Source organism: Leucopleurus acutus (genome assembly GCF_964270905.1).
Source record: "Leucopleurus acutus genome assembly, chromosome: 3".
Lineage (NCBI taxonomy): Eukaryota > Metazoa > Chordata > Mammalia > Artiodactyla > Delphinidae > Leucopleurus > Leucopleurus acutus.
The window spans coordinates 64,372,730-64,433,073 of NC_139145.1; the positions used below are offsets into that span (position 1 = coordinate 64,372,730).

The following is a 60,344-nucleotide window of genomic DNA, read 5'->3' on the forward strand; positions in this document are numbered from 1 at the left end:
CTGGCTGGGAGTCCCCTGAGAAAACGGCACAGCTCAAGAAGGATTCTGGGAAGCCCTTCCCAGAGCCGCCGGGCTGGGCGCTGGCAGGGGCAGAGCAGCAAGGGAGTGGAGGGTCACGGGGTGGGCGGGCAGGCCTCTGATGATGTGGGTTGATCAGGAACGGCTGTGGTTCCCTTGGAACCAGCAGGCCCTCTTCGCCCCCTCAGTGCTTTCTCGTATAAGCTCGTTGTGCTTGTGACAGTGAGTAGACTCTGGCTGGGTATCACTTATTATACTTCCTTGGGGATCAGTGGAGTGCAGCAGGACCCCCCAGATGGACCCCAGTGGGATTTGGGGGCAAGGCGGGACAGGCCCTGGGCTGGCCCATCTGCCATAATAATGCCCAAATGACACTCTGTGTCACCCAGTGGCAGCAGGCTGGAGTCCTGAGCTCTTCTTCACCTTGCCTACGTGTAGCCAGGAGCCCAGGAATACCACATGGGCTGGGCGGGGATGCTGCCGTGGCAGGGATGGTGCCCAGGACCTGGTGTGGTCCTTGTGGCCAGAGCCATGTAAGGAATCCTAACGTCCTAGGCCAGCACAGAGGAAAGACAATAGTGTGGAATTCGAAACTCTCTTTATATTAAAAATAAAACCACAACAGAGTGGCAGCCTCGAGGGTCTGAGACACTCAGCAGAGATTGGAAATGGCAGTTGTGACTGGGCTGAGGCCTCGTGGGCGGACCAGAGCAGGGCCCAGGACAGGGGTAGGGGGTGACTTAGGAGGCCAGTACCCCCATGCGGACCACCTCCTCAGCCCCTGCTTCCCGGGGACCCCGCTGCACCCCGCTGTCCTCGGCCTCCACATCTGAGTCGCTCATCTCCCCGTCAGAGAAGTAGCCATCAGTCTCAGTGTCAAAGTGTAGGCTGACCTTTGGCCTCTCGGCCACAGCAGAAGGCGGTCCTGTCCCGGCGTCAGGCCTGGCACTTGGCGACCTCCGGGTTCCCCTGCTCTCGCGGGGCGGCCGAGGCCGGCCTGAGGGCTTGGGACTCGCTGCAGGGCCAGGCACTTGGACATTCGGGTCGGCAGCCATTGGGGCCGCCTCGTCCGGGGTCTCGGGGGCCAGCGGTGGGGGACTCTCAGGAGCTGCTGGGACGGGACAGTCCTCGGCCGTAGGACTGGATGGCAGGTGAGAAGGCGTTCGCCGTGGTGGCTTCCTGGCAGGTGGCCCCTGACCCCCCTTGCCGCTGCCAGCATCCTGACCCCAGGGCTTCTTGGGGGTTTTGTCTGGAGTCGTCCGTGAACCGGGCCCATCCTGTGGTGGTTTCTTCTTGGCAGGCAGGCGGGTGCGGCCACGGGCCTTCCTGGCAGGGTCGCCAGGTCGCAGCGAGGAGTCCCGCATGAAGCTCAGCAGCGTCTCCTCGTCCTGCAGCAGCTCCTCCGACAGCAGCCCTGGAGCAGGGTCCTCGCGGTGCCCGTTGTTTAACGACCACTCGCTCATGGCCATGTTCTCTGCCGTGATCTGCACCGACTGCGCCAGCCAGCTGTTGAAGAAGGTGCCGTCGATGGGGAACGAAGTGGACAGGCCTGGCCGAAGGGAGAAAGAAGGCAGGTGAGATGCCAGCAGGTGTGTGTCCCACTCTCCTTCAGGAAGCCCTCTCTGACCCTCCCCTGCACACCACCGTACCTTCCTCCCTCTTTCCCTCTGTGCTATACCCTGTTGAGTTATCTTGTTTCATCCATCCATCCTGCCAACATCGCCAAAAAGCAGGCTCCACACCAAATACCCCTCTCCCCAGAAGGACGTCCTGCGCCTGCGACAGGCTTCACAGTTTGAGAAGCAGAGCGTAAAGTGAAAATGTGGGCTCCCTGTTCAAAAATTTTAAGAATTTCAAAGTGGCAACAGCAGAGCATGAAACCAAGCGAGGGCCCTTCGAGATTGCACAAGGTGGACGCCCAGGCCTGCCCGTCACCCTGTATCCTGGGGGCATAAGGGATGGAGGAAGGGAGGAAAGCATCCTCAGGCCACCAGGGGGCACTAGATTTTCATGTGTCGCTTCTCAGAGCTTCCAAAGCGGGTAACTTGGATATGGGCGTCAGGCGTGAACCGGACAGCAAGGTATATCTGGGTAGAAGGTCCCTTTTGGATGCCAGGGCCAGCTCCAGCTATGGGCCCTCCCTCCTTTACTGAGGTCTTGGGAGGCGGCAGCTGGTGAGACTGGGCTTCCCATTAGATACCAAGTTGTTTCCTTCCTGAGACTGAGGAAAATAAAAGATGACCTGGGGCTTCTACACTAGAGGTGAGGTCGGGAAGGGGACACCACCCCTGCCCTGAGAAGTGCTCTAGAGGAAGCATGTGACATCCTAGGAGACAAAGCCCAAGGCTGAGGGTCCCTCTAGGACTGCTGTGCTTAACGGGGCAGCAGGTCTGTGACAATGAGATGGGCTGGGCCAGGGCCACTCCTATGGGTCTCTCTGGGTGGCTCCCGGAAGATTTGCTGGGGCTGAAGGGAGGCCCATTTGAGGACATTCTGGCAGAGGGGGACAGGGACAGAGAATTATGGCAGGCCCTCACCTCCCAGCATGATGCTGGGTTCCTGGAAGGGCCAGGATGGCCTAGCAGTCCCTGAGCTCTTGGGCCCAGTCTCCAGTCTACAAAAGAGGAACCCTCAGGACGCCAGACCCCAGCCTCCTTTATGGCTGGAAGGAGTGCGTGGGCAAGCAAGGGCCCGGCTACCCCTCTCGGGTGTCCCACTCTGCAGCAGGGATGCTGGTGGTCCCCATGGCCTTTCGTGGGGAGCTGCAAGTGGAGTGATGGTATGAGCCTGGCTGTGTGCACCAGGCCACTCACCAAGCTGCCCCAGGACTGAGTCGGACCCTGCCTTCACTTTCTCTTTCTTCTCGGGGCTGCCCTTCGGACCCTCGCGGCCTTTCCTTTTCGAGTCGCTCTTCTTGCCCTTTGCTCTCCTCCCAGACCGCTCTGCGTCAGGGAAAGAGAGAGCAGGAGGGAGATTGTTACCCCAAGCAGCCCAGCCGGAACTAAGACCACTGTGTGGCATCCAAGGAGTCCTCCCCATCAGCCAGTGCCTTGCCTTCTAGGTCACCTCCTCCTGGCTCTGAGCCACGTGGGACCTGGGATAACTGGGGCTCCAGTGAGTCGGGGAATAGCTAGTGTGGGAGAGAGGGGTAACTGCCCTTGAGGGGCTTGGTGAGGGGCACAGGGCCACGAGGAGGGTGGAAGACCGCTTTGTAGGACCTGGACGTCTGATCTATATGGCCTAAAGATCTCAGGACAGAGTCCTGGTGGGTGGGAAGGCTGGAGGTGAGTGGACAGGGCAGGGCCTTAAATGCCAGCCCAAGGAGCCAGACCTGAAGGTAGACAGGACACTGAGGAGTCAAGAGCCTTGGGTTCAACTCCTGACACAGCGGTCAGCGCCCTTGAGCAAGTCCCCTGCTTCGCTCTCCTGGTCTGCTTTGATGGGAGGCTCAGGGTCCACACCTGGCCCTCATGTCCTTTTAGTCCATGACCACATGGGTCTGGGGAGCCGTAGAACACAATGGAGCAGGGGAGGGACATGTTGTGGTGGGGAGCTGCCAGGAAACTTCTCCCAGCTTCTCAGCCAGAGGCTGGAGGGCTTCCTGAGTAAGCGTTTAAGAGAAGGTTGAGGAGTGTGGCCCCAACTCCGGGAATCTTCCCAACTCTGCTGTTCATTCCCTGTGTAACCTCAGGCCAGGCCTCAGTCTTCTCATCTATCACATGGAACCAGTGCCTAGATACTTCAGAGAGGGGCTTCTCAAGTCCCCCACTGCCCTCACCATGGTCTGAGGTCCTTCCAAGGGCACAAGACCTTGCACACCTGACCCTGGCAACCCCTCGGCCTCACTTCAGACATTTTCCTTCTGCCCTAGTTGTAGATATGCCAGCTTCCTTGCAGTTTCTCTAACAAGACAGCTCTGGCCTCCAGGTCCCCAAATATGCAGTTTCCCTGCCCTGTCCTTCACCTGGTTCAGCTCACAGCTTAAATACACTGCCCCTGGGAAACCTCCTCTAGCCCTCTGGCCAGACAGGCCTCAGCAATATGCCTGTAGCCCATGTCTCACCCCACGGGTCAAGCGTCACAACACTGAGGGCATCAGATTCAGAGGCCAACTAATCTCTCCAAATGCCTTGCATGCCCTGCCCTGACCAAAAGGTGGCCTGTTGCTGCCACTCAGGTCTAGGAGCTGCGAATGTCTCCGGCTCAATGCGGGGATGCCGACCCTCCAAGCTCCGGACCGTGGTTCTGGAATCCTGTGCCTGTGAGCACTGCACACCTTACCACTCTCTGCTGCCTTCCTGCAGTTGAATGTGTGGCCACAGTGAGTCCTAAGGCGGCTGAGATGTTCCGGCAACACCACCACCATGAAGCCAACCCTGATACCTCTGTCCCTGCACTGGCACCAACGGCAGCCCCTTGGACACCACTTTCCTTTGTCTTTCCAGATGGTGAGCTCCACGAGGACAGGAAGCCTGTCCATTCAGTCCATGGCAGGGTACTCGCAGTGCCCGCCACAGAGCCCGGCATCCTGTCTATACTCAATCAGCGCTCGCCGAAGGAACCGACAGATGAGAGGGAGCCTGGAAAGGTTGGGCAGCCAGGAAGCTGCCATAGTCCTTGAGGTACACGGTCAGCCCTGACCTCTACATGGCTGTGACCCACCATGACCCAGCACCTGTCCTGGGCAGTGCTGGCTTCTGGGGCCAGAGTAGGTGGTGATTCCAAAGCGTAGTCGAGGCAGCTCAGCTCTTGGGCAGGGGTGGGGCAGTAGCAGGTTCTCAGCCATTGGCTCTGGTGGTGGCCGGGCAGGTTTCCTCCCTCTACTCCAGGCCCAGCCTGACCCACAGGCTGAGCTGGCAGCGGCAGCCCCTGGCTTAAAAATCTCTCCATCCAGCTATTTCTGCTGCATACAATTCAACATTAGAGTACCATTTTCCGGGCTAAGCACCGCCTTCCTTAACATGTAAACAGTCCAGGAAGGGCCCTGTTGTCCAGCAATATCCACAACTAATAAGTAAGACCACTGTCAGAGCTTCTTTGACCTTTGACTTCCAGATCTGTTAAATGCACGTGATGGCAAAAGCGTAAGAGCTGCCTTCTTCAGAATCGAAACGCAGGCACACAGGGGTTCAGGGAAGCTCGCCAGCTTGGGCCCTTCCTGCCCCAGCACCAGCACAGAGGCGCTGGGACTTCTGGTTTGTACCTGTTCACGTGCAATTTCCTCCTGAACCACTATGGCCCAGCACTGCCTGAGCGCCCTGTGAACCAGAAAGCTCCCCGAGGGCAGGTCCGATGCCCACATTGCATCTTTGGCTCCTTGCCTGCCAACACACACCTAGGACCCCGGCAGGGCCCCCACCTGGGCCTACTAACTGGATACAGAGGGTAGGGATGGGGGCCCATGGCCCCTGACCCTGTACACATGCCGCATCAGGCCCCGAAGACGCACATCCTCACGGGGACCCAGCCCCTTGAGGGTGTGCACAGGAGGGGTGGCGGCGGCCGGCAGGGGTGGGACGCCTACCTCGACACAGATCCTGTTCAATAAGTTTCATCTGCAGGTGGAATATCTGCTCCTGGAGTTTGCAGATGGCGTGTTTCGTTCTCTCGCGCCTTGTCACCATGTAGCACAGATTTCTAACCTGAGGAAACACAAGAGAGGTTTTCCACCTTACTCACAAGCAACCACCCGGACCTCCTAGCTCTGAGGGGCCACCACTGCCTAACCTGCCCAGGACATCTGGGAATCAATACCCAGGCACTGAAGGCATCCTCAGCCCTGAGCTGCAACACTCTGATCCAAACCACGGGGCCAAGGCTGTGTTTCGGATCACAGCCAGCAGGGAGAGCATCTGCAGAGCTCAGGCGGGCGACTGCCTTCCTCTTCTCGGCCTAAACTTCCGGGCTGAGTCATGCCAGTGCCCAAGGCCCTTCCAACGTGGCTGCCCTGCCCTGTATACACAGTGCCCCAAGGCTTGTGGGGACCTCGAGAGGTCACCAAGTTCACCCCTTGGTTCCTGTCCAAGGCTTCTTTCCATTGAAGAAACTTTAGCCACAAGCACCCGGGCAAAAACCACCTATCCTGAGACACGAATGACCGGCACATGAGCAGAGAGCGCTCCAGCAGAAGAGCTCTGAGCGGACGGGCTGTGCCTGACGCACAGGGGTCCAGCCCGCAGCTGCCCCGGGTCCACTTGCTGCACTGGCCCTGAGCCAGGCCCACAGCTGCTCTGGTCAAGGGCCCAAGTGCACTCGGCCATAGTCGGTCAGCTAGAGACAGAACTCCTCGTGGGGAAGGGCAAGGCCTCTCTGACTCCCTTAGGCCAGCTGGGAAGAGCCCCTTAGGGCCTGGGAGACCAGCTTGCTTAGCCCATGGGACACGGCCCACCCTGTAACTGGTCTGGAAGCACCTGAAGGATGCGCCGCATCGCTCCCTGGCCACCTGGCACCTCCCTCTGCCCAGCGCGCCATCCCTCACCGGCTGCTCTCAGGGTACGTCACACTCTGGGACCGAGACCAGGCCTCCTCCCCGTCAGGACACTGCCTTGCTCTAGCACTTCCTCAGCTTGGGTCACAGTCTCCAGCAGCAACAGGGACAGCTGGCCAGAAAGTGCGGAACTGGAATCCCGGGTCCCACCAGATTCTACCTCCAGCTGGGTTCCGTCTTCAAGGCTGAGTTCAGTCTTCATATCCTTAAACTGCCTGGGCATGACTTGAGAGTTCCAGAGCCCCTGCCTGTTGTCATGACCATCACTTCTACTGCCCTGGGGTAGCCGTTATCAGACCTCTCTGCTGGCGTGGGCCTCCTCCTCTCCTTCCTGAGCCTAGTCGTGAAGGAGACCCCGGAACACCTGAACCAGGCTACCAGGCCTCTGGAGAACAGGTTCTGCACGGACTCTCAGCAGTACTCCGCACCCCAGCCTAGACTGTGAACACCAGGCTCTCCTGTGGCCAGCACCTCCCCAAGGGGCAGCCACCTGGCCCGGCCTGCCCTTGCTTCAGCTCACTGGCACCGTCTGACTTCCTTGCAGATCCTGGACTCCTCCCACGTCCCTAAGCACAGGCTTGTGTTGGGCCCTGGGCTCAGCTACGAGCAGTGCCACCAGGGCCCCTTTCTTCTGAGAGCTTGCTGCCCTGCAGAGCAGAGAGATGCTGACCAAGTACTGACCCAGGCAGCCCTGACCCAGACTTGGGGGTGGTGAGAAGGTTCCCTGGAGGAAGGGGCAGATAGGCCAGGTGGGAGGTGATCACAGAGGGGGACAGGCTGAAGACAAGAACCCAGAGTAAGGCCAGGTAGGGGAGAGGAGAGCAAGGCCTTGTGGCTAGAGTGTCAGGCTCTGAGGCCTCACTGAGCCAGGTCAGGGGGAACTGTGGAGGGATGTGGGTGGTGGTGGGGAGCAGGGAGCAGGGATGTGTAAGTGCTGAGACCCAGGAGTCATCCTTAAGGACCAGCCCCTCCTCATCTGCTCCACAGCTGATCCATCAGTATGTCCCATCAGTCCTTCCTGGTGAACTTTTTTTTCTGGCCGCTCTGCACAGCTTGCGGGATCTTAGTTCCCCGACCAGGGATCGAAGCCGGGCCCATGCAGTGAAAGCTCAGAGTCCTAACCACTGGACTGGAATACCACAGGGAATTCCTGTTCCCGGTGAACCTGACTCCCTCCCATCCCAACAGCTCCCTCCACCTCCTGGACACCCCCATCATCTTCACCTGGACAGCCAGCTGTTTTGACCTCTCTGCTATCCTGGAGCAATATTCTTGAAATACAAATGTAAATCTTAAAATGTAAATCTTCCTCCCCTTGAAACCTCCAACAGATTCTGCACTGGGTTGAATAGTGCCCTTTCCCAAAATTTATGTCCACCTGGAACCTTGGATGTAATTAGTTAAGATTACACTGGATATGAGTGAGCCCTAAATGCACTGTGCCCCTCTGTGATCACCTCCCACCTGGCCTATCTGCCCCTTCCTCCAGGGAACCTTCTCACCACCCCCAAGTCTGGGTCAGGGCTGCCTGGGTCAGTACTTGGTCAGCATCTCTCTGCTCTGCTGGGCAGCAATGACTTATAAAAGGCCATGTGAAGACATACTGAGAGAATGCCGTGTGATGACAGAGACTGGAGTCATGGGTCTACAAGTCACAGAACACCAAGGGTTGCCAGCAACCACCGGAAGCTAGGAGAGAGGTATGGAGAGTTTCAGCCTCAGAGCCTCTAGGAGGAATCAACCCTGCCAACACCTGGATCTAGAATTTCTGGCCTCTAGAACTGTGAGAAAACAAATTTATGTTGTTTAAAGCCACGGAGTTTGTAGTACTTTGTCGCAGTAGCCCTAGGAAACAGATATAGTTTTCCTCCTGTCACACTTAAAAAAACCAGAGCCACAGCTCAGACCCTTGCCCAATCTGACCTCCCACTGTCATCCTCACAGTCTATGTCCCACAGTTCTCCAAGCTCCAGCTGCACTGCCCTCCAGTCCCTTTCTTTCTGTGTCCAGCCCACTTCTGCCTTGGGGCCTTGATATATATCCAACTCTTGGCCCCAAATGCTCTTCAACCCTCTCTTCCCAAAGCTAGACCTCATCCTTCAGGTCTTGGCTCAAATATCACCTCCAGAGGGCATTCCTGTCCACCACATCTAAACAGCCCAACCTTATTCTCCTCACATCCTGGTCTCTTTCCTCCTGGCAGTCATGTGGCCAAGTACGCATGGGGACAGTAGGGATGAAGAGAGGTGGATGGGTTCGTGGCTACTTTGGAGGCCTAAGAACAAGCCATTCAATATTTCCAGCCTAAAAACAGATCAGCCAAGGTCTACTTCCTATTAAAATACAGAGGTAGGGCTTCCCTGGTGGTGCAGTGGTTGGGAGTCCGCCTGCTGATGCAGGGGACACGCGTTCGTGCCCTGGTCTGGGAAGATCCCACGTGCCGCGGAGCAGCTGGGCCCGTGAGCCATGGCCGCTGAGCCTGCGCGTCCGGAGCCTGTGCTCCGCAACAGGAGAGGCCACAACAGTGAGAGGCCCGCGTACCGAAAACAAACAAACAAACAAACAAACAAAAACAGATGTAGTTTCTTTCTTTTTTTTTTAATCTTTTCGAAACACTAGAGCAAGGTTTCTTAAGGCAGGCTCAAATGAATTACTGGCCAAGATTTCCCCCAAATCCCTGGGGTGGCTGGTTAAAAATACAGATTCCCAGGCTTGGGGGAATATCAAACTCTCTGGAGGCGGGGGCCCTCAAATATACATTTTACATAGCACCATGGAACCTAAGAACTACTGTCCTAGGCCAAGGGCCTCCAAAGTGAGCTGCATGGGCTATTGATTTTGACAGCTCATCACAGTATAGGAAGAAAATATTAGAACTTCTAGTGTTTGGGGGGTTTTTTTTGGTGCTATTAGAAATTCTGATTAGGTTTGCTTTTATAATATACCATGGAAGATATAAATGAGATACTAACAATACAATACATTGGAGGTAAATGCTCAATTTTCTTTCCATGATAAGGGTACATACATTCCACAATCACTCATGTCTGGAGATTCCTGCTACGGAAGATTCTGTGAGAATCCCAATGGTGCCAACATTCTTTGGTTGGTACTTTGGTCACACTGTGACCCCTTATTCCCACTTCACCCTGGAATCATCAATTACTTCTCTAATTTCTCCCAAGGTTCTTGGTAATATAGCTACACGTTACTGAATGTTGTAAAATTCCTCTTCCATGATGGCTTTTGGGGAAAAGTATAGATACCACCTTAGAAGCCCACCCAGGCTATCAGACTTCTTACCTTGTTCTTTTCTTATTATAAAGACAAAATGTTCTCTTTAAAAAAAAAAAATTAAAGAGTACAAAAAGGAATCAAGTGGAAAAGTCCCCCTGAACTAGAGCAGGGATCAGTAATAAAAGCAGGGTTTACTTTTTGATAAAATTGTTTTGATAACAGCAAGTTTTGCAAAGAGAACCTGGATGTGGGCTGAGGAGAGGAGAGGGGCAGGGAGAACGCCCAGCCAGTTATCTCGAGCTAGAATGGACCAGTGTAGGGGGCATTCATGGAGCCTGGGGAGGTTGCTGTGGGGACAGCGCATACTGGGCATGAGAGGCTGGAGCTGGGGAGGCAGGTGTGGGCTGGAGCCAGCCTCCTGATGGGGAGTAAAGCTGTGGAGCAGATGCGCAATGAGAGGTCAGACCTAGTGTGGTGAATGATCCCTGGGACCAAGGAGGACTCAGAGAGGGAGCAGAACTGGGGTATCGGGGGGAATCTGGTCAGAGCATCCACAGGAAAAGTGTTTCAAGATCAAGGGCATGCTTGACTGTGGCAACCACTGCTGAGAAGGCTGGGGGATGAGGATGGAGAAACGGGAGATGGAGGCTGTAGGTGGCCCTGGTGGAAGGTTCTGGAATATGGTGGTGGCAGGAGCCTAAGCAGAGTGAGAAGCAAGGAAGTAAGAACAGTGAGGGATGACAGAAAAGGAGAGAGAGTAACAAGGGTGAGAAACCCATGACTAGAGGGACACGGGGAGGGAGGACTTCTTTTGAAGATGGGAGAAGGTAAAATGAATATGGACACTGGAGGAATCCTGGAGACGGAGGGGGGTGAAGACAAGACAGATACTCCTGTGCTGCGGGGTGTGGGCTGGAAAGAAATCCCTGGGGGGCGGGGAGGGGAGGACACGGGAGAAAAGGGCAGAGAGCAGGCGCAGAGGGCACCACCGGCCGAGGAGTTGGAGGGTTCTGGTCTGAGGAACAGGAGGTGAGGTCTGCTAAGAGACGGGGGAGCCCTGAGGGAGGGGGGCAGGGGTGCAGACAGGTGGTAATGGGGGAGCCCAGAATGCTGCTGGCTAGTGTCCCACCAAGGCTGGCTGGCAGGCACCCTGGGGGGCTCACCTGCTCACTGCTATAGGATCGCTCCTGGTGGGCTGAGTGCCTCCTACTGGGTGAGGCTCTGCCTGGGGTGTGGCCTTTGCACAGGTGCAAGGGACTGGCAGTGAGCTGATGCCACATGGGGTGGGAGTGAAGAAAGCAGGGGACAGTGAAGGAGGAACTGAGCAGGGAGAATGGGAGACTGTGGTGAAGAAGGGGGATTGGGGATTCGGGGCTACTGACCCGAAGCAGTTGGAGGGGGTGACAGGGTTTGAGTGGGTGGAGGGGCTAATGGGTTGGAAAAAATCCTAGAGTTGGGAGCCATGGGGTTGACGAGCTGCAGGCTGGAGGCCACGGCTGCCCAGGACAAGATAGGCTTTGGTGGGAGGTCAAGGAGACACAACCCAGGCACTGAGGACAGAGTAAACGAGGTGTGACAACTGCCCAGGAAGCAGGTGGCGAGTGTGGGGGAGGGCAGGACCTTCCTCTCCTGGAGAGAGCTATGGGGAGTTCCTACAGGTCCATCCCCTGGGGCGTGTGTGTCTGAAAGCTGCCCCTGCCCTCTCGGCTCCTCTCAGGCCAGGTGAAACCTTCAATAAAGTCCTGGTAACCAGATCCAGAGCCACAGGCAGTGAGGCCCCACGTAGCCCAAACTATCAGCACAGTTGCTAGGGACACCAACCGGTGTTTGTTGGGCTGATCGCTGATCATCAGAGCTGCAATTTTTTTTGTCAGCTGTGAATAACTCTGGGAGGCTGCAGTGGCCATGCCTTCCTGTGCTGCCTGCCACAGCTGAGGCCTAAGGCTGAAATTTTAGGAGAGCATATCTTCTAGGCTGACCGTAAAATGGGATTTCATGCTGGTGGTAGCATGACCCCTGCTTCTCTCAGCAAAACTCCTGCCTTGGGAGGCAAATCAATCAGGGAGGATGCATGATTCCTGGGCCTTAGCACTGGGCCTGCCCTTTCAGTCCTCCCTGGAGCCTGCCATCTGAGTAGCCCACCCTTCTAAGACACAGAACAGCAACAATAACCACCACTAACAATGGACGGTAGTGTGCTAAGCTCTATCCCCTATCTTTCCTGGGATCTAAGGTCAGCTAGATCCTTATTCCCATTTTACAGGAAAGGAAACTGAAACTCAGAGAAGTAGAAACTATAGCTCAGAAGGCACAAAGCTGGAAGTGCTGGAACTGAATGTGGACCCAGGCTACACACAGCCTCAGTCTCAACCCCTGCCTTGAAGCCTCGATGCGTCCAGCCCAAGCTGGCGTGGTGCCCAGAGACAGGCTGGATACTCTTGACTGTTGGCACAGGGTCATGGGCAGAGACTGGGCCTGCTGACCAGGCCACCAACAGTCATGGGTCTTTGCAGAAAGCCTCCCCCACGGCATAGTTCTCGGCCCTGTTCACTCACTCGAGTCACCAACGCATGGCCGTGAAACGATCTGAGGCTGGACCGGAGGGGGTCAACGGGCGCATGGCTGTAGGACTTCCTCTCCTCAGCCTGCCAGGGCTGTGCACTCCCTGGCCTTGCACTCAGCTGGTGCCCTTCAGCCCGGCCTGGAGGCTGCTGGAGAAGCAGCATTTTGACAGGGCCCTCCTGAACCCTGAGAAGCTGCACAGACTCCAAGGCTGGCCCTGCCTCCTCTTCCTGGGGAAGAGTGGACCAACTCACACCTGGAGGGCTCTGTGTCTCAACCAAAGGGGTCTGTGAGGCACAGACCCAGGAGCCCCAGCGCTACCTCAGTATCCTAGCCCATGACAACCTCAGGCCCTGGCTTCACCTGTACCAGTTGACAATGGGGTCGAGAGGTCGGGGGACTGATAAGGGGGTACTTTTGCCCAGGAAATGTACAGAATAGAGAATAAGCCAACAACTCTCTGACAAACTCCTCTCCTATTCAGGCCCCAATTCAACTCAACTCTAGAAAACACACATTCCTCCAAGGCTTTCTTCACCTCTCTGAGCCCCACCTTCCCCATCTGCTCCTTATGGATGGCAATATCTACCTCTCATCTCTTTTTCCAGGATGTTGGTTCAATAGGTGAGCCCGTCCCCTGACCTCTCCACGCAGCCTAGCCAGGGCCAGACATGTGGGCTGAGCAGCACAGACCAGGGAGGTCAGATGTGATGAGTCGTTTGGAAACAGGAGGGCTCAAAGCAGGGTGTCTGTACTCAAGACCCTGCGGGTGGAGACTCGAGGGTGGCCTGAGGACGAGTGTGGAAGCAGCTTTGGTCTCGGAAGGATTTGTACCTGATGGCCCTAGGAGACAGGAGGCTGGGCTACCCGGGAAGCGGTGACTGCAGCGTAGGTGGCCCTGCTCTCTGTCCTGGCTGGAGCCGTGGACGTTTGGTGATCCCCCTGCCCCCCACCTTCTGACCTGGTGGCAGGCTGGCTGCCAGGCAGTAAGCTCCCTCCCAGGCCAACAGGGTCATTTCCACGTGACCAGGCCTCAGGGCAGATGCGTGGGGTGCAGGAGGGTGGAGAAGCCGGGTCCAGTTTCAGAGCCTCCACCTCCGTGCCCCCCTGCCCCGCCCCGCCCAGCCCACAGCACAACATCTGCTGAATTGCTCTAACCATATTCTACAGACTCGCCAACTGAGACATGCCTAAGCAGAGCAGCTTGCCTTAAGTCCCACAAAGCCCCCTTGACGCCTCCACCCCGGCTGTCTCCCAGCACGGCCTGGGCAGCGGGCAGGCATGTGAGTCTGCGTCCCCCTGACATGACCCCTCATACTCCGAATCCTAGAACTGAATGTCCCCCAGAGGAGAGGCCAGAAGAGCACCTGGGGTTCAGAGGACTGGATCAAGGACTTGGGACACCCTGCTTCATCCTTGGGGTGCCCCCAACTTGGGGGGTGGTACTTTATCAGCTGGAGGAGTCAGGGGAGGGGTACCAAAAAAGCCAAGTTCAAGGGCACGCTCCACAGAAGGCAGGACTCTTTCCCCTTCTTTCTGGGAGGAACAGCAGGCATTAGAGGCTCTGGGGGGTCTCCATGCTCTAGGAAAGCGACTCTCACTGGTCCCCAACCTCCACGGCCCAGCCCAAAACCGAAGTGTCTGCACATCTTCCTCATCTCACTCAGCCCCCAAAGCGATGCGCCTGGACCAAGGCAAGATCCCCTGCCTCCCAGGGCACAGCTGAGGGCTTTTGGCCAACCCGCTCACGCCATCTGGGCCCTGTGATTCCACCTCCAGGGTGAGCGTTTGGAATCTGCAGCCACAGCAGGAGAGTCCCTGCTTAAAACACTTCTGCAGCTTCCAGACACACTTTGGTCCACCCACCCAGCCCCATCCTTCCACTCCACACAGGCCGCAGCTGGTCTCCAGCCCGTGCCTCTGCTCACACTGTTTCCCCTACCCAGCACCCCCAGGAGCTGCACTCACACCTGTCTTCCCTGCTTTGGCCCAGCACGTGCTTAGTACACTGATTCAACTCACTTGTGATTCCCAGCTCCTCCCCTGCCTCCGACTCTAAGCAAAGCATGTGTGTTGGGACCAGGCAGGGCCCACAGAGACCACCAGAAGTCAGAAGCTTGGGTCCTTGCCCCAGCCCTGGTGTTTCCCAGCCTCACAGTCCTGGCAGGGGCCCCACCCTTCACCAGGCCTGCAAAAGGGCTGGGACGAGAGGGACTCAGAGACCCCAGAGCTGGATCCTCCCCTGTTCTACAAACTCTCAGTTACCCCAACCCTGTCTGAGACCCCGAGGCCCTCAGCGCCTTGGCCAGAGCTCACAATGTGTCCTGGTGAACCATGGCTGCTCCAGGGCAGCGAGGGAGGGGTGGAAAGGCCTCCTGGGTTGCCCACCGGGCAGGCGGGCTGGGGGGCGGCAGGGGGACTCACTCTCTCCAGGTCCTGCCGCAGGTGCGTGAAGAGCTTCAGGCGGCGGTAGAGGACGTCCTGCTCCTGCTGGGCCAGGTTGTCCACCTCGTCAGTCTTGGGCGTCAGCAGTGGCTGGTTGGCGTTGGCTTTCCTCTTCAGCTTCCAGTACTGGTAGATGAAGTCGACCAGCACCTCAGCCAGGTCCAGGCGCTCAGCCACCTCGGCTGGCTCCACCAGCTCATAGAAGTCTTCCTCCAGCTGCTGCAGCCGTTGCTTGCGTAGGGTCACCTTCTCCAGGTCCTCGCTGGCTGGGCTGGGCTCCATGGGTTCGGACGTGGTTTCACCCCGTGGGCCCCCATCACTGTGCTCCCGGCAGAACGACTTGAACTTGACCTCGTCGTTGTCTGCTAATATAGTCCTCATTTCCAGGCTGTGGTCAAAGGCGCATGTGACGTGGAATGCCGTGACGCAGGAAGGCATGGAACACTAGAGGGAGAGGAAGGGCAGCGTGAGGTATGAAGGGAGCCCTGGTGGGAGGGAAGAAGAATGTGGGGCATCCCCCAGGGTTACACTGAGAATGCAGAATGCTGGCGAGACCCTAAACAAAATGGCACGGGCTGCCAACATCCTGCAGGTTGTGGAGGGAGTCATGGAAGATGGGAAGGGGAGCTCTGGGGGAGCTGGACAGCATCATATACCCTGGGGAAGTCAACAATCAGATGACTGACTATCCCTCTGGGGACAAGCTGCACTTCTGTGCGGACAATGACTTTGGATCTGAGGCATCGAAAGAAAGAGGCTGTTGATGGGTCCCTGCCTCCTCTGCTCCTGCAATGTTATCTAAGATGGGGAGCTGTGCCCCTCCCTTGTCCTCTGGGAAGAGGGGCTGGAGTTGGGTCCCTTCCTTCTTCTCCTGTCCAGGCAGTTAGGGCCAACTCAGGGCCTGAGTTACCTGGGATGATGGCTGTGGGTAGCTGACAACTGTTTCAGCAATAACCCATCGAAATCTTAGTGGCCGTTTACGCTGCACTCACAAACCATTCTGAAAGTCTTATAAATGGGTGGAGGTACATCTAGTGCTTACAATGACAACTGTTCCTGAAGAGACAAGGGAGAGAAAGGATGACCCTCCCACTTCCCAACCTATAGGCCAGGAGCATCAATATCACATGGGAGCTTGCTAGAAATATGCAAATTCTCAGCCCCACCTACAGATCTACAGAATTAGGACCTCTGGGGGGTAGGCCAAGCAATCTGTGTTTTAACAAGTCCTCTGGGTAATACTGATACGCCCTAGAATTTGGGAACTGTTACTGTCAACAAACTAACACAGCCCTGCCATGTGTAGGGAGAGCCTGTTAGCTTAGTTGGAGGAAAAGTTTGATTCTTACCCCTCTAACATGTCAAGTTTGACATCAGAAGAGAGGTCAATGTATTTATTAAGCCCACAGACCCTTGCTCTTGGGGAAAGCCCCCTCACTACTGTAACGGGGTGGTGAGCCTGGCTCCCCAGGCCTGTGACCCATGCCTAGTGGAACTAGGGATGGAGGAGTGCCCGGCAGGTGGGGTGCTGGCTCTGGTCCCTGTCCCAGGCACATCAGTGCTTCTGTCTGTAGCACCATGGGGCAGGTGGAGGGTGCTGGCAGTGGCCTGCTTTACAGGGTGTCCCAGACACACCCCTCTGTGTAGCTGGCTCCTACATGGGCTCCCGGGCAGCAGCGGGGTGAAGGGGCTGTGTACCTGGATGCAGGTGCCCGTGCACTCCTTGCAGAGGCTGCAGGACAGAGCCCAGCGGCTGGCTGGGATATGCGAGATCTTGGTGATGGGCTCCATCTTCTCGGGGCACCCGATGCTGACCTGGGGCAGGACACAGGGAGCTGCATCAGGTCTCTCATCCCCAGCCTGCCTCCAGGGATCACCTAAATGGGGAGCCTGTCTGCTGAAACCAGGTGGTGGGCAGACACGGCAGTGGGAGAGTCCCAAGTCCTTCCTGACTTCCCAAGTTGACCATGTTGTGTTAGTGTGTGCTCTATAGCGGCTAGGCTTAAACTGTGACTGGGAGAGTGCGCTTCCGTGTGTGTAACTGAGTGTATGTGTGCCTGTGACTATGTGAGTCTCAAGACAGAGATGCTTCCATGTGCAGATGAGTATATGCAAGGTCCCCCTCTCTTTTGTACCTCAGGCCTTTGTTAATAGTATCTTCAGAGTTCTTATTAGAACTTGAATTTATTTTACTTATTTTTCTGGGTGGCGACTATAGGTCCCCATGGTAGGATCTCTTCTCGGGGACCTCCAGGGCTTTCCTGGCCAAGGGGGATGTGCCTTTGTTTAGCCCCTCCTATGGGGACAGGGCTATAACCATGCCCATCTCCTGGGCACAGCCCACTCCTCAGCCCCAGAGGCAGGGTACATTTGCCTTCCTACTGCCCATGCCTGAGGAGGGAAAAAGGGCCCCTGTCCAGAGATCCTGAACCAAAGAGCCCCCACGGTAGGTCCTCGTTGATCCTCTGTGTCCCTGCTGTGCCCAGACTAGGTATACTCAGAGGTAGTCCCAGACTTCAAGATGCTGATGTGGCCGCAAGTGACTATTGCTGACATAACCACTATGATCACAGAAACCTGTGATGTGGGTCCCAGCAAGGACTTTCAGACTGCGAGCCCAGGAAGGGGAGGGGCCACCTGCTGACAGGGCCACCTGGCTTGCTTCCGGGCACAGGCAGCACTGGAGTGGGGCCTCATTCTGGGTCAGGGCACACAGCAGGGAGAGAGCTGAAACGCCAGCGAATGTCAGCATTTCACATTTCAAATAAGACAGGAGCCCAGGGCCTCTGCTAACTCACTGTGGGCTCAGCCCATCGTCCATGGTCCCCCGCTAGACTCAGACCTGGGCCCACCCCCCCATTCCAGCCACAGCCCTACTCTCCAATTTTCATCAGGCTCCCCACCTGATTTCCTTTTAGGTCATTTGGCTTATTTTCATTTTAAAAAAAGCACTTGACTTTGGTTGGGACCACCGCCTAGATTTGGGTAGACCCCCAACCTGCTTTCCCCTAGAGTCGGCCGCCTGACTTCTGTCCAGCTCTCACACCACCTGGATCCCCCAGTGGCTCATAATCCCATTTTCCCACGGAAATAGCCACCCAGGTTCTGCCGAGGTCCATGGGTAAAGTTCCCTGTGGGCTGCTGCCTGAGCTTTTCCCAGGCTCGACACCTGAGGTCTGCCATTTAACGTGGCCCATCACCTTCTTTTCCTAGTGCTCTGCCGTCGGGGTTCTGAGTTCTGTTCAGACCCACTTCCCCACGGCTGTGCCCCAGGGCCGCCCCAGCCCCACATCTGCCCACCTCAGGAATCCACAGAGCGCAGCTGACGTGCACCCACTTGGTCCCACTTCTAGTGGGCTTCAAGGCTCCTCCTCGCTTGGGGCAGAGCAGGCACTTCGGCTGGACACCCAGGGCACACGTCCGGCACAACCAGCTGCCTGTGGGCACCTTGAGGATCCCGTAGCATGCCTGGGGAAAGAGCAGGGTGATCACAGGTCAGAGGCATTGGCCAATCTGCATCTGGTCAGCATTCGGCTATAAACAGTCCTAGCCCCAGCCCAAGCCAGGAGCCACGGAGTGACACTGCTATTCATCTCTGCCAAAGAGAGCTCCTAAGGGACTATAATGCAAGGGCTCCAGGGATTCTCTTTGCGTGGGCTGTGCGTTGAAATTTCACCATCTCACAGTCCTCTGTGAAAGGGCTCCGCTCTGCCCTCTGCTGGGAGGCCAGTCACTTCGGCAGAGGCTCCTAATCGGTGATGGATTTCAGGGGCATCCATGAACTCCCTTAAATTGAATACGAATTTGGGTATGTACGCTGCCTGAGGACAAGGCCCAGAACTTTCATCTTTTTTCACAGGGATCTGTGATTGGGCACCCTTCTGGTAATACCTAGGGCTTACGGATCTAAGAGCTGCTGGGTATAAGGGACGTAGATGAATGAGGAGGGTGGTGCACTGCCTACCAACCTGCCAGCCAGGTGAAACCCTTTTAAGCTCCCTGGGGGCTATTCAAGCAGAAGTGGGTAAGGGAGGGCCTCAAAGTTAGGGCCAGAGGGGGTCCACTGGGTTCCAGTCAGGTCTTCTACATCTTCTACAAACAAGGCCCAGAGATGCCCCAGACCTATAGCCTTGGGGCCCAAGATCAAGAGGGGAGCCTAGTCAGGCGGCACCTGGTTTATAATACCAATACTGTTAACAAACACGAACAACTCTTACTATACCGTTCTAACCAAATGACTCATAGTAAGGAACTTAATCCTCACAACAACTTACTTTTATTTATACTTGAGGAAACAGAGGCTCAGAGAGATTAAGAAACTTACCCAAAATCAAATAGCTTGCAAAGGGCAGAGCCATGGTTTGAAACCAGGTGGCCTGGCTCCAGGCTCTGCTCTCGATCACTACACTGTGCTGCCTCGTTGTAAGTTCAGGATGGTGAGGAGGGGGTAGGGTGCTCAGTGGGGAGAATCTGAGGGAGGCCGGCAGGACAGGACAGAAAGACCATCCAATGGGCATTACTCAAATCTGGCTGAGGGGGCTGAGCCGAGGGGCCCTGGGTATCCCTGGCACCACGGGCACTCACGCCATTCCCTTCCACCCCCTTGCCCTCCTTCTCAGGGGCCCGTGCTCACAGTGCTGCTGCACCCCTACAGCCAGGGTGACCGGGTCCTGCCTGCACAGCATGGTGACGGCAATGGGGGCTGCCTACCTGGTGCACACAGACGTTGCATTTGTCGCAGAAGACCATCTCGTTGCCATCTTCACCCTCGGGAGAGCGGCACACGTCACAGACGACATCCTCATCATACTCGATGCCCAGCCCCTCCTGCGTCTCGATGGCCCGCGCCATGTTCTGGTGGCACAGAGTCTCCAGCTCCTCCAGTACGCGCTCGAGCGTCAGTTCATCCAGCTCTGGCCTCTCTGTGAGGACAGCAGGGCAGGGTGTCAGGAGCCTGGCCTCTCAGGGCAGATGTACAGGAGGGTTTCCACCCACTCACTGGTTGCACTGTCTCAGGACCCCAGCTCCATGGTCCAAAAACTGACTGCGCTGGACCACGCAACCTCAAAGGCCCCCGGGGCCTGGTGTGGTGTTGACTTCAGACACTGCTTGTGACCACACACATGCTTGTGTACACACAGATACCATGAAGTGTCTCTGGGATGCAGCCGGCTCTGTGGGGAACCCACTGCTCGAGCTATGTGTATGGGGGGGACCTGGGAAGGTGGCTGAATATGGCAGAGCTGGCCCTTCTTGGGACATGGTGGGCTCCAGCCAGAAGGCCCATACCCACTGACCCTGGCCCCATTTGTAATCCTAGACTCCCAGTGCTCACTCAATCTTCATGCAACAGTCACACTTACTACAGTATTCCCCCAAACCGTATAAATGACATGCTCTTATTGCCTCCATCTGAGAGCTACAGACATTGAAGCACAGTAATCAGTAACGCAGCAGGGACTTTCCCCCCAGACCTGTGGCGTGCCAAAGCCCGGTGATGGCCACTGCCCTCCTGAGGGTGAGGATGCTGGGGTTCAGAAGAAAACCCTCCTTGGTCTGCCCCCACCCCATTCTCAGCTGGCGGGTCACCTACCCATCTCCCTGAGCTCCGAGTTGATGAGTTCCAGCCAATAGGCGTCAATCTCGTCCAGGTCATAGCGGCTGCCCCCTGGCCAATCAGGCTGGGAGCCCTCACCAAGTTCGGAGCCGCTAGGGGACACCTGGGTAGGGGGGCCTTCCAATGGTGGAAGAATCCTAGGAAATCAAGAGAAGGTGTGAGGGGAGGGTGCCCTCAGCCTGCTACTCTTGCTGGGTCTGGGGGCCTTTAGCAAGTTGGCCAGCCTGGCTGAGGAGCTAGTGGGCAAGTGAGGTGTGAGACTTTGATGCCGAGCAGGGCCCACCTCCTTCCATTCCCTCCTCCCACCTGCCCACCCTGCAGAGGCTGTAGGAGGCATTCCAAGTGCCGTCCTGGGCAATGCCCAGTGCCAGCCACTTTGGGACCAGGGGGATAGAACCAGCTGGCCTCCAGGTCCTTCAGCATACCCCTCAAAGCTGGGGAGAGGCCAGGAATTGTTTCCAGGCCCTCACAAGCTCTGGCCCCTCCTCCACCAACAGCCTCAGGGGCACTGAGGCCAGGGCTCCTCTGGGGTGAAGAGGATGCACCTGCTACAATCTCAGGGTCACACTCCAGGTCAGCCCACCCCCAGGCCATGGCTCTGCCTCTGAGGCAGCTTGGAAGTGCCCTGACTGCAGGGTGAGGTCTCCAAGTCCAGCTCCACCACTTAATGTGTGACTCTGGGTAAGCCACTTAACTTCTCTGTGCCCCAGAAAATGGGCTAATGATAACAGCACCTACCTTCTACAGTTGGCATGAGGATTAAATGGATGAATACATGTAGAGCTCTTAGAACTGTGCCTGGCATGTAGTAAGCACTATATGTGTGTGAGTATGTATTTTAAGATATACACTTTGCTTCTTCTGAAATGGAATGAGGGTGTTTTGCCTTGGGAGAGCACAGCTTCCTCTCTTCGATCAGCTGTGTGCTGCCCCTCAGTTCCTGATGCCAGTTCAGAATGCCAGCTCTTCCCACCCCCTACCAGTTGCCATGGTTATTGCTGCGGAGCCTGGCCTCCATCTGGCCAGCCCTGCCAGGGCTGAGAGGCCCCTTACTTGCCCGAGAGGCCTCCTGGGGTCGAAGGCAGGGCTGCCAGGGGCTGTGACTCAGCGCCGACTGGGGAGGAGAAGGCAGGGCTCTGGATGCACAGACGTGGCTCAGCTGTGGGGAGGGCTCCTGGGCGCCAGGAAATGCCCCGGTGTCAGCAAGGGGGGCAGGAAGGATGAAGGAGACAGGGAGGCAGAATGGCCTCCAGGCAAGAGGGAGGCCCAGAGAAGACTGAGGGAGACAAGGAGAAAGGGCAAGGGCCTGGCACCACCTTTTCCCACACCAGATGTGCCCAGATTAAGGAAGGTCTTAGGCAAAGATAATGACGTGATGCCCCCCGGCCCCCAGACCATTCCAAATAGAAGGAATATTAGTACTCTTGGTCCTACAAAATTCTGCCTTTCCTCATGGGGCTCTTATTTAAATTAACATAGTCTTTGAAAAACACCGTAATTTTGCCATGACCCTGCTTTGTGTGTGCCCCCAGCATACGCTTAGCTGGGCTTTTGGATAACTCTTGCCCGAATGCCCACCACCTACTGGCATAACTACCCACACTTGTGTGCTCGGTCAGCTGCCACCTGGCCAGACCTCTTGGGGCCGAGATCACATTCCTTTCTCTGGGAAGCTGAGGTTAGACGGCTCACAACAAGAAAGGCATTTCCTGTACTTCCTGGGGCTCTCGTCTTCATCTGTGTGGCCTCTTCTGGCTCTGACTATGGAGGAAACACTCCTGTCAAGGGTGGACAGACCTTACCCTAGGCCAAGGCCTCAGTCTCAGCTGCAGCCAGTAAGACTGAGGTCATCTGGGAGGAGGTGGATGGCTGGGCTGGGATCTGGAGAAGGGGAGGGCTCTCTACTCCAGGAGACCAGGCAGACACCAGAGGTTGGTTTTGCCCTGAGCTGAGTCTTTTGGCCACACCGAGGGAGCAGTGTAGGCCCTCCCTCAATTCATGATCTGAGAGTGAGAGGTTCTCATTATCCAGAGAAGTTTCAGACCGTGAGGTGGGCAGACCTGCTCAAGGGCCAGGGAGGACTGGGCAAGGAGAGAGGGATGGAGGGAGCCAGGGTAGCAGCAGGGGAGGGCAGAGTCAGCGAGCCAGGGTGATCAGGGCCTAAGACTCTCTTTGGGACACACAGGGGCAACCCAGGGCTTGTTCCCGTGGCCTGTGTTTTCCCGGCCCAGCCCACAAGGCCCTGGTGGTGGTCAGGCAGGGAATTCCCCAGAATTTCCTGACTTCCTCATCTATAGAATGGGGACAGCAATATGCCCTTTAGAGGGCCAATATGATAATTAAATGAGAAGATGAGTGTTAACAGGTTCAGCATAGCAAGTTCTCAGGAACAGAGTTCCTATAACAATTCTGAGCATGGTGGCTGCCGTGCTAGCTTCCAGATGAGGGCTGTGCAGTGGAAGGCACCCCAGAAGATGTAGGGACCAGGCTGGAGGGAGACAGGGAAAGATGGGGCACAGAGATATCTCCACGAGAGCATCCCTCCCCCTCCAGTCTATCCTCTCCAAAGAGCATGGATGGTCCAGGAGTGCCTGGCTCCTGTCGGCCTAGAGCAGCCATGTGTATGTGGGGAATGTACCTAGTAGAGCCAGAGCTGTCTGAACACATGCTCTCGTCTTGATGTCAACAGGTAAAACACCAACTGAAGCCAAGCTACTGGTGTGGAGGCATCTGCAAGTAATCACCCAGGCCGGCGGATGTTTCTGGAACCACCTGACACTGACATCAAGGACAGAGGACAGACTGCTGGGCTGAGCCCAATCAGGACTCACTCCTCTCTGCCCAGCTGGTGGCCCACCCCTCTGCCTCATTATCCTGGGCCCTTGGCATGCGAATTCTCATTTAATCCTCACCACCACAGTATCAGGCATGCACTGTTTTTAGACCCATTTTACAGAGAAGGAAACAGGTTCAAAGAGGTCAGTAACAGTTCTTCAGACTGCAGAGCTGAGGGTGTGAAACTGGCTAGGAGGCCGACCCACGTTTTTGGCCCTGGGCAGAGGATGTGTAGAATAAATTCTTTCTCTAAATCCCACATACACTCCCGTCCAGAGAGGCCTGGAGCTTCCCTGATTCTCAGAGGGCTGAAGACAAGAGCCGGTATGCATTCAGCCCTTGGGAGCCCAGGAGGCTGAGCACTGCCCAACACCCAATCCTCACTGACCACCGAGTGAGGCTCAGAGTCCGCTTCGCCTCTGTAATCCCATGCCCAGCACAGGCCTGGCATCAGGCAGGCACTGGGTGTCTGTGAGCCAGTCATAGGTGTGGCTGCCAGGAAGCAACAGTGCCAATGTCAAGGGAGGTGACAGCTGAGATCTTTGCCCCAGGCCTGGTCAAAATGGGCCTAAGTGAGAGCCACGGGGCTGCCAAGGCCGGGAATGAACTGCCAATAACACAAGCTGCCCAGCCCAGGCAAGCTGGTGGGCAGAGAAGGCCAGGACAGTAGGCCCCTGTGTCCCAAGGCATGACTTGGAGGGCTTCCCGGGGTGCAGCAAGAAGCACTTGGCTGAGCTCTGTCACTGGATGCAAGGCTTATGGCCACAAGGCCACCTCCTGACAAGAGCACCAGGCGGCTCTCTGACCTACAAGAGCAGAAGGCACCACAGCCCAAAGAGGAGTCATCCCTGAGCCAACCCTGGGCCAGCCCTGGCAGGAGGGCCTCCTCAGAGTCTGGTCGTAACAGCTGCTTCGTGAACATCTGATGTGTGTGCTAAGAACTCCTTAAACTCCCTCCTGCTAAGAACTCCTTAAACTCCCTCCTGCTAAGAACTCCTTAAAAAGGCTGAAGAAGTCAAGAGCATGGCTTATCCCTATCTCAAGGACTAGTTGAAAACCTGGAGACTTCCCTGAGAAGATCCTCTGGTGGGACCCAGTCTGGATCGACGTCAAGCTAATCCACAGCCAGTTTTCACTGAGTGCTCACGTGTGCCAGGTCCTGTGTCCAGGACCTGCCATGCATCGTTTCTCTACATCATCTCGACCACTGCATGGGGCAGGTGCTATTGTTATCACTCCCATTTTACACACAAGGAAACTGACACCCAGGGAGATTACATTTCTGGCCCAAGGTCGTACTGAATATGACTGGCAATTTGAACCCAGGCTGTCTGGCTCCAGAGCTGAGCCCAAGCTCAAACCCTTGGCCTGCAGTATTTCTGAAACACTGCAGTGTTTTTTTAGGGCAAAAGAATCTAAGAATAGAGACACACTAGAAAGGAATCCCTTGACTGGTCCTAGCCTCCCCTTCATCCCCTGCCTACGGCCCCCCCGGCCTGGGCTTCCCAGCTCACCTCACCACGGGCTCTGGAATGGCCTCTGCCCCCGCAGGCACCTGCACACCTTTCTCCCATTCCTGTCGCCATGGGTCTGCCAGGATATAGTAGTCATCCGGGCTGAGCTGGTATGAGTCTGGAATCTTCATGGCTGTGATCAAGTCTGTCCGGAAAACCTGTGGGGAGCAAAGGTGGAGAGAGAATGGCTTCAGATTGCCTCAGTGTGACCTGCTTCACAGGCCAGGGCAGGAAAAGGCAAATGCACAAAGCCCACTCACTCAAAAATAAGAAGATGGCACAAAAGTACGAAGTACAAGAATGCATCTTCTCTGAACCCGGCACACAGAAGATCTTCAATAAATGCGTTGGACTGAATTTATGTGCTCTGACCTGCTCAAGGACAGAATATGACTGATGGACGGTAGTGGACCTCAGAGAGAAGAGGAAAGACTTGCCGAGAAAAGCAAAAACAGTGAGGAAACATCAGATGGCAGAAAGGCTTCTGTGAATGCAATACTGCCGTGAAGTAACTGTTCAGAAATTTCTGCTGAAGATCCAAAGTTATGTTTGCTGTTGCTACCACGGTCACTAGCGTCAAAGAGTCCAGGCGACTACGTGCCAGGGCCTCATGCAGATAGCTGAGGGAGAGCCCAGGGTTTGGGGCAGCCCAGAGAATAGCCTCTCATGGGTCAGGGTCTCCATGGTCTCTTAAGAACAAGGATATCGTGATGGCCTCTATGGGAAAAAAAAACTAAAGAAGAGTGGATATATGTATATGTATAACTGGTTCACTTTGCTGTACACCTGAAACTGACATAACATTGTAAATCGGCTCTACTCCAATAAAAATTAAAAAAAAAAAAGAACAAGGATACCATGAGCCCTGCTCGGTGGGAGCTCTGAAGTACCATTCCCTGTTTGTGATGGGGTAGGAGGAGTGTGTTGAATTCCTTCTCAATCAAGCCCATCCGAAGTCCCTCAGGGCCAGGCCGTGACTGGGCGCACCCTCATGCTTTGGTTTTCTTTTGAGCACCTGCTCACTCGGGGGGGAAATGGCTCTTCCCACATTCTGTCTGTTGCCCCCACCCCAGAGCAACCTCCAAGGCAAGCCTCAGTGGCACCGGCAGTGCCTCACCTGCCCTGCCTGCTCGGCCTCACTGGGTCCTCCACAAAGGGCTGCTGTAGGACCTGGTGGCAGCACTGGACACTGTGTGACTTGCTTTGCTACCAACTTTCCCAGTGATCATCACATGAGAATCACAAGTTAAAGGAGAGTTCACAGTGTGGAGAGAAGAGAAACCACTTCAAGGAGTCCTCCAGGCCTCAGACCCAGCTCCGAGCCCACTCCCCTCCCCGGAAGAATCAGTATCCACTGGCCTTCCAGAGGCTCGTGACAAGCCATTCAGTGGTAATCTCTGCCTGCGGGAGGCCCCACCCGCTGGCTGTGTGTCTCACTTGAATCTAGGGCTGTAACCACAAGGAAACAACTGAAATGGGCACACCAAGGGGGCTCAAGGCAGCATCTTGCAGAAAACTAATTAATGTCTGCATCTAGCTAGAGAGGGCCCTGGCTTGCAAAAGGTCAAGTTTCTTGAAGACTCTATTTGCCAATATAACTTAATTGTTAAGGCTAACACCCTAACATTTAATTAGGGTGCCAGTGTGAAAAAATTAAAATGAGATTACGATTAAATGCTAATTAAACAGAAGATGAAATGTGCAAAGATTTCACAGCCCTGATAATTTGCATATCTTATTAGCAAGTAGCAAGACGGCTGATAGAAAAACACAAACTCAGGTACTGGTTGCTTCTGTGGTATCCTTCGGCACCTCCCTTTGCTGGCTGGGGCTGGGTTATTGCCCTCTGGGACCCAGTATAGGACCTGGTGGGGGTAAACTGAACCCACAGTGGACTGGTGACTGTCTCAAAGTCCTCCCAACCCTGGCAAGCCACGTGGTACGACATCTAATGCCCTGTTGCTCTGATGCCAAAAGGAACCGCCCAACAGTGAAAGCCTGTCATCTTGCACCAGAAATCAACCGTCCAAGAGCCAAGTGCCACTGTGTGCCCCTCCAAAAAGGTACAGGTGAGCTTGAAACCTCTTGCTGTTCCCTGATCCTGGGCTGTAGTTTAAATGTCACCCCTGAGGGATCACCCTGATCACCCGGCTCAGGGCCGCCAACCACCCGACAGAGCCACTTTCCAGCCCATCATTCTGCCTCATGTCTCAGTACTTATACTCCTGAAAATTAACTGGTGTATGCATGTTGCTTGCTTCTTGTCATCTCTCCTGCCACACCTGTCCTATTCTCTGCAACATTCTCAATGCCTGGCAGGGTGACTGGCACATAGTAGGTGCTCAATAAATAGTGACTGAGTGGATGATTAAATGAATGCATGAATAAAAGGGCCCTTCTGGGCCCCCAGCTGGCTCCTTGGCAATGCTTTTTGAACCCCCATGAACAGGTGATACACACCATGGATATATCCAGAGCTGAAATAACCCAAGCACGTGGACTGAATGGAGCAAGAGGCAGCCCTAGTCTGTAAGGCACAGACAGAGTGCCAAGCCACACCAGCGGGGGGAGAGGTGGCCCTGACCTAGGAACAGGCTTGGCATTGAGAACTCAAGAGCTGGAAGGGATCCCGTGCTCAATTCAGTCAGGGAGATTCAGGGGAGAGAGAGAGAGAGAGAGAGAGAGAGAGAGAGAGAGAGAGAGAGAGAGAGAGAGAGAAAAAGAGTTCAGTCCCAAGAGAGTTGCAAGTTTCATCTGCGGTCATTCAGGCAGCAGGGGGCAGACTGGTTACCTGTGGCCCTTTGGGGCAGAGGACTGATGGAAGCACAGGAAGGGCAGCACCATCTTAATGGTACCAGTCAACACTTAAAGAGCACTGTGTGCCCAGTGCCAGTCTAATGGCTGTTCTTGAATTATTAGTCCCTATACCAACTCTGTGAGGTGGGTGCTACCATTATCCCTATTTTACAGTTGAGAAACCCGGGACTCGGGTTAGTTTAATAACCTACACAAGGTCCTTCATGTTGGAAGTGGCAAAGGAACCCAGATAGACAACACCGGAGCCATTCAGCACCCCTGCACAACCCCAGCCCCTCTTGGCCACCTGCTCATTGCCAATGCCCTCGAGTTAACCCTAAGCCAAATCAAGTGGTTTCCCCAAGGGCTGGAATATGCAAATCAGACAGTGACCTTCGCAAGTTCCAAGTTCTCCAGTGGCTTTCTACCGTCTTCCCACTGCCCTCAGGCTGAGCTGCAGAGTCTACCAGGCCCCATGGCCACAAGGATGCACGGGTAGTCTCCCTCCCAAGTACTTTTCACCCTTGGCACATGAGAGGACCCTGCTGGGACAGTCTTCTCCCTGCCCAAGTGGGGGCAGCCTGTTTCACGCTTAGGGTATGAGTCCAGCCCACATCTGCTCTGGGAAGCCTTCCCTGATGCCAGGCTGAGTTCTGGGCTCCTCTGAACTTCCACAGCCCCTGTACTGGAATCTCCTCATCCCTTGCTACAGCAGTGCACGCAGGGCCTGACACATGCTAGGTGCTAACTAAGGCTGAACTACTCAAGAGCCTCCCATGGATCTGCTACCACCTTTCCGGGTAGCTGCCCAAGGCTACAGCTCGGTCCTCTGTACCTTCCAAAGGAACCCCTGTACCTTCACACAAAACCTGTCCACAAATACAGCAACCCAAACATCTTTCTGTTTTGAACTGCCAAAGGTTAGGCTTAAAAAAAGGCTCGATTATTCTCCTAAAATGCCTCTGAATTATTTATGAAAACGAAATAAGGAATAAAATGGACACTGATGAACTGGAGGCCTTGCCACGGCAAGGAAGTTGGAAGCTGGAAAACAAGCAATTTTCTAAGAATGTGAATGTTTACTATTTTTCCCTTTTGGCAGAAATTGACAAATTGTCTTTAGGGGTCTGCTGCCTAGCAACCAAGTTCTGCTGAGCTGCTTGGGAGATGTTAATTGTAGCTTCTTCAAACAGTATGAAGAACGTTTAAAGGTCTACAACTCTAATCTAGTAACCAATGTGAGTGCCAGAGGTGCCAACACAGCTCTGAAGGGAGCTGAAGACCCTGCTCTGCCCAGATGCGGGGAAACTGCACGTGGCTTGCCCTCTAGTTCCTTTTCCCAAGACTGAAGACCACAAGCATTGAAAAGTCTATGGAGGCTTTCTGTACCTACTTCCCCAGAAGAACCAAAAACGGGCTATGCCAGAAAGCATGTCATGTCTGGAGTCTGACATGATGTCCAAAAGCAAATAAAGACCATGACAACAGGCAACTTTCACTCTGCTGTGCTAAGAGTTTCTGTATATGATCACAAGATTTATGAATGTTATTTGAACATTTCATCCTGGGACCTTAGTTTCTGCTTCCTTTTCTCAAGGGTGAAGTATTATATCATAGTGTATTTCAGACCAAGAGGCACGAGGGGTAGTTCAGTCACTTAAGGAAAAGCTCCAACACCTATCATAATTACAGAATATGATTATTTGTGTAATTATTTGCTTAATGTCCATCTCCTCTAATAATCAAGCTGAGAGAGGCAGAGACTGCATGTGTCGTGCTTATCATTGTGCCTGTTTGTGGCACAGCGCCTGGCACATAGCAGGTACTCAAGAAATGCTTGTGGAACAAGTGAGTGAGTAAGTGAATGCACCCCAGGATTGGTCTGAAGTATGACTGAACTCTGAAACTTCCTGTCCTGTCCTCCTAGCAGGGAGAGTGCAGACAGAGGTCTGGCCCAAAGGATTCTTCCAGGTGGAACTCAGGAACTGGTCTTGGTCACTGTCCCAAAGCCAATGAAAATGGCTTTGGCCTGGACTGCCTCTCCTTGACTCTGTCCACATCAAAAGTCCCAATGCAAAGCTAGGAGTGCCCCCTCTCTCTAATCTCCCAAAGGATGTTTCACAGTCTGTCCTGAAAGAGCCAAGTAAAATTACTACCGGTACCTCATTTGAAATCACAGTTTTTTTTCTGAGCACCTCATTCCATTAGAAAGAACAGCTAATAGTGAAAAGTGATTGCCCTGTTATAGTATGCCAGGTGCTGTGCTAAATGCTATATATATACAATCTCACCCAATTCATATTACTCCCACTTTACAGATGTGGAGAACAAGACTCAGAGAGGTTAAACCACTTGCCTAAGGTCTGCACTGTCCTTTAACCAATGTAATGCTGCCTGCAAACCAGTCAGCTATTTCTTCTTTTTAAAAAAAATCTCTTTCTTGGGCTGGAAACTGATAAAGAGTATCTCAGCCAAGAGCATACTTAGATACTTAAAATTAGGCCTACATTCCAGAGAAGGGCTCTGGAAATAGCCTCCCAGTCCCATTCAAGCTACCACTAGGCTAATTTGGTCAGACATTTACACACACACACACACACACACACACACACACTCAACATCTTTCTCTTTCACAAGGATAACAGCACTTCCTGCTCTTAAAGAGAATTTATTACACACATTTCTTTTGCAAGACAAGTCCCAGAGGCCAGGAGGCCTTTCCAGTTGGCGGGAGCAGCAATGTTTCTAACTATACGAGAAGTGGATTCTGCCCCCCACCCCAGAGGAAGGCAGTGGGAGGCTCAGAGAGCAGGCGCTTAGCCCAGAGGAAGGGCTCCCCTCACTGCCTGCCTGCTTCCCAGGGTAGCAGAGGAACTGTTGGCTAGAAACACCGCTCAAAACCACAGGGGCAAGTAAAAAACTTTTTTTTTTCCGGAGCCTCCTGTTTTACTTCTCAAGTTTGGGAGCATTTTGCTACAACATAGGCCATCATTGTTTTAATATAAAATATGTTATTTCAAACATTTGGGTAACACCTCTGGCTCCTCCAAGAAGGCACCTTTATTTATCCTGTGGCTTTGCACCCCAGCACAATCTGGTCACCCTTGCCTTCACCCAGGGAGGAAGAGGCCCATTTTCAAAAGCAATGGGTCAAGCAGATATACTGCATTCTCACTCTCCACTCGCTGCCTTTCCTAGGGAAGGCCATCCTTATAGAGGAACTTTCACAGACCCTGGGTCAGGAAGACACTCCACTGGTGGCAGAGGCTGTTCACAGGGTCACCTCCTTCTCCTGGGCCCTGTCCCAGGGGTGAAAGGCTGAGCACTGGTGAAGGGCCCCTGTGGACCTGCAGAGAAGCCCCATTCTCTCATCTAGGGGTATATACAGTTTGTCACCAGGGCCTAAAAAAGAGGCCAGCTCCTGCCCACCCGGCTCTGGGACCATCCAGGCTTCCATCCCAGGGAGGCCAGCTTCACTTCCACTCATGTCTGGGATCTCCCCCACCCTCAGGCTCCGCAGGCCTCAGGGCAGGACAGTCACATCTACAGAACAGTAACTGCAGGGCAGAGCTCTATAGATGATGACCCTGAGGCTCAGAGAGAAACTATTACTTGCCCAAGGTCACAGAGCTCCTTAGTGGCAAAGCGGCCACACCTCTCATAACGGACACTTTCCTGTATAGCACCTGCATCCTGCTAACAGTCAGAGGACAAGCTCCCCAGGGATAGGGCCTGCATTTTCTGTGCCCCCTAGCACTAGGCTGGGCCTAGTAGGTGCTCTCAAGTGTCTGCTGAGTTTAATCACTATCACTAGTCCTAGGGTCCTAAGGACCTATGTCCCCGCCCACTGGCTGACTTCTGGGGACTCTGACTTCCTGAAAACACAGCTTTCAGCTTTCTACCTCAAGACAGCCTGCCTAGGGGAAACCCTCGCTTCTCGGACTGCCCCTCCATCTGCCTCTCTGCCCCAGGCCTGAGGAAGATACAGCTTCAAACAGCAGCCTCCAAACCACAGGATGGCCTCCGGGTCTCTTCTCAAACTGCCCTTCCCACCTATGCCAGGCAGAGGGCTTGGCAGAAACCTTCAGTCCCCTGGCTGCTTTGGGAGAAGGGGTGAGCTGCGGGATGCTCCCACCCACACTCCCAGCCTTTGTTTAGGTCACGGACCCAGGCTGGAAGGCCTTCCCTTCCTCCCTCAACTTCCAGGGAGGACCAAGCCAGAAACTCCTGTCTTAGCAGATCAGGGGAAAAGGTCTATTGCAGTAGCCCCCTTTTTTTTTTTTTTAACATCTTTATTGGAGTATAATTGCTTTACAATGTTGCATTCGTTTCTGCTGTACAACAAAGTGAATCAGCTATAGGTACACATATATCCCCATATCCTCTCCCTCTTGAGCCTCCCTCCCACCCTCCCTATCCCACCCCTCTAGGTGGTCACAAAGCACGGAGCTGATCTCCCTGTGCCATGCGGCTGCTTCCCACTAGCCATCCGTTTGACATTTGGTAGTGTATATATGTCACTGCTACTCTCTCACTTCGTCCCAGCTTCCCCTTCCCCCGCTGTGTCAAGTCCGTTCTCTACGTCTGCGTCTTTATTCCTACCCTATGGCAGTAGTTCTTAAGCCTGGCTTCCAGCAGGAGGGCTTTTAAAAAGTACAGGTACCTGGGGCCCTACTCCAGAACACTTAAGTCAGAATTCTTGGGAATGATAAGGGTTGGGGTGTGATATTGGTATTTAACAAAATAATCTCTGGTCTGTGATCTCTATAAGGTCTCACAGATATGACCCACTAAGTGATGTTCATGCTATTTGGTGAGACAGGCCAGGCCAGAAAGCCAAGGCCTCAGCATGGTTTATGCACTAATATCACCTCCCCAACCAGGCTAATCCCTTCCTCTCCTTCAGGACTAGCCTGGCCGACTTAAGCCCCAAGGGACAGATCTCAGCTTTGTTGGGATCCCGCTGGCAGGCAGAGCAGAGGAAGGCAGCAGCCTGTGTGCTTGGGGTCAGCCCTACCTTTCCCCTCCACTGCCAAACGGGATCCTGGGGCCAACTTCAGACTTAGTGTACTCCCACCAAAAATCCTAACCCAGCCTCCCAGGAATCCCAGGGGCCTGTTCTTTCAGCCCCCAGTACTGAGGCCTGCAGTCCCCTTTCACTCAGGATGAGGGAGGCCACCCACTGGTTAAGGGCCAGAAGGGAAGCTGGGCCTCAAGGCTTTGGCCCTGTCCAGGGTCCTGACTCCTGGTCAGATCACTTTGTTCCAGCCTGGGGCACCTCCCTCCGGTGTATAGCGTGCTCCTTGATCCGCACCCTCAGAGTGCACAGGTCATTCCAGGGGCAGCCCTGCCAGGGTCGCCTAAACCCAACCCCAGCTCTTTCCATAGCTGGTGGCTTCTCTACGTGCCAGTGCTGCTGCTATGCCAAATACTCCTAATCTTCGAATCGCCACCCATCAATGTCCACCTTCACAGATGAGCAGACGAAGTAAACCATGGATCCCGTGGCTCTGCAGCCACCAGGAAGGGACTCCTGCACCACACACATCAACTTGCAAGCACTGAGGCTGGGAACTTGGGCCAGAGTGGGAGCAGACCGTGTGAGCAGCCTGAAAACGACCCCACCGGCTTCTTACTCTGGGGACTGAGCAGAAGGGACTCCAGATGCCCTTTCACCAGGTGTCCATAGCCCTCGGCCCCCAGCTCCAGCAGATTATAAAGGCCTTTCTCTCCAGCCCATGCACAGAAAGAGAAGGGACAGCCCAGTGAAGAGATTTACTGCAAACGTTATCTGCCGCCAAATCCTCGCTTTCATCTCCGCCTTCTCATGAGCCAAATAATTTGGAAGCTTTCATTGATGGTTTCCTCTCTGCCCCACGATAACTTGGAATTTATGCCGGCTATGGCTCAGCCTCCTCACTTAGGGGACGAGGGAAACCTCGCAGGCTGCTCTCCAGCCTGCTGTGGGAGGAAAAGCCTGTCCTTGGCGACAGTTCAAGGCGGGGAAGACTTCCTCAGCTCGCCTGGAGCCTAAGACTTGAGGGCGGGTGTCTCCAGTCAGGCCTCAGAGCCCCCTGCAGAGGCTCCTGGGTTTGAACCCAGGGCCGTGCATGGCCAGTCCCCAGCACGGCTGAGGATCAACACCCTTGCAATGGTTTGACTCTATTTTTAGGTGGGGAAAGGTTCAAAGGCCCTGCGCTGGAAAACCCAAGAGGCAGGGGAATTTTCAGCCCCATGCAAATCACCCTTTCCCCTCAGCCTTTGCCTGACACCTGTTTCCCCCTAGCCTGCCTGCCTATCCCCGGTGTAGATGGCAGCACTGCCCCAGGGATCTCCGCCCTGAGAGGAGGCCCTGCCTCCCACTGGGGCTTGAAGGGGGAGTCAGGGGAAGGGATTAAGCCAGCCCCAGGGCCTCCCCAGAACTTCCCCTCTTTTCTCCAATCTGAATAGCCCCTGAAAGCAGGGGGCAGGTGGGATTCTGAGAGGCAGGTTCCTCAGCTCCCAAACAGGCAGAACAATTCCTGCCTTCCAGGACCAGGAAGGCACAAAAGATGGCTATTGTTTTACTAATCCAACCCTAGTAGTAATTGGGAGCCCCTGCAGCTCTCAAGATGGGGGTGGGGGCAGACGGGTGGAGGGGTGGTCCCAGGGACTCCCAGGGCCCTAGCACACTCTGCATCCTACTTCCCAGTGCACATGAGCACATGCCTTCCTCCCACTGAGCAGGGCTAGACCAGGAGGTGCCAAGAGCCTCAAGAACAGCATCCTCCCATGCCCACCTCACCCCCTGCTTTCATTCCAGTCCTGACTGCATTCCTGGAGATATTTCCTTCTATCTCCACCACTCCCCTATAGGGCCAAGGGAGGATACTAGGTTGGGGGATGGGAATGGGAGGTTTCAGGTCTCAAAGGTGTCCCCACCCCCAACCCCACAAAAGGAGAGCCCCAGGGTAGGCCAGCTCCCGGAGGAGGCGGGGAGTCCTTTTTCAAATGCAAGGTTTTTCGGAAGACCCCCTCTAGGGACTGGCTAATGATAGCAGCTCCAGGATGGCCCCTGCAGTGAGGGAGGGGAGAGGAGGTTGCCAGGCTCAGAACAAAGATATCCTCCCTCAACCCAGGCCAAGTGCTCTGCCCCAGAACTCTAAGCCTTCCCACCCTTCGCGCGGTTGGCCCCAAGAACCTCACATCTTGGCTGTATAACCTTAGGATCCTCAATTTCCTTATTATAACAGGAGGGTTAAAAAAGTAGTGTCTAGCCCAGTGCCTGGCTACTCTGTGGGCTGCAGAACAATCTCTCTCTTAAGGGTCAGATTCAAAAGCAACCCCCTTCTTGGGTACTCAATGCTCTGGCAGCCTCATTTGTGCCAAGGGTCTCTTCTGTGCCCAGTGCAATGCATTAAAGACCTAAGAGGGAGCGATGAGGTTCTAGGATGCAATTTTTCAGGGGCTGCAGAGGCAGGATCGCATGTCCATTTGTCTACCCACCCCCAAAGCTCTTCTCCACAGCTCCAGAGGCCATAAGTACCTCTACCTGTCCCAAGAAACAGCGTCAAAGTAAGGAAGGCTTAAAGGGCAGATGCATGTGAAATGGGCACAATAAGGAGTGGATGACCTAACTGGATGACTTTGAGGACTCCACCCTTCATCCCTACATCAGCAAATCCTGTCACTCTTGGCTCAACCTCCAGAATGTCCCAGATCCTACTGTTTCTTACTCTACTGCCATCACTCAGCTCTAAGCCACCATCATTTCTCTCCTGGACCACTGCCAAAGAATCCTCCCCACTCCCACCCTTGCCCCTCATATTCCCTTCTCCTCACAGCAGCCAGTGGGACCTTTCATTAAAACAGCAGACTATATAATTACCCTGCTTATGATCCTTGAAAGGCTTCTCCTCTCACTCAGATCAATAGGAACATCTTTACAACAACCTACAAGGTTATGAGAACTGGCTCCCCCACCCCTTCCTCCCATCCACTCTACTCAGCCATACTGGTCTTGTTCTGCAATGACTGCACCCTCTGCCAGGAATCCTCTCCCCCCCATATACCTGTACTTCCCCCATACATCCCTCCCTCTCCTTTCCACCTCTGTTTCATCTTTCTCCAGGATACCTGTCACTACCCACCTCTGAGGGTTTCTTTTCGTTCTGCCGGGGCCAGCCTGATTTGGTGCTGCTGGGCAGTTTGGAGCATCTTGATGCAGATGTAGCATGACCTGCAGAGAGAGCACAGCCCATGAGGCGCCCCTGGAAGGCCAGGAACACCACCCACCCATGTCCAAGGAAAGGAGGTCTGTCAGGAAAGCTCTGGCTTGAATGTTCAGGCGGCGGAGGCCTCTGTAAGCACCTGGTGGACTGTCCCTGCTCTGGGCCTTTCCAACAATGAATGGGGACATGATGCCTCCTCTACCCACCAGCCAGAAGACGCCTGGGAGGTGAAAGGCAGTTTGGACAAGGACTCAGTATGAGCTTCCTGTGTGTGATCCATGACAAATCCCTTGCCCTCTCTGGTCCTCTGCTTCCTCCTTGGTGAAGGAGGGCTATAATAGCCTTCTGTGGCCACTCTCCACCCCCACTGCTGATTAGACACTCTGGGATGATGCCCACTGGGTATGCAGAGGCGAGACAAGGTAGTGGGAAGATTGCTGCTCTAAAGTAGACCCACAGACTAACCTCGAGCCCTGGCTCAGCCGCTTACTAGCTCCTCACCCTGGACGAATGACTTAGTCTCTCTGAGCCTCAGCTTGCTTTTCTATAAAATGGGGGCAGAGAATAACTATCTTCAAAGAGTTGTTGTGAGAATTAAATGATATCATGCCTGTAAAGTCTTGGCACGGTCCCTGGCACACAGCACTGCCTTGATTAAGATTACCTATTACATCACTAGGGTCTAGAGGCCCTCGCTGGACTACACTCAGGTTGGCCCCCACTCCTATGGGTCAAAGGAGCAGCAGCTACGGATGGGTAGTGGTGGGGACTGGTGAAAAGGGAGGATGCCTCAGCCTGGCCCAACTCCAATGCAGAAACAGGGCTCAGCTGCCCAGATGCTCTCCCTTGCGGGCACCTGGCCCTCAAGGGTTCCTTTGCCTGAAATAAAGTTAGAAGCAGAGGATGCAGTTCTTCTTGGCTCTGCTGAAACAGGCCACAGGCAGCGTGACTGCAGCCACAAAGGGCCGGACGCTGTGATCTACTGCTGCAGGGAGGAACAGCGGGCCAGGTCAGACACCAGAGCCAAGCTGAGTAAACAGACCCCAAAGGACACTGAGTGAAACCTGGAGGGAGAGAAGGGGCTGGGACCTGATTTCTCATTCTAGTGCATGTGTCCTCAGGCTGCGGGGGATTAGAGAACTCCGGGAGCTCTAAGGGGCCTTGGAGATCTCCCCAATCCCAGTTGCTCACCACGTACGTGAACAAACTAAGGTCTACCGTTGCAGGGCTCCAGGCCCGGCCTCCCTGGCAGCGCAGGCTCTTCCTCAGCCTGGGCTTTCACCAGAGGACACCGCTAAGTGGGATCTTCCTGGCAGAGTGTCTCTCCTACACAGGGCAGAATGGAACTTTTTACTCCGACTGGCTCATGCAGGCCCAGGTTCTTAGGGCATCTAAGAAGAGCTGCCTTCTAGTACCAGAAAAAAGCCCTCACCTGACACAAACCTCCCTTTTCGCCTCCGTATTTCAGAAGGGGCTCCCTAAGCCCCATTTTCTCTGTAACAGTGCCCCCCCCATATCCAGGGCTGGCACACCCAGCCCCCACACAAGTCTACCCTGAGGTTCTGTTGCCAAGATCCCATGAAGGTCAGACTCCTTCATTAATTTTTTCCGCAAACATTTACTGATCACCTATTATGTGCCCGATCTAGCTGGATACAGCAGTCAGCAAGACATAACCCCTCTTATCAAGGAGCTTACCTTAATAAGGAAATGATACTTGGTTAGGAAATGATACTTATCAGGTCACTATAATGAAGAGTGACAGGTTTTTTATCTGTTGTGTGGACACTTCTACAGGGCCCTGACTCAACGGCAGGGCCAGAGGGAGAGGGGTGTGTTCCTAGCAGCCAAGAACAGCATAGGCAAAGGCCCAGAGGGGAGTTGATCTGTTCCAACCAGAGCAAAACACATGGGGCTGAGAGCTAGAGGGTAAAGGGGAGTAGAGTAAAGAGGACAGCAAGGCCCTGGAGGCCATAGTGGTGTGGGGATTTTCTTAGGAGCAGAGGGACCCGGCCTGATTTATGCTTTCATCAACATTGAGACCATGGGGCAGTGTCCCCCGATCTGGGCCTGTGGGCCTGATAATTATGCAAACGCTTTCCCGGTAGGAGCCCCAGATGGAAGGCCTTACTGTCGGTGGTGTCAGAGTTGTCGCTGCTGATGGAGTACTTTCGCCTCTTCTCTTCCATCTGCAATGAAAGGCAGGCCCCATTATACTCACAGGCGGCTTGGGAAATCCTCAGTCTCTCAGAAAATTGCCCAATAACCTTCCTCCCCACACTCACCCACTGCAGAGAAAGAGCACGAACAAGGTGGTGCCCTCGCCCTCTCCTCGCCAGCCTCGCCCTCTCCCCGCCCACCTACATGCGCCCGGGGGCTGGGAGAGGGGGCGGCGTCTCCCACCTCCTGAGCCCAGAGCCTCAGACAACGGAGAGTCTGGTCAAAGACGAGGGAGGGCAAGGGGGGTCAGCAGCCCCAGAATGAACAGAGACCAGGACCTGCCCAGTGCCAGCTTCCACTCAAGGAAACTCGGGCCCACCGAAGAATCCACTCTCACCTGCAAGTTACAAGTGGTACCCTGCTGGGTGCTGAGGAGGGAGGGCACAGGAAACAAGACTGACTCTTCCAGGAGGATCAGGTTATCGGAGTTGAGGGACAAGCCAGTCCAGACAGCACTGAGGGCACATACTGAGAGCGGCAGCCAGAGGGGTGTGGAAATGGGGTGGGGGCAGGGAGGCTGCAAGCTGGGTCCCTGAGCCACACCAGGCCCAGGGTGAATGGGCTGGGCTGGGCTGCCCTCCCTCCCCTCAATGTCCTTCTGCAGATAAAAGAAAAAACCAACTTTCTCTCCACGACAGTATTTAACTTCGAGGTAGGAAGGGCAGCTCTTCCATACTGAGCTCTTTCCCCTACCCATGCTATCTCAGGTCCTAACAACCTGGGGAGCTGTGAGCTATTAGCTTCTTTTACAGAGGAGGCTCAGTGCCTTGTCCTGCTAGTAACTGGCTGAACTGGGATTTGAATCCACGTGGTCTGATCCCTGAGCCCACACTGAGCTGCCTTTGTGCTCTTGTCAGCTCCTGCCTCTTGGAAGTGCTTTCCCACCCACTATTTCCTCTAATCCTGCAGAGTCCTGGGTGGCAGAGCCTGCTCTTGTCCCCTCTTGGAGGGGAGCACACTGAGTGGCTTGTTAACCTGCCCCGGGTCTCACAGCTAGTCAGTGGCCGAGTCCTAACGTGAGAAGAGACCTGGGGCTCAGGGCCCAGAGTGCTTTCCACCGTGTTCCTGTCAGTCTAGACCCTGGGCTGCCTCACTGTCCACAGCAAAGGACAAGGAGCCAGTGTCAGTAGGGAAAAAGCCCAGCTGCCCGTCCCAGCTGCAGGCCAGCCAGGCTCCCCACCCCCACTCGGAATCCCATTTGCCACCTGCTGTCATCCCAAGTCTGCTCATGCCCAAGCCTGGGGGTCACCTTATTTGACTGTGGCCCTGCAGAGACCAGGGAGCATTGGCTCTCTAAGGTGGGGTGTGACTACCCAGAACTCTGAGCTATTCAGAAGTACCCTCCTGCCTCATACTTGACCTTAGCCAGGAGCTCCTCTCCACCCCTGTGTCCCCAGTAGCAGGATCAGGATGACAGGAAGGTTCACTAGCACTGCTTGCTGCCCAGCTCCAAAGGTGCAGGCAAAGTGCTCTCTAGAGGGTGTGGGGGTATGGAGGGATACCTGGTGGTAGCATGGACGCCAAGGAGGCAGGAACAAGAGCTAAAACTGCTAAGCATCCATTGCTTGGGGAGGGGGTGCGTCCTGGTACACAGGGAGCTCACTGAGGCCTCAGAACAGCCCTTTGGTGCTGGTGGGCCTGATGGCTGCTTCCCTTTTGCAGCTGAGGAAAATGAAGCTCAGAGGTTAAGTGACTTGCCCAAGATCACAGTGCTCGTAAGAGGTCTGACTCAGGAGACCATGTTCTTGACCTTTAGGCTACCCTGCCTCTGTGCAGCCCAGTGCAAGCAGCCCAGTGGCTCAGGTCATACACTGAATGGGGCAATAATGCTCCACCACCCACAGCTGCCCATCCTTGCTATCCTCCGGGGTCTGAGTGTGATGAGGTGACTTTAACAGAACTCTTGACTCTAGCCTACATCTTGCCAACCCAGCCCTTTCACAGGTAGAACAGGAGCAGGGGGAGAGGTGCTCTAAGTGCACCCACCTGTTTTCTCCCGCAATCCTCTACATGAATTGCATTGCTCTTCATTTCCAGAAAAGGGGCACTTGCAAGCCAGGCTCTCTCGTAGCGTATAAAGCAGGAGCACTGGATTCAGGGAGGCCAAGTTCAAATCCTACCTGCACCCCTCACTAGACCAGGGACCTTGGAAAAGACACACCTCCCAAAGGACACAAACTGGATCTGGAATTTTACATAAATCTCCTGAACTTAAAATGTTGGCAACTGATTCAGATTTTTAAAACACTTTAAGAGGGCCAAACTAAACACATCTGTGGGCCAGAATCAGCTGGTGAGTAAATGAGAGCAGTATAAAGCCCTTAGCACGGTGGCTGGCACTCCGTATGAGTGCTGGTTCTTAATTCCACGCGGACTCGGGCCAGGTGGACAGTCCTCCTAACCAGCGCCCACCTGAAGGCCTCCTCAGCGAGGCAGTGAGCCTGTACAGTAAGCAAGGTCCCCTGCAACAGGACCTCTTGACTGCCAATGACCTTCTCACTGCCTAGGACCAGAGTGCCCCGTCGGCGTGCAGACCTGCACCCACCCTCAGCCAGCCGCCCGTCCAACCTGCCCTCCATGAAACACCCCAGAGTCCTCCTTAGCAGGGTGTTATTAAGGGAGCAGATTCTGCGGTGGCTTAACTGGAATAATAACTAGGCTTCAGCGGGAAACCACTGCTTTGCTTCCTTCCTTTGAACCAAGTCTGTTCCAAAGGCCTCCCTGCCTCAGGTGAGCCTCTACTGTCCGTGGTTAATGAAGCCCCAAATGAGGCCTGGGCTCCCCCTGCGGCATAGCCTTTTGCCCCATGAAGGCCCTCTCCAACCCAGCAAAGGAGACAGGGAGGACTCTTTTACCAAAGCTGAAACCCAGGGCTATACATGCAGGTGGGGGATGGGAGTGCCAAGATACGGTCTTGGCCTCTGGTTCTCCTTTTCCACTGCCTCCCCCAACCTCTCCCAAAGCAAGGTCTGCTCTGGGAAAATACCTCAGGGTCACAAGGCACTTGCTTTTAGGGGCAGAAAGTGCTCCTGAAACCTTACCTACAGAGAAAACTCTGGGAAAGAAAGTGTCCCCGTTTCCTGCCATTGCCACCAGTGCACTTGCACTCCCACACCATCCCCAGCACGGAGACACACACGGCTCTCCTTCGGGTCCCCTCTTTGAGTTCCCTCAATGAGCAGCAACCCACAGCCTCCTCTGCCCCACCGCCAACGCTTGCAAGTCCAGTGGGCCCTCCCTCCAGGATACAGTGAGAATCCACCCACATTTCCCCTATCTCTACTGCTACCATACTGGTCCAAGCCAGTCTCATCTCTTGCGGGACTCCTCACTCATCTTCCAACTTCCGCTATGGCTCCCTCATAATCCAAGATCCACACAGCAGCCACAATGATCTTCAAAAAGCATAAATCAGATCATGTCATGCCCTATTTAAAATCTTTCAAAGGTTTCCTGCTGCTCAAAGGGCGAAACTCAAGCTTCTGACCATAAGACCCTACGTGATCTTACCCCTGCCTACCACACACTGACCACCGCCCCCATCCCCACCACTTCCCAGCCAAACTGGCCTCCTTTCATTTCCCAAAACAAACCAAACAGTCCATGAGTCAAGACCTGTGCACAGGTGTGCTCTCTGCCTGGAATGGTCTACGCAGCCTAGGCACGTCTGACTTTTCATCCTTCAAGTTTCGGCTTAAACGTCACAGAGGTCTATGCCAGCTGCCTTATCTACAGAAAGCCCACCACCCAATCGGTCAGCTTCCTCAGAGCACCCATCACAATTTGTGTTTGTTGAGCTACTTGTTGAATGTCCTTCTCCTTGGGAATATACGTTCCACGAGAGTAAAAAGCGCAACTGTTTGGATCCCTGCTGGCGCCCCAGCACATAACAGGGACTTGGTACACATGGAGTGCCGAGTGTGTTCTTGTCGCCTCCCTCTAGAAGTGTGGGACCACACAGCCCAGCTGGCCTGCTCGCAGCTTGCGGGAGCAAACACCCCAGCCCAAGATTTGGTCCCGTTTGCATAGCCCGCCTTCCCTGTCTTAACCTCACACATTTTCCAGGAGGCTGTATTTGGTTGGGCTCCTGGCTAACGATCAATGTCAACTCAGTAATAGGGCAGCAATTTGGTGGTAGATGTTTTCTTGGCAACACTAGCCATTGGTCTTAGTGGGGGCCTCGGGTCTGGACTTGAAACACCAATGCCCAATGCCAGCCCCCTTTTAAAGACCTCTCCACAAATAAACTCAAATAAACACCCTGGGCCTCCATTAACGCCCTTCCAGCTGACCCTGGAAACAGTGGGCCTTTCAGGCCTGCTACTGCAGCAGCTCCCTAGGCAGTTAAAACACCCCAACCTGGCCTCTGGCCTCTCCTCTCTGGGGGCCACCAGGCCTACCCAGCCTGCCACCATACACAGCAGGATTTCGTCTTCCTCCTTAAAAAAAGGGGGGTGGGGAGGCTTTCAAGCAGGCAATTTACCATTCCAGACACAATCTTCCAAAGAGAAACAAAAACTCTCCCTGTCTGAGGCAGACCACTAAGGCGTGTATGTAATAAGATGCTAATACAATTTAATCATATTTCGGCTGGAAAACCTGTCCTCAGAGCCTGCTTGCGTCGGGAAGGCCAGACATTCAGAAAACAAGAGCTGCACACTCTTAAACCATTTTAAACGGGGGTCAGAGCCCCACTGTTTCCTATCTCTCATTAACTTTGATGCCGTCTCAGGGACAGTAACTGCCATGACAAAAATGATTTGGTACACACAGATGCTCAAACTTACTTCTCCAATCACGGGGGAGCCTAACCCTCCTCCAACGCCCATCATTGCCCACCTGCAATTCCAAGTGTCCCAGGGGGCACCCAGCTCCCCTAGAACACACTGTCCACACCCACCCTCCAGACCCAGTTCTGGGGACATACCAAGGGGATCCTGGGAGACAGAAAGGGGCTTTGTCTACTTTGTCCTTCAGCACCTTCGCACCCTACCCTCCACCTCAGAGAGGGCAAAGCTCAGTCCACTCGCTCCCATGGATGGCTGCCCATTGGCAACTGCAGGGTCCTTCTGATCCCTTCTTCAGAGAAGGGAGCTGGCTCTCTGGCCTAGCCTAAAGGGGAGAGATCAAAGGTCAGCTGCATTTGGGTCCTATCCAGGTCATTCATAATAACAGTAAGAATGGCTAATACTAATCAAGTGCTTACCACATGCCTGGCTTTGTGCATAGTCTTCTTTGTGCAATATATCGCTTAATCCACACACCCACCATGAGGTAGGTACTGTTATTAACCCCAATTGCAGATGAAGAAACTGAGGCACTCAGCAATTAAAACAGCTGGTGACTGCAAAGCTAGCATTCAAACCTAGACTGTCTGGCTCCAAATAGTGCACCTTGCCCCCCTCCCCCCCCGGGGGGTACAGTGTACAGGGCACAGACCTACAACTCCCAGGTATGGCTGGGGTATTCCAGATTCCTATAGGTTTTCTGAGAATCTTCCTGGGTTCCTCATCTTTTTTTTTTTTTGGTTTTTTGCGGTACGCGGGCCTCTCACTGTTGTGGCCTCTCCCGTTGCGGAGCACAGGCTCCGGACGCGCAGCCTCAGCGGCCATGGCTCACGGGCCTAGCTGCTCCGCTGCATGTGGAATCTTCCTGGACTGGGTCACGAACCCGTGTCCCCTGCATCGGCAGGCGGACTCTCAACCACTGCGCCACCAGGGAAGCCCCTGGGTTCCTCATCTTTGAGACACATAGTGAGGGTCCTATGTGGAGGACAGGGCAAGCAAGGGGTACCCCCCCTCCTCATAACTCTGACTTGGCCTCCCCTTGGAGAACCTAAAGGGAAAACTGTGAGGCCCACGAAGAGCCTGCTGGATGAGCTGTTAAGAATTTGGACTGGAAGCCTCTGACTTGGGTCTTGGGTACCTCCCTGTTAACTGGAACACTGATTAACCAGAATACCTTGCCCCCAACCTTGAGGATGTGGAAATCAGTGTCAAAAGCCTAATCTCATGATTCTGGAAGGACTTGGGGGCTGGGGACCAGCAGTCCCACCTCACCTGTCAACGAAAGCTAAGTGGAGATTTCTGACAGCCTCTTGGATCAGTGTTACTGGCCGTTTAGCCAGGCAATTTAGGGAAAGGAAAAGCCTGTTGGATGGGAAATGTTCTGGACACATTTGCTGCATCCCGAGCCCAAACAACTCTATCCTTAAACACTTCAACTCCAAAAGTGCTGGGGAGACCCTTGGCTAAACAATTTCAAAACCAACATTCACTGCAAGTCTTGCTGCCTGGGGCGAGGACTTCCCTCGGTGAGGCATTTGCTGTGGAACCAAATGCTTTTCCACTCTAAACAACAGCCAACAGCACTTGGGACAACTGAGAGGCCTCCAGATCAAACAAACATCCCTTTTTTCCCCTACCATGCAAACTTTCTCAATAAATTATTCGCCCACTTCGGATCAAAGACTGTTTTTGCAGCCTGTGACCTAAAAAGCAAATAGCATCTCTTAAACATAAAAGCCCTCCTCCCTGCCTGGGTCGGCTTTATTACTCATTCCTTCCTCTTACAGTTACTCTGTTGTTATTTTCCTTCCCTTCTTGTTAGATCACTTTGCGAGTCCCAACCCGCCTGAGGAAGATGGGATGGGAGGGATGGTGCCTTCACTTGGGGCCCTAAGGTGGGAGAAGAAGTCAGGGTAGGGGACAAGCCAGCACCCTGGGAACCCAGGAGACAGGGCCAGGCCTGGTTGGCAGCTCCCTGCCCAGCTCTTCTGCCAAATGTCCTACTGGGAATTTTACCAGTGAAGGGAGGGAGTTAATGCCACCCTGGCAGGAGGGGCCAGGCAGCCCTACCACCACCCAGACCCAGGACTCAGTTTGCAAACATACGTTAAAGGGACATCCTCACAGCTTGTCTGGACTCAAAGCTCAGGGCTCCTCCCCCTTGCAACAAAGGCAAGGTGGCAGGTCAGTCGTGCCCACTCAGCTCCTCAGCTCGGAGTGCAAACATGACGCCTCCTGATGACACCCTACAAACTCAGACCCTATATGAAACTTTGTGTCTTGGAATCCCGCAGTAGATGGGGGCGGCGGGGGTGGGGGTGGGGTAAAGGAGTGGGAGAGAATGTTAAGCGCGGGGCAAGGTTTGGGAGTCTGCAGAGACCAGAGGCGCCGGATCCTTCCTGCCCTTGGCACCGAGAAAAGGGAAACACAACCCTTCCCCGTTCCCAGTAGCCCAGGGCAGGAGATCTGCGTTCAAGGTGCTAAGGAAAAATGTCCCGGCCGGCAGCAAAGGTTAAGGGGATTGGGAGGGGGTGGCGCGCGCCTCCAGCCTGCCCCTAAAGGCAGTCCGGGGGACAGCAGGCTGGAGGCGCGCCGGCGTGATTCTGACCGCGGGAGCCGGGAGGAGGAGCCGGAGGTGGCTGCGGGGGGCTCCGGCCCAGTCCAAGGAAGGGCAAGAAGCGGTTCGGGCCGGGGGTGGCGCCGGGAGGTGGCCTTGGCCCCCGGGGCTGGAGAAAGGGCTTAGGCGTAGCGGGTGAGGGCGGCCGAGCCCCTTGGGGGGTGGCAGCTGTGTGTGTGGGGATGGTGTGTGTGTGTAGGGAGGGTGGGTGTCCTGGGCCTCTAGAAGCTATAGCGAAGGCTTCCTGCTTGTCTCGCAGACATTCCCCTTTTCTGACATTAAAGCTACGAGTCATCAAGCTGACCCCCTCTCATCCCTTGGCCTGAAGAAGAGGGTGTCTCAGGGCCCAGGGATAAGCGGGAATGGACCGGAGGGAGCCACAAGTCTGCACCCAGGCGGGGAGGAGGCGGGCAGGAGCGGCTCCGCAGGCGCAGGCGAGTGGGTGGGAAGGAGGGAGGGAGAGAGGGGAGAGGGAGGAAGGAGGTGAGGCCGGGAAGATGCCTCTGCCGGGGGCGGGGCGGGGCCGGGGATCCGGGAGAGGGACTGCAGCGGTGCTTGGTGGGGGCGGGGGCTGCAATGTCACTCATGTGGGAGTCAGGTGTGTAAGTCCCAGGCTCGGGCCGCCGCTTGCCTACATCTTCCCGGTACTACCCAGGGCTCAGGGGTGGAGGCGGACGGCAGGGGACTGCAGAACCGTCCCCAGAGCGGGACGCGAACCGGCAGACTTGGAAGAAGGTAAACAAGGGCCACGCCCCCTGCCGTCGCCCCGCGGGCGCGCACCCGCCGCTCCGGCCGCCGCCGGTACATTTCCACTCCCAGCGCTTCTCCCCCGCTGGACTCCCGCGCAGCCCTGGAGGGGGGGCTGCCCCCGACCCCCAGCCCGCGCCCCCCGCGCTGGGGCTGCGCACCCTCCATACTCACCTGGAAAGGGTATCCCCCGCCCCTCCAAAAAACTGTGCTTAATTTGTGCAGAGCCTCCGCGTCCGGGAGCTGAGCATGCTGCCCCCGCGTGCAGAGCCCGCGTGCACCCAGCCCGGAGAGGGGGCGACAGGGCGGAGGCGGTGGCCCCCGGAAGGTGTCTGGGACCGGACCGGCTGCACGTGAGCCCAGCGCAGGGTCATGTGCACCGGCTCAGCCCGGTTCGGCGCCCGGACGTGCTGCGTATCAACAAAATAAACTCGGGGAGACAGGAGGGCAGATAGCCCCGGGTCCTCCGAACCCACGTCCCTGGCCGCGCGACCTCCTCTCCGCACAGGTCTCCCGCCGCAGCCCCTCCGCCCTGCCAGAGCCCGCGGGGCAAGTTGCAGCCCCGGCGCGCCCCCGCCCGCCCGCGCCCCCTCCCCGGCCCGGGGGCGCTTTGCCGCAGTCATTAATAAAGAAGGTCGCCAAGCTCACCCTTCCAAAAGTTGTTGTTGCATGCGCCCCTCTCAGCCTCCCCGCAATGTACTCTTTAAAACACGACTGACCAACATGCGCAATCTCTCTCCCCTGTGCTGTGCATCGGCACCCCCCCCCCGCGCGCGCTGGCTTCCTAGAACAAGCAGCCAGCAGGAGAGAGAGGGAGCGAGCGAGCAAGAGCAAGAGAGAGAGAGAGAGAGAGAGAGAGAGCGCGAGGGAGCGAGGAGCGCTGGAGATCTGTTGCAAAAACACAAAATAACGCCGTGGAGATGCGCAGGGCCAGTCGCCGGGGGCTGGATCTTACCTTGCTCCGCGGTGCCCTTCCGAGGGCCGCTACCCCCGGCTACGCGCCGCGGCTGGGGCCGGCGTGGGAAGGATGCTCCTGAAACCCGGAGCTCCTGGGGCCGGCGCGGGCGGGCGGGGGGCGCGCATCCATCCGGGGTCGTGGCGAGGGAGGCGGCCGGGCCCGTGGGGTCCCCGGCACCGCACCCGGCCGGGGACTGTCAGCCCGCCAGACCTAAGCCCTTGCCGCTAGGAGTGGGTGCAAAGTAACTCCATGGACGCTTCTACCCCCCCCCCCCCCAAATAGCCTCCAACTGCGATGGCCGCGGTCGGCACCATTCACCAACCCCCCTGTGTATGTTTCTGTTTCTTTTTAAACCAAGACTTCCTTGTGATCTCTTTAGAAAAAAAAAAAATGTGTTGGGGTGGGGGTGGGGTGGGGGCGGGCGGGAGGAGCGAGGGAGGGGGAGTAGCCACTTTTTTCTTATTCACTCGGATTTCCACTCCTGACACCCCCCGCCTCGCCCCTCCACCCCCCCCGCCCAGTTGTTTGGCTTCAGCTGCGGGTTCAGGTAGCGTTGCAGGCCTCCGGGGGGAGGGTACCCTGCCGGACCGCCCTCTTGCCTGCACCTCGGGCCTGGACTCCCCACGGGCTCTGGGGCGCCCCCAGCCCGCCCTGTCCCCAGGGCCGGGCCCAAGCGGCGGCTGCGCCCGTGCAAGTCCCATCAGGTCTGCTCACACTTCACACACTCACACACATACCCCGCCCCTCCACTCTCTCACTCACACTTTCTGCTCACACCCCGCCCCCTTCGCGCCCCAGACCCGGGCGGCGCCCCCCGCAACCTTAAAAAAAAAAAAAAGCAAGCTTATACTTAAAAAAATCTTTTGGCGCCATATTAATGACGTACTTAAAATTTGCCATTTCTCCCTGCGTCAAAAAGACGTTTCTTTGCAAATAACAGCCTGAAGGCGACACTCGCGGAGGGAACGAGGTTTGCACTGAGCACCCCGCCTCCCGGGGTTCCAGCGCTGGAAGACCCTCGCTCTAGGCCCTGATCCTGAATCGCTGGTTTTAAAATGCGAAACGAATAAATCGCGTGGCGTTTCGCAGCGCCAGAAGTGAGCAGAAAGTGCTGGCAGGAGCGGAGGGGAGGGGCGCGCGCGAGTCTGGGGGAGGGGGCGCGGCTCTCCTCCCCCACCCACAGCAGATGGAAACTAACATGCCGGGCGGGGGAAACTTGAAATTGTGGGCGACCTCAAGAAGGAGGGGCGGTCCGTAGAGAGGGTCCCTCTCGGGTTCGTCGCCCCCTCCCCCCGCCCGAGTGCCTCCTGGCGCCCAGCTCTGCCCCGCATTTCCGGGGGGTAGGGAACGCAGTGATGGGTGGGTGGGTGGCTGCACGTCCTGGGCCCGGTAGGAGTTTGCCCCGGGGTGGCCACCTCCCCCTTGCTCGTCCTTCCCAGTCCCCCTAAAGGGTTAAAAACCAAGGGGCAACTTCCAAGGATTGGCACTTGGCGAGGAAGCGGGGCGCCCCTCTCCCCACCCTTCGCCTCCTCGCCCCTCCTCCTCCGGCTCCACTTCCCGACTTGACCTTGTGGTGCACAAACAGTGCGCTGGGATCCTCGCAGTTTCTGGAAGAAGAGCTTGCGCTCGCCAGGCAGGCGGGCTGTCGGGCGGCTCTCGGGCGGTGGCGGGGCCTTGGGTCCGTTCCCGGAGCCGCGGGCCACACCCACCCAACCCGCTGCGCCCGCCGTGCTCACCTTCTCTCGAGGAAGGAGCAGGGCTGGCCTTCTGGATGGGGAGAAGTGGGGGGCAAGCTGCAGCCTTCTCAGATGCTCCCAGCTAGGGAGGGGGTGGTCTGGTCTCAGGCGGGGTTTGGGGGGGGGAGACCTGGGAGCCTGGCCCAATATCCTCAAAGCATCATTGCCAACTTTTTCTTCCCCCTCCTTTTTGGCTGCCCCTCAAAGATGATCCAATAATTTCTTCACCTCACCTTTGGCTTTGAAGGCACGTGGGTGAGCTGTGAACTGGGACAGAAACCACCTTCCCTCTCCAAGACTGAAGTTTGTTTATTCTTTCTTTCCCCTCCACCCCTTCTGTGGAAAGATAAATATTCAATTTACATAAGATGACATTTATGTGACAATTAAGAAGATTCCCCGGTGGAATGTTGTGAACACATTTCCTTATAGGAGAAATAAATCTAATAATAAACAAACTCATAATAACAGCACAAATCCTCTGACAGGGCGGATTGTCTACACAACAGAGGGAGATGATGGATGCTGAAATAAGCACTTTTGCAACAGGAAAGAAATACGAGCTCCAAGAGAGTCAGTGTAACATTTCCTTGGCCTTCATTCACAAAGTCTGGGGAGGCTTGTCTGGCAAGACTGAGGGTCTAGGTATCTCCCAATTAGACCTGTTCTAGCATTTAGTGGTCAGTTGGTAGGATTTTCCCAACCTCAAGCTCAGTGCCTAGAAACAGATGTTGCAGGTTGTGAGCATGTAACAAAATGGTTAAATACCTGGGCTCTACCTGGCTCTGCAGTTCAGAGGCTGCTTCATGTAGGCAAGTGAATTCATCTCTGGGTCTCTTTTTCCTCCTTCGTAGAATGGGGTAGTTGGAGGCTTCCTGAGGCCCTGTGTGTGTGTGTACACAGTATATGTGTACACACACACACACACATATACACACACTATATGTGTACAGCAGGGCCTGGCTCAGAGTACGCAGTGCACATTAGCACTTTTTCCTGGTGCCTACATTTTGGAAGGGTGTGAATACACTCCCTGAAAGCTCTTAGCACTGAGAAACTGAGGGACATACACAAGATCTCCCAGTGTGGGCAAAAGGGAAGGCCAGGAGAAAAAACTGTAAATGATTGTGGCCTCCATGGTCAAGATCCAGATGGTAGCCACACATATGAGGTGAGAGTGGAGGTACCAATTTACAGTGGCCCAGTTCAAGGGGACTGCTCTTGTTGGGTCTAGTTGCAGAGGGTTTACATGCAGGAGAGGACTGGACAGGCTCCTCCTCTTAGCCATCAGGATTCCCATGGCAAGCAGTTATAAAATGACCTAGAGGAGGAAGAGGGAGTGGATGACCATCTATAGGGCACCTGCTCTGTGCTGTGGACTGTTAGTCATCCCATTTCATCCTCACAAAAACCATGCTACCTATTCAGAAAGGTTTAGCAACTTACCAACAGTCACACAGCTAGCGAGTGGTGACAGAACTGGCACCTAGTCCAGCAGACCCCAGGACCTATTTGTTTTCCGTTTTACCACACTGCCAGAAATAAAAAGTATTAGTATTGTTGGTTTGATCAGGGATGGGAGCCTGATCGCTATATTGGCAAGAAAGAATTTTATGAGCAACACTTTGTTTCTGAGGTGCTCCCCTGAATTTGGGTACGATCCAGATCACCTAAAGAGTCCTTGGAAGACACTTCTTGTTTAGGATTGGGCGCTCCATCAGAATCCTTGACTTCCCACAGCTCTCTGCTACTGTTTAAGGTTAACCTTGGAAATGTAAATAGAATGATAGCATTAAAGCTAATTATAACTCCTTAATCCTTCTTAAAAATTTCACAAATCATTCATTAACTTTTTACAGAAAAAAAAAAAGAGAAGAAACATGGTGTCCTTGGAGATGTAATCATTCATCTTTTTCAACAAATATTTATTGAGTGCCTTCTGTATTCCAGGCATCGTTCTGGGTGCTAGGAACACAGCACAAACATGACAGACAAAAATGCGTATTCTCATGCAACTCACTTTCTAGTTAAAGGAAATACACAATTTTTTAAAAAGTTAAAAAAATATTATATTTGAAGGTGAGTAAGTGCTGTGGAGAAAATTTAAGTAGAAAGGGGGATAGGGAATGTGAGGATGCAATTTAAATAGAGTCCTCAGGGAAGAGCTGGCTGAGAAGGTGGCTTTTGAGTAAAAGGAGGTGAAGGAATGAACTGTGAGAGTTTATGGAGGAAGAGCATTCTAAGCTAGGGATTCTTAACCTGGAGTCATAGACACCTCCCTCCAGAGGTCTGAGTATAGAATTCAGGGGGTCTCAACCTTAGACAGGAAACAAAAACTATATTTTAATTTTCACTAGTTAAAATTTGGCGTGTTCTTTGATTATGAATGCAGACAGCAAATCACAGTGATATTAGCAGCACCCATGACATTGTTGCCAGTAGAAATCACAGATATTTTCATATCACATTATAGTTGTTGCAAATATCTTAAAATATCATGACACTCATCACTACTTCAAACTTAGGCTGCTAGCTCTTGTAATTTAATGAATTAATAAGAAACACATACATTACTATATTACACATTTTAAAAATATTTTGAGAGTTGTATTTCAGTATAGTTGGTCTTCTTTATAATTTATGAAGCTTATTTTATGGATTTAAAGATATTATACTCAGGAGTCCACAGGCATCACAGGCTGCCAAAGGGGTCCATAGCATGAAATAAAGGTTAAGAACCCCTGTCTACACAGAGACCAGTGAGCGCAAAAACCTTGAGTCAGGAATGTACTTAATATGTACACGTACAAGGAAGAGATTATATAGGGCATTGTTAAGAATTTGGCTTTTGCTAGGGACAATATGGAGGGTTTTGAGCAGAAGAACGACATGTTCTGACACTGGGTTTTGCAGGTCACTCTGCTGCCAGATGAAGGACAAACTGAAGGGGAAAGGCTGAAGCAGGAAGATCAGTTAGGAGGTCATAACAATAAAACAGGTGGGAGATGAGATTAACTTGGACTAGAGTAGTAGCAGCAGAAGTGGCCAAGTTCTGTATATATTTTGAAGATAGCTCTGACAGGATTTGTTGATGGGGTGTGAGAAAACAAGAAGTCAAAAATGACAATAACAGTTTTTGCCTTGAACCAATGCAAAGAGGGAGCTGCCATTAACCTAGATGGGGGAAACTGTGGAAGGAGTAGGTTTGGGGGAAGAATAAGGAGCTCAGCATTAGACATGTTAAGCTTGAGATGCATATTAGGTATCTAAATGCAGCCATCCTGTAGGGAGCTAGAAATGGCAGCCTTAGCCCAGGGACGAGGTCTGGGGGAGATACCATTTGAGAGTCTTTAGCAGGTGGATGGTATTTAAAGCTATAGGGCTGTTTGAAATCACCAAGGAAGTGGGTGTAGAAAGAGAAGAGGTCCAAGGATGGCAACCTTGGGCACTGCAAGGTTAAGAGGTCTGGAAGATGAAGAAGAATCAGCAAGATGGTGTTAAAAAAGAAGTATCCAGGTGTTTCTCCAAAGAAGAGATACAAATGACCAATAAGCACAAGAAAAGATGCTCAACATCACTAATCATTAAGGAAATGCTACACTGAGGTACTGCCTTACACCCACTAGGATGGCTACTATTAATAAAAAAAAAAAAACAACAGAAAATAACAAGTGTTGGCAAGGATGTGGAGAAATTAGAATGATTGTACACTGTGGATGGGAATGTAAAATAGTACAGCCACTGTAGAAAACAGTATGGCCGTTCCTCAAAAAATTAAAAATAGAATTACTATACGATCCAGCAATTCCATTTCTGGTATGCACTCAAAAGAATTGAAAGCAGGGTCTTGAACAAGTATTTGTACTCTCGTGTTCACAGAGCGTTATTCACAATAGCTAAAATGTGGAAAAAACCCAGTGTCCACTGATGGATGAATGGATAAGCAAAATGTGGTATATTTACAGAATGGAATATTTTTCAAATTTAAAAAGGAAGGAGGGGGCTTCCCTGGTGGCGCAATGGTTGGGAGTCCGCCTGCCGATGCAGGGGACGTGGGTTCGTGCCCCGTTCCGGGGGGATCCCGCATACCGCTGGGCCCGTGGGCCATGGCCGCTGGGCCTGCGCGTCCGGAGCCTGTGCTCCGCGACGGGAGAGGCCGCAGCAGTGGGAGGCCCACGTACCACCAAAAAAAAAAAAAAAAAAAAGTTTAAAAAGGAAGGGGGCTTCCCCGGTGGTTCAGTGGTTGGGAATCTGCCTGCCAATGCAGGGGACACGGGGTCGAGCCCTGGTCCGGGAAGATCCCACATGCTGTGGAGCAACTAGGCCTGTGCGCCACAACTGCTGAGCCTGCGCTCTGGAGCCTGCGATCCACAACTACTGAAGCCTGCGCGCCTAGAGCCCGTGCTCCGCAACAGGAGAAGCCACCGCAGTGAGAAACCCGCGCACCGCAATGAAGAGTAGGCCCCTCTCGCCGCAACTAGAGAGAGCCCGCACGCAGCAACGAGGACCCAACGCAGCCAAAAACAAATAAAATTTTAAAAAATAGTAAAATAAGTAAAATAAAAAGGAAGGAAATTCTGCAATAGGCTACAACGTGGGTGGACCTCGAGGTCCTTATGCTGAGTGAAATAAGCCAGTCGCAAAAAGACAAATGTTGTATGATTCCACTTGTACGAGATATCTAGAGTAGTGAAATTCATAGAGACAGAAAGTAGAATGGTGGTTGCCAGGGGTTGGGGAAAGGGGAAAATGGGGAGTTATTGTTTAATGGATACAGAGTTTCAATTTTACAAGATGAAAGAGCCCTGGAGATGGATGGTGGTGATGGTTGCACAATAATGTGAATGTGCTTAATATCACTGAACTGTACACTTAGAAAAGGTTAAGATAGTAAAATCTATGTTATGTGTATTTTCCCACACTAAAAAAAAAATTGAAAAAAAAAGTGAAAAAAGGAGCGACAGCATTCAGAGAGATAGAAGGAATATCCTGGAGCCAAGTGAAGAGAGTTTCAGGAGGGAGGAAAGCCCTCTGTCCAAAGCTACAAAGGCGTCAGGTAAGATAAGGACTGACAATTGATCATTAGGTTCAGCTACATGGAGGCCACTGGTGATCTTGACAAGAGCCATGTCCACAGAGTGGCATGAGCACAAGTTTGAATCAGTGAAGACAGTGGAAATATTTATAGTTGTTATAGCTTATTCCAAGATACCACCTGAAAATGAGAGGTGATCTATATATACATGATTGTAGAAATGGATAATTATATATGTGTAGAAATGCAATTGAAACTACTTTTGTTGAGGACGTTCCAGTTGCCAGGCATGGTAATGGATGCTACAGATACTGAGAGAAATAAAACACATTCACTGCCTTCCAAGATTTCCTAAGAGTTCCCAATCTAGCAAACTTTGTGGACACATGAAATACACACAAAGTGATATATGTGGCTAAATACACGCAGTCAGCCTGGGCATCAGTTTTTCCAGTATAACAGACAATATGTTTAAAACTGGACTCCAGATTCAGGCAGGTGTGGGTTTGGTCCTGTCTCCACCATTCACCAGCTCTGTGACTTTGCACAAATCAGTTTCCTTAATTTCCTCCTCTGTAAATTAAGGATGCAATAATTTCCAAACTTTAGTGTGCCTGGGATGCTTGTTAAAAATGTAGACTTTGGGTCCTCAACCCTAAAGGGTCTCAATGGGCAGGTCTGGGGCAGGGCCTGAGGATCTGCATTTTTAACAAGTACCTAGTCATGCTTGATGCTGTTGGCCTTGAACCACACTTTTTAAAACACTTAGAACTTACCCACATGGTACCAAGAATTGGCCTGGCATTTCACTAATTGCTCATTTGATAACAGCCATTCTTCCTGGGGTTCTTATTGGAGTCAAAAAAAATCTTTCTAATAACCTGCAATTTATGTCCAGAAGCAGCGGTCCAGCATACTGTAAGCACGCTAAATTGAGAAAATAGCATGATAATTATTCAACCTTTGTTTATCAAATATTTATTGAGTGCCTACTATGTTCTAGACAGTATTTATGGACTGGAAAGACAGAAAATATCTGACTCAATAATTTGTCTGAGTCATTAAGGCAGGCAGAAGCCCAGATGTAGTTAGCCATGCTCTCTAGCAGCCAACCTCTGTGCCAGGTGAGAAGTCCTATGTTCACTCACTAGCTGCTTAAGGCAGCGCTTGTCCAATCATAACCTGCACATAAATCACCTGGGATCTTGTTCAAATGCAGATTCTGATTCTTTAGGTCTGGGGTGGGGCCTGCGATTCTGCATCTCTAACAAGTTCCCAAATAATGCTGATGCTGCTGGTCCATGGATCACGCTTGAAGTAGCACAGGTTTAGAGGGTTAGGAAAAGTGGATCACAACACTTAACCTAACATTAGAGTCCCTGGAGAATTCCTGGGAATCCTGAAGAGAAAAAGTGAAATCTGGGAAGATTGCATAGATATAAGTGAGGTTCACTCACACTTTCTTCTGTCTCCTCTGTTTCTGGAATCCAATCCTTACCCTCCCACATATAGTCAGTGGCATTAGGTGGCCTCCCCTAAGGGAGGGTGAACATTCATTTTGTTGGCCATTCAGTAAATATTTCCTGGCTGCCTATTCTGTGTCAAGCCCTGTGCAAAGCACATAGTTTGGCATCCAAGAGAGGACAAATTCAGCAGCTTCTGCCTCCTAGGCTCTAAACAGGGGCTGCAGTTGGGGTTTGGAACAGAAAGAAAAGCTACCCAGGGCTGTGCCTGTGGCTGAAGACACTGACCTGGCAAGATCCAGCCTTGGCTTTTTCTGTGGTGCTACAAATGCATGCTGGGGAGAGGAACCCCTCTGGAGCCTTTGCCAGCTGGTTTAGAGATGGTATTGACCAGCCCCAGGAGATGTCTAGATGATGTGCCAGCCAGGCCACCTGTCCGTTCTCAGACTCTCAGCCCCAGCCCAGTGGCCACAGATGGCAGAAGGCAAAGAAGATCCCTGGGGCCTCCAAACACCTCCCCAGAAACTGGCAGCAGGCAGTAACTCCAGCCAAGTCAGGGGCCAGCTTGACCAGAGTCAAAGTGTGAGACACCCCACTCGGAGCTGAGGGGTCTGGCCCAATCCAAAAACCGCCAAGAACCAAAGGCACTGGCTCCAAATCAAGTTGAACAGTGTAAGAAAAACCCTTTCTACTTTTCCCAGGGTTTCTCATAAAACAAAGCACCCTCCTCCCACGTGGCAGCCTTACAGAGACCCTTCCCATGCATTTACTGATGAGTTCATAGCCATACTGGAGGTAACTTGATTTTATTAGAAATAGCAAGCACTTTACAAACACCTATACAAACAAGGCTCTGTCTTAGGGCAGTGAGTTCCAGGTCAAGATCCTGTCTTCTAGGGATCTAGGCCCATTTAGGAAGACAAGTCCTTAAGCATAGATGGGATGGTCAAGGTAAAACAAACTGTCTTGGAGCCTGTGAGGTGTAATGGTCAAGAGAGTTTCTTTAAAAGAGCCTGGAGATGGACCTAAATATAGATGGCAATTCAGATGATGAGAGGATGGAGGATGTTCCAGAGAGATGGGTAGTGTCTGCCTGGTCTATAGCAGTGCAGTACGGTATACACCATGATGCTCATAGCTGGCCCCAAGATTCTTCCTGAAAAGGGAACCACCCTTTGTACAGGAAAATATACTAGTATGCTTCTTGAGGGTGAAAGGTGAGACCCTATGGTTGTCCCATGTTGGAAGGAGGAGATGAGAATGTACAGTCTACGTCCAGGAATCTCCCCCAGAGAGATCCTCTGATGTGGGCACAAGAGGAGCTGTTTAAGAGCATCATTACAGTATTGTTCATAACAGTGAAAACTTGAAATAGCTTGAATATTTGTCACTAGAGAACTCACTACATAAACCAAGAGCAAAAAGAAGTCATCAAACTAAGAAGCATTGTGTGTCTGATGTAGGAAGAGCCCTAATAAATGTGTTAAGTGAAAAGAAAGTTTCAGGGTAATATGTACAGTATGATCCCAATTACTTTAAAAACTACCTACAAAAGTCTACATTTTAATCTGAACACAGACACACAGATATATGTAATTTCATAGAAAAAAAATGAAGTGTCTGGTGATGACCAGTTGCCTCTGTTGGAGCATAAGGAGTGAGGTTGGGAAGGGGTAAGGGGCTGGGGTAGGGCTGTGGACATGGAGAGGAGGAGGTGACCCTGTGGTTGTTGGGGAGTCTCAAGAAGCCCTTTGCACTTGGGCAATGCTGGTTGCCCCACAGGTGCTTAGAATTCTCCAAGAACAGAAGCATCAGTGGGGTGGAGGGATGTGCTCCCCAAGCCTAACAGTGGTTAGACCGTGGTCCTGGAAGGCAGGGACAAGAAGCCTGCTCTCTGGTCTAACTCCAGTGCTGACTCCTGGGTGGCCTGGAGCCTGTTTGGACTTCTCCAGCTGGCCAGGTCTGAGATTCTAAGTCTATTCCAGATGCTTTCCATGGAGGTTGAGCTCCAGGAAGGGCATGGTAAAGCCCTACTTGGCCTTTGGCCTGCTGAGACTTGGGCATGAGTCAGACTGTGACTGGGAACTAGTGTGGGAAGAGAGAAGTTTCTGAGCAGCATGGCCTCTGGGAGGAGCTCCCTCCTCTGACAGGTAGAGCACGTTTTCTTCTCAACACATCTGGCGTGAGGATACCTGGTCCAGCTTGTCTCCTTAGGGAACAAATGTAGGGATAATTCATTACCTGGTGGTACCTAAACAGTTAGTGAAATCCACTGAGTGAGGGCTCTGGCTTGGGTGAGAGAAGTAGATGGTGCCTGAGGCCAGGGCTTGGGCTCTGAGGGCCTGTGGGATGTTGGTGTGATCTGTGCACAGGTGCACACCTGTTCTGCATACAATTCCTATGGTTGGTCTGGGCTGGCTTCAGGCTACAGGGATGTGTTACATGAGGTCCCTGACCTGAGGATACCACAGATGTAGAAGGGGCATACATCGGGTTTGCATAGGGTCAAATATGGAGATAGGATTAAGGCTCAATGTGGAGCCAGAAGCAGCAAGGCCAGCTGGCTCTGAGATGCCTCACCACAGTCAAGGCTCCATTAATGGTGTCCTGACCTTGACCAGCCTCCCATTGCCAGGAAGTACTCCAGGGTGCAAGATGGCTACCTTAGAGCCTCCTGCAGGCACTAATGAGCAAGCTATTCCTCCTTTAGGACTATGGACAAAGTGACTTGTGAGCCTGGGGTGACCTTGGGCACTATAACTGCTGGACATCTAGGACCTACAGCTCTGGCAGGTGGCGAGCTGCTTCCAAATGTGCTGGATCTCCTGCCAGGGTCCTGGGGAGAGGCTTGGACAGGAATTGGCGCTGGATGCCTGTGCAACAGAGATGCTTGGAAACAAGGGTATTCTTGTTGAGCTGCTCTCCAGCTAGGCTAGCTCCAGGCAGCTTATCTACCTAACACAGGTCCTTTAGGAGAGTTCTACAGAAGAAGGAAAGCCTGCATTACCCTGGCATCCAGCTAAGGCAGGAAAGGCAGTTTCCTAGGGTGCAGGGGGAACTGTGTTTAGCAATGGGGACTCCCCTGGAGAGCTTCTGCCATTGGGCATCTAGTTCCTTATCTTCCTGATCCCCAACTGCTTTCAGAGTTCAAGGAGAAGCAAGCAGTTCTTAAGTGCCCTGTCCTCTAGCTAACCAGGAAGGGAGGGTAGGCCCAGGGAAGAGCAGGCACCATCCTTGCCCCAGAAGATCTCACAACCCCGGTAAGGAGGTGAGATACCTAGAGTGGAAACAAGATGAGGCAGGACATGACTCAGTGCAGAAGTGTCTGCTTTGGCCCTGTGTGTGCGTGGGGGGAAGGAAGGAGCCGTTATGTGGGGAGAGAGGGAAGGGAGAGGGTGCACATGTGCTTGTGTGTGCATGTGTGCATTTGTGTGTACCCATGTGTATGTGTGTGTTGTGCCATTGTGTCTGCATGTACCCACACATGCTTGATGCCACATCTCTGGAGTTCCTATCTTTTGTGCTATTTGCCCAGACAACCTAAAAATAATTTCCACTTAACTTTAGGATTTGTTATTTGATACATAACATGCTTGCCCAGCAGATATACTTTTCTACCCACACTTTATCTAAGATCAAGTTAAAATGAGTCTGCATTATTTATGCATACATGGAATGGCTAGTGAGCAAAAGTCAGACTAGAACACCTTGGATTTGTCTGGAAAGTGCATATAAAAATGGTCCCTATGGACTTCCCTGGTGGCCCAGTGGTTAAGAATCCGCCTGCCAATGCAGGGGACATGGGTTCGATCCCTGGTCCGGGAAGATCCCACATGCAGTGGAGCAACTAAGCCCATGTGCCACAACTACTGAGCCTGCGCTCTAGAGCCTGCGAGCCACAACTACTGAGCCTGCATGCCGCAACTACTGGAGCCCGTGTGCCGCAACTACTGGGGCCCGCGTGCCTAGAGCCTGTGCTCTGCAACAAGAGAAGCCACTGTAGTGAGAAGCCCGCGCACCACAACGAAGAGTAGCCACAGCTCGCAGCAACTAGAGAAAAGCCGGCGTGCAGCAGCGAAGACCCTACACAGCCTAAATAAATAAATAAATAAATAAAAATTTTAACAAAAGGTCCCTATGTGGATAACAAATTTGAACAGTGCACATGGATTGGCATTGATTGCATTGATGGTGATGATGATGATGATGATGGTAAAGCGAACCAAATATAGCTACTGGGGGGGGGTGTCATCAGCCCTTTATCTCACCGATACACAACATAAAATTGGGCACATAGCAAGCACCCAGAGAATATTCATTGAATTTATTTGCAGACGTTGAGAATGTCCACGTATGTGACACATGTGCAAATACAGAGCTAGATGATTGATAATTCATCATGGACAGAGGACAAGTAAACAGTAGATTGACTTTATTTATTTATTTATATGTTGGCTGCATTGGGTCTTCATTGCTGCGCACGGGCTTTCTCTAGTTGCGGCAGGCGGGAGCTACTCTTCGTTGCGGTGCGCAGGCTTCTCATTGTGGTGGCTTGTCTTTGTTGCAGAACACAGGCTCTAGGCTCATGGGCTTCAGTAGTTGAGGCATGTGGGCTCAGTAGTTGTGGCACGCGGGCTCTAGAGTGCAGGCTCAGTAGTTGTGGCACATGGGCTTAGTTGCTCCACCGCATGTGGGATCTTCCCAGACCAGGGCTCGTACCCGTGTCCCCTGCATTGGCAGGCAGATTCTTAACCACTGGGCCACCAGGGAAGTCCCTAGATTGACTTGAAAAGTCAGTTTATTAGATTGATGGCTGAGGGGTGATGCAATTATTAGATTGAAAGATTAAAGCCATGGAGGAATGACAGATTGGTAAATAACTTGCTGATACCTGATAAGGGGTAGGAAGAGAGATAAATTGTGACCAGGTGACAGGTCAATAGGTCCATGGCCAGGTCCAAATAGGTAGGTAGAAAGGAAAACAGAAATGAGGTGAAAGAGTGAAAGAGACAGACGCGAGGATGAGAGAGATACTGTTAGGCAGAATAATGCCCCCTAAA

The 60,344-nt window shown here is 53.5% G+C and overlaps 1 protein-coding gene across 1 annotated transcript; it reads right to left on the reverse strand.

Moving 5' to 3' along the window:
• Nucleotides 1-428: 428 nt before the first annotated feature.
• On the reverse strand, nt 429-42,942 carry JADE2 (jade family PHD finger 2). Its single transcript, XM_082835143.1, has 12 exons — nt 42,869-42,942; nt 37,853-37,910; nt 35,641-35,729; nt 24,716-24,873; nt 20,343-20,503; nt 19,460-19,671; nt 18,050-18,217; nt 16,448-16,564; nt 14,729-15,193; nt 5,543-5,660; nt 2,832-2,960; nt 429-1,567 (listed from the first exon to the last, which is right to left on the reverse strand). Exons 2-12 carry the CDS (start codon nt 37,908-37,910, stop codon nt 759-761), a joined length of 2,484 nt encoding a protein of 827 aa, XP_082691269.1. The 5' UTR covers nt 42,869-42,942; the 3' UTR covers nt 429-758.
• Nucleotides 42,943-60,344: the final 17,402 nt, after the last annotated feature.

Bases quoted from the DNA above. Each gene is read 5' to 3' on its own strand.
- JADE2 (XM_082835143.1), bottom strand. From the start codon at position 37,910: ATGGAAGAGAAGAGGCGAAAGTACTCCATCAGCAGCGACAACTCTGAC. The intron at 24,874-35,640 runs GTGGGTAGTGAC...TGCTCCCCACAG, and splicing joins ACGAAAAGAAACCCTCAGAG to GTTTTCCGGACAGACTTGAT. The intron at 5,661-14,728 runs GTGAGTCCCCCT...GTGTTTCCTCAG, and splicing joins TGCGGCAGGACCTGGAGAGA to GTTAGAAATCTGTGCTACAT.